The sequence below is a fragment of the Vanellus vanellus genome, assembly GCF_965231255.1.
Source record: "Vanellus vanellus genome assembly, chromosome: Z".
NCBI classification, from domain to species: domain Eukaryota; kingdom Metazoa; phylum Chordata; class Aves; order Charadriiformes; family Charadriidae; genus Vanellus; species Vanellus vanellus.
This window is the reverse complement of record NC_138908.1, coordinates 81,052,640-81,124,728: the sequence shown is the minus strand read 5'-3', so window position 1 is coordinate 81,124,728 and position 72,089 is coordinate 81,052,640.

Here is a 72,089-nt window from a genome sequence, read left to right as displayed (position 1 = left end):
AAAATGAAATAATAATAAAAAAACCCAATCCCCTAAAATCCTGGGAACTAAATGATCCATTTTCTAAGTAAGGCATCATGTTTACCCTTTCTGTACCAGTCTATTCTAATTAGGATCCTAAATGAGCAAAACTGCCTATTAAATAATATGAAATTTAGGCAGTTAGTAACTGGACTTAAATTAAAAAGATTTATACAAAATAAATAACCCCCATTACTACTATAGTTATATATCTATTTTTTTTTCTTCATACTCACTTGCAACTCCACTGGAAAAAAAAAAAAAAAAAAGCTTTATTAACCCTGTGCCATAACAAGAGTCTTTGGCAGAGGGCTAGGCCTGTATCAGGAACAGTGTGGTGAGCAGGTCTAAGGAAGTGATCGTCCCCTTGTACTCGGCACTGGTGAGGCCCCACCTCGAGTACTGTGTTCAGTTTTGGGCCCCTCACTACAAGGAGGACATAGAGGTGCTGGAGTGTGTCCAGAGAAGAAGAATGAAGCTGGTGAAAGGTCTGGAGAACAAGTTTTATAAGGAGCAGCTGAGGAAACTGAGGGTGTTTAGTCTGGAGAAAAGGAGGCTGAGGGGAGACCTTATTGCTCTCTACAGCTCCCTGAAAGGAGGTTGTAGTGAGGTGGGGGTTGGTCTCTTCTCGCTAGTAACAAGTAATAGGACAAGAGGAAATGGCCTCAACTTACACCAGGGAGGTTTAGATTGGATATTAGGAAAGGGTTGTCAAGCCCTGGAACAGACTGCCCAGGGAAGTGGTTGAGTCACCATCCCTGGAGGTATTTAAAAGATGGGTAGACGTGGTGCTGAGAGACATGGTTTAATAGTGGGTTTGGTAGAGTTAGGTTGATGATTGGACTTGATGATCTTCAAGGTCCCTTCCAACCTAGACAATTCTATGATTCTACTATTCTATGGAAGTCACACATATGCTCAAACTGAATTGTTTTTTCATTCACTAAATTTTCCTCTACATGTGAACAGGATCAGAAAAATAACCTAAGCCAGAGAGGGTGGGGGAAAGAAATTAATTGAGCTAGAGTCTTGGAAACAGCAGAGCCTGAAATCTTTGGAATGATGGTTCTGTCTTCCCTTAAAGTTATTATGTCTCAGACTTTATAAGATTGAACCCTAAAAGCAGACAACTGTCTTTGTGACTGGTTCGTGAACACAGAGAAAGGTCCAAAAAGTGATTGAAAGTATCAAATGGATATATATTCCTTAATGGACAATAATTTTTAGAAAATAAAATATTAGGTCAGTTTTGCCTCAGAGAAGAGGAACATGCTACATGCACTTTTGAACACAACCTAGAGGTCGGTGTGAGGCTCTCAGAGAGGTTATGAGAGCGCTGAAAATGGGAAGCAACATGAAGTTCTGGGCTGAGTTGTCCCTGTCTGGATTGAAGCTCTAAGGACAATCAATGTATCTTAGAGCTAACTCTGGACAGGGCTTTCTTATCCAGAACTTGAACTGTAACCACTGCAGGTTTTAAGACCTTTTGAATAGAAAGTATTACAGAACAGGATATGGATCTGCTTATACCTGGAGCCCTGAGCATGTAGCACATAAAGGGAGATAATGATGGTTAAAAGAATGCATTGCTCCACTATTTTCTCACATCAATACACAGGGAATGATGGTTAAGATCATTAAAAAGACACTTCAGGGGGTTGAATCCTTATGTAAATTATTAATAATCTGCCAGCCAGCCTATATTTGTCCCATTCCTTCCTCCAAACTTTGTCACACTACCACTGGAAAAAATGCCTGATGAGCAGTGAAATCATAGAATCATACAATCATAGAATGCTTTGGGTTGGAAGGGACCTTAAAGATCATCTAGTTCCAACCCTGCTGCCATGGGCAGGAACACTTTCCACTAGACCAGTTTGCTCAAAGACTCATCCAGCCTGGCCTGGAACACTTCCAGGGATGGGACATCCACAGCTTCCCTGGGCAACCTGTTCCAGTGCCTCACCACACTCAGAGTAAAGAATTTCTTCCTGATCTCTAGTCTAAATCTATCCTCATTCAATTTAAAACCATTACCCTCATCCTATCAGTACACTCCTTGATAAAAAGTCCCTCCCCAGGTTTTCTGTAGGCCCCATCTAAGTGCTGGAAGGCTGCTATAAGATCTCCCCCAAGTCTTCTCTTCTGCAGGCTGAACCCCAACTCTCTCACCCTGTCTTCATAGGAGAAGTGCTCCAACCCTCAGATCATCTTCGTGGCCCTCCTCTGGACCCACTCCAACAGGTTCATGTTCTTCTCATGTTGAGGACCCCAGAGCTGAATGCAGTACTGCATGTGGAGTCTCACCAGAGCAGAGTAGAGGCACAGAATCACCTCCCTCAACCTGCTGGCTATGCTTCTTTTGATGCAGCCCAGGCTGCAGTTGGCTTTCTGGGGTGCAAGCACACTTTGCCAGCTCATGTTGAGTTTCTCATCAACCAACACCCCCAAGTCCTTTTCCTCGGGGCTATTCTCAATCCATCCAAATGTTAACCATCACAAGTACTCAGATGATACATTTCAGTATCCAAGGATCCTAGATTTGCTCTTGAATTGGCATTAAGTTTTGCTTCAGAAATGACCCCTGCCAAAAAGGTTGTAGGAACACCAGGCTAGCTGATCCTCCATTTTTATGTGTACTGTGAGGAAGCTGTCTGTCTGGGTGCTTTTTTTTCAAATATCTGGTGCATAAAAAATTATCTTTTTGATGTGGGCATCTCAGTCAAACAGGGATTAGATTAAAACTATGGTTTTTGATTTACTGAAGAAGTAGAAACTTTGCCATTGATAACCATGGGGATTAGTTCAATTGAATGGCAATTCATAGTTAAACAATCCCAATCTTGAAAATAAAATAGATTGTTCTTTTGGAGATAAAGTTACTTATCATATTTACACCATTTTGATTCAAAGTTACTTCAAATTAATCTGATTTTGGTTAATATAATATGGGGCATTTACTTCTGCTTTTGGTAGCTACCTTTGGTAGAAGAGAGATTGAGTCAAATGGCTACATATCCACATAATCTAGATTCACTAAAAACAGGTCTGCTGAGTTGTGCCTGGAATAATGCAGACATATATGGGAGAAAACACATGTAGCAAAATAGTTTCAAAGATTTGAGGTATGTAACAATGTCTGATAGATGATGGAATATTTTTCAAACAATACTGCATTTCTTTTGGCACGTTACTGACTTGCATATTACTTACTCACTCACACTCCTGAGACTTCCCAGGGTTTCTTTTCAAGACCACATTCTACAGAGATATCTAAGCATGCCTGTCAAACTCAATGGCATTGAAACTGTGTTCTCAATAGGCATTAGTTTCTTCAGTGAATCAAGATGGATAGCGCCCAATTTCTGCTAACTTTTTTGTATTTTTTCCCAAAGCTTGAATTCCTTCCTCTTCTGTGCCCAGCTAGGAGTGATTGACCCATAGTTATCTTCTAGATATCTATTAGGCAAGGCCTTCTGCCCACAGAAATCCACCGATGCCGTGATAGCAGAGAATTTGTCTCCTTTATTTTCCATTTTTGTTTCTTAAGGGAAACTTCCCAACACAGGCACTACTTTCACTTCAATATAAAATGGATTGTTCTTATTGAAGTAATGGAAGTACAGTACTGAGGTTTTCTGGCTGTGACCTTGAGCTCTTGGGAGAATTAGAGGATTATTCAAAAGGGGTTGCTTACATAGTTGGTAAGAAAAACAAGTTCCTTGCCATGAAGTCAGATTGCTTGACACTGGAGGTGATAGCTGTCCTGGAAAAAGTTTTAAAGGCCAGCAAATAGAACAGATTGTTGAAAACTAATATTCAGATACCAGCTGTAATGACTGAAGTGAGCTTCAGATTTTACTGGTACAGAGCCGGGCTCTGAAATAAAGGTATGGTGTTTGAACAGAAGAGCTTAATTTCCCATCTGTAAAATATGAAATGAAGTCCCATTCTCATCTTCCTTCTCATCCCCTAAACCTGAGAAACATTCCAATGTTGAAAAGCATCACCACAGAGGAAAAAAATCCCACCTCATCTTCTGTTGGAGATGATACTTCAGACCATTTCTGCCCAATCTGGATTCAATTCCATTTTTCAGCAGAGTAGAAAATGGAGCCAGATGGGAATGATAAAGCTGTCTATACATTCACTTCATTCAAAGCTGCAAGCTGCACTGAAAAGAATGCATATTTCTTTGTGCTCTGAGACATAATGTAGGTAGGAAAAAAGAAAACAAAACACAGAACAGTGTGTGGCAAAATAATATTGTCCAAGTACTGCACAAGACTAAGTAATCTAATATGTGTGTGTGTGAGTATGGGTATGTGTGGGAGGGAAGGTAGAAGGAAAGGCAAAATAAGGATTTTCTTCATTGCTGCTATGATGGGAGTTTTATTTGGAAGAAATGTCATAAAATTCTGGGTGAAAAAGAAGAATCATCTTCAATTATTTTTTTTTCCCTCCTTGATGACTCTATTTCCTTGATTTCAAACCTAGCTGAACTTTATCTAGCACTGACACATGATTTGAGGAGCTCATTTGAGCCTTCCTAGAGTTGCCTTCACTCCTCCCCTCCGAGGGATGCTGCACAAACTGGGTTCAAGGCACCTACCTCCAGTCACCCTGCCAGAGATAAGACAGGGAAAGGACTGCTTATATAGCATTTAAAAGACAAAGGCTATGCTTACCTCTTAAGCAAGAAACAATTGATCACCAATACTGAGTAAACATTGTTTAGCCACAGCACACAGACCTTGAGGGATTTATGAGCAGCTACAAGCTCACCCCTTGGCTTCAGTTGGAAGCTGGGCTGCTTGTCTGAGTAGCAGACTCTGACCGGTAATGTCCTGTGCAAATGAATTTAGGTATTTTCTCAGCTTGTATTCATATTCTACAAAAGGTAAATATCCCCCAATTGCACCTACTTGGAGCTGAATTATCGACTTCATCTTTGAAGTGCAAATGAGCTGAATGAAAACATACTCAGACTGCAACACAGGAGCTATTCCTACTAGCTGATTTATGGTGCATTAACTGTCTAGTAAGGAAAGCCTTCTATTGCTATGGATTTGTAATCCCCCAGTCCAATTATCCTGAAGATGAAGGCAAAATGCCATCCACTGTATGAGGCGATCAATAGTGGTCATTTCTTAAAATTCTTTACTTCCCCTTCTTTCCAGCAATCCAGGTTACAGAATCTTCCATAAATTACTCTTTCATGGTTTATCAGCCCTGCTGTTTCTAAAAGCCAGACTTATGTGCTACGGTTATGAAAATAAACTGCTATAAACAACCTTTCAGTAGGTTAAAACTATCAGTATTTATGGTGAATGGAAACTCCTTTAGAAACTTCTAATCACCATAGTCTGTCTATATAAAAGCAATCTCTGACTAAATAAATATGTCAGGAAGGGAAAAGAAACAGAACATTTATATGACCAGAAAAAAAGCACACCTAATTATTACAGACCCATGCCTTTTTATTACTTTTTATTAAATAAATAAATATATACATGAAGTCAAACCATATGAAAAATTCAAAGCCTGCAATTCTCCTGTTAGCGTTTGTTAAAGGGCTTTATATCGTCATGTAATACCATTCCCAAACTCTCATCTGAAAGAGAAGAGGTGACCTCTTATTTGTTGAAGCGTCATATCTACTTGTTTGGTCTTCTATCTTCTGGCATATATTTTTCTCTGTGGAAAACTTTCTTCTCACTCATACCAGTTTTGTGTCACACTATAAATTCTTTCTGATGATTCTCAGAACTTCCAGCATAAACACAGTCTTCAGTTTATTTGAAAGATACTGTTTATCCTAAGAAAATACTGGATGTTGCCCCGTCAGTTTATTTGTTGCGTTGGTGTGCGTATGTTTCTATTGATATCTAATAAAGCAAGATGTTGCTCTCGTTTTAGAGATAACTAAATAAAGATACAACAATTGAGGTTCATGCCATAGGTGTAGATGCTTGAAAGATTAATGTCTTCGTTGGAGGAAGTAGCCCTCAGCATTTATACCCAATGGAGATTTAGTTAATACAGGCGTTGCAGTCTAGGATTAGATCTCTCTCATCCTCAAATGCCCTCCCCAAATTACTGGTTACAAAGACAATGAGGAATGACTGCCTGCAATGGTGACATCTAGCTTGTACCCATCTGAAATAAGGTAAAAAATAATCCCAGCCCTAACATCAAAGGAAGCCAGCACCAGGCCAAAGGGGCACAGTGAGCACTAAGGCATTTTTCAGAATCAATATCATTGTCACGATTGCACAATGAGCTTCCGAGGGGTCTCAGCCTCTTGAAGACATCTATTGTGCTTTCTACAGTGATTTGAGATCATAAAATGATCACAACCATCATTATTTTAATTCAAACAGGTAAGATTACTGTGTTATCTGGAAACAGAAATATTGTACATAATTTTGGGCCACAGTTTAAGTTGTTATAATCTTTTCCAGCAAAGTAAATGTACTGTGTTCGATGGAACCTAGGTAAATCAGTGTCCAACACCACATTAAATTCTGGCTATCTTGGTTTTATATGGGATTCTTTAAAGACGTTGCAGGTTATGAAGTAAGGAGGATGCACAGAATGACTGACTAGCTTTTTCCGTCATTATGTTTTTGTTATTCTGTCAATCAAGGTACATGCATAGTTCTCTGTAAAATATGGAAGTTTCTCGAATTTATTAACATTTTTTTTTTCCACAAAATTAATTTATGAAGTAAGGAAGGATCTATTTTATAGATTAAAAACTATGGCTGACAATAACTCCAAGTATTTATCCAAGGTCATCCAGGAGATCTGGGTGTGCTCCTGGCATCAAATTCTGCTGTCCTGAACCCCTTTTCAGTCTCCTACTTATTGGAACTGGTTTAATATTTAAAGTGTTGCCTGAGAGTTACAGAGCTACATGAAATTCAATATTTTATAAGTGATCCTTGCATTTTCTTGGGAAATATACCATCCTATTTGGGCTCAGTCCAGAACAAATTATGTAGGTACAATGGAAACACGGCTATCCCATTTCCAGGAGAATTTTTTATCTGCACTGCTCTATAAAGCTTTTGCCTAACTTCAAAGTTCAGATGTTACTTTGTAAAGGCAGAATTAATTTTCTTGATTGCTAATCCATCACCACTAAGTATGATGCATATGGTATCAAACATAGGTATTTCTGCTATCATTAATTGTGGCACATTGTCACAACCGATAAGGAAATGCAATATGAGAACAAGAAAACAGTCGCTGGATTTGGCAGCTTACCCTTGTTTTTCTAGTCACCATGGCAGGTACCAACCGAAACCCTTAACTCAGACGGGTGACTGTGTGAATAAACGAGGAAAAGAAACTCAGGACTTGGAGGGCATCAATCATTCAGCTGTGTTGAATCACAGTCGGTTTGCTGTGCTGTTGTTCAGTGAAAGATAAAGACGGATAGGTCTGAAGCAGGGAGGAGGGGAAAGTTCTGTAAAATATCCTAATGCTCAGGAGCAAAGGCGTAACTTTTGGCCCTGAGGATTTTGCTAGAGAAAAGGAGAGGCAGTGACACAGAGGACGAAAGAAGGAAATTAACGTGTGCTTGATAAAAAGAGAAATCAAATAAGGAACTGTGGTTTAAATGGCAGATAAAGCATAGCTGAAGCGATAAGTATCATATGAGAAACAGGAAAGGAAATTAACAAAACATAAGTTAGCAGGATAGAAAATATCTGGGTCCGAGCCCGACAACAGGTAGAAATACTCAGGTCAGGAGGAAAAGAATGAGCTGTTTTCTTTTTCGAGAAAGAAAATCCTTACATAAAGTGCAAGGGAGGGCTTCGGAAAATAATTTGCTTTTCTGTTTCAGTTTGCTTTATGGGGAAAGAATAGGATCATTGAAATAGCTGTGAATTACAGATTAAATCATTTCATTATTAAATAAAAAAAGTCAATGTAGATAGATACTTTTGAGATTGTATGGATGTTCCCCAGAGTACCCCCATAATATGGCAAGCTTATAGAAGCAGAGAGATAAGCAGGTGAATCCTGTATTTTAAAACTAGCAGAAGCTATTAGGATTATCATTGCTGACCTCCAGTGTAATGCAGACCTAGAAGAACACAATCATTTCTGTATTAGATGAAGAACTAGCGTTTAAAAATTTCCAGACAGTGTTGCAGCCCATATTGCACCAGAAGGAGGGTCCATTTAATTCATACAGGTATCTCAAAATGATGTTGAAATCTTCTGCACCCCTCAGGTTAAGCCCAGCGGTTGGGAGAAAAAAAATGGCAATCTGAAACCGCCTTAACCCTGCTCATTTGTTGCTAAACTGTGAGTTGAAAGTTGCATCATTCAGTAGCACAATGTAGATTTTTAACAATATTATATTGCTATTGTCTTTACTATTAAGGGAAATTTAATCTCAGGAAATGGGCTCTGGATTAGATTACTTGCTTCTCTTCTGAGTTTGCTAGATGATAGTCCTCCAAAGGATATATAGGGATATAGAACTGAGACAAGGGATTGGCCTGACTCTCTTAGTTTACTGTTGATTTAGGTATTTTCCTCCAGTTAGGTTTTGCTTATTTTTTTCTTTCTAAATTTGGACTTCTTATTAAATCAACCCCTGGCTTTTCAGTAAAAAACAGCAATAGACTTCAACAAAATACCTGTTCCCATTCCACATTGAACTGTGTTCTGCAGTCCTGTTTTTCTCAGCTCTATATATCGAAGGGGCAAATTGCAGGTCTCTGCACTGGTGACTTCCAGAGAGTATTTCCCACTCGCCTCATAGGACCTCTGTTTCTTATTTCTCTGTTGGTTAATGCTAAACTATTTTGCTATCACAAATCATTCATGCTCATCCTTCTGTAACTTTATGAATCTTCAGCTGTTTCATATATCTTCATTTAAGTGAACTAAAAATAGCTGTTCTGGGATCAGGAAGTAAAATAGATGTTATAACAGTACTGCAATAATAATAATAATAATAGAATAACTGTTACAATAACACTAAACAATGGTAATATTGATAAGCAATCACTATTCACTATTTACACTACACTAAATATATACTAAATGAAATTATAAACATATGATGAGTTACATCCTTTTCCAGATATTTTTAATTCAAATATTTTTAATATACACATATGTTTAAATGTATATATATGTATGCATGTATGTGTATGTGTATATATATGTATAAAATACATACAAATACACACACCTTAACTCAGCTAGATCTACTCTGCAGAAATAAAACCACGCCTTCGAGTAGCACTAAATTTATTTGAGTCACCTTTTAAAATCAGCCTTGTTTCCTGGATCTCTCCCACACATTCATGAGCAGATGAATTACCTTTTGGTACAGAAAGGTACCCAACAACATACGCAAGTTCTCTCTCCTTGTGATGCATTCTGCTCTACGGAGGAGTTTATCACTGAAGTGCAGTACATGCTTCAGCTGGTTTGAAACAGGAATGGTTTGCAAAGTGCAATGTTAAGAGCAATACTGAAGGTAACTCAGGAAGTCTTATTTTCCTTAGCATGGTGCTTTTCCTAAAATTGGGGCTACGAGATGACCGCAAAGAAGGAGAAGGAGCCAGAAAAGCATCTCTGCTGCCTCGTACAGCTAAATTAATGTTGCTATACATAGCATGATGTAAGGGTACTTTCACTGACATGTAAATGGAGAGAGCAGAGGGGCTGCAGTGTCTTTAATCTGAATAAATTGCCAAGTATGTGAAGGACTCGGCAAAGTGATAAACTCAGAACAAGACAGGGAAGCCACTTCTGGGGTGAAATCACCAACAGCAAATTGAGGGCCTGGTCCTTTTTGAAATAGGTGTGAGTCTTTCATTGACTTCCGCAGGTTTGGATCAAGCTAACAGCAGGGAAGCATAATTTAGCCAGCTGAACATGCAGAAGAAATTCAGAGGGAAAGAATGCAGTGAGCCTCACTGGCACATGGCCACGGGCTCCAGAGGTGACCACCCCCCCCTCCCCAGCCCTCGCAAAAAGATGGATAGGAATGAACACAGGAGGCCAAGGCCACAATTTTCCAATGACCCTGTAAAACAACCCTTCCACCAGCCTCATGTTTCATGTGCACGCAGCAGTTAAAACAATGCAAATACACACCAAACCAGGCTTTCGTGTAAATTCAATATTATTACAGTATACAAAAAAAAGGTAATATGAAGCAAAGTACCATTTTTAATGCATACTAATTAAAGTGGGAAATTACCAAACATGAATTCACTTACCACTTCATTTACCATGTTACATTATAGATCTGGTAACCTTTATATTCAATAATAAAATCCGTGACTAATTCCTAAAATAAACTCTAAAAACAAAGCAGTTCTTTGCTGAAATCTAGCATATGCCAGAGAAGCAAGTTAATAGAAACAGTTTCCAAATTATTTTAGAACATATTAAATCTTGCGGGCCTGATCCACATCTGGTGTAAACTGACATATTTCTTGTGACTTCAAATGAATTAATACCACCGTGAATTTGGCTTCATGTGGTTTTTTTTTTTCCCTTAATTCTATATTCTTTTCTTTTTCTTATTTGGGTTGTTTGTTGGGTTTTGTGTTGGTTTCTTTTTTCTTCTTTTTCAAGCAGAACAGTATTTCAAAACAAACTTAATGAAGTCTCTCAGAAAATCCACTTCATAGCTGAATGTTAGCGTATTAAAATACAGAACTTCTGGTCTTTTCTTGTATTCCACATGCATGGAAAAGCAAGGGCCTGTACAGGTTCTTCCCAATTCCATGAAAGACCATGCTAGATTATTGTCAAAGATATGAGCAGATGAAGAGGGATTTTATAACCCTACTCCTGCGCAAATTTTTCCCTTCCTTGTCATATGAGGATTAAACTTCTTGTAAGGGTCAAATGCTTTCCCCTTACTGCTATTGAAGAGCAAGGGGGAATATTTTGATTCTACCCAACCTGTTGTCTCACTTCTTTCACCTCTGCTATGCTCAGAAGAAGTCCCTTCCTTTCCCTTTGGAAGCCATCAAAAACTCTCCCACTTCACCAGCAACACATTTCTTGAATTGCAAATAAATTCCAAGTGTGTTCGGCATAGGGTAGAAGGCACAAAGAAAATGACAAAATAAGACAAATTGTAAACAAATGTGACAAGCTGAATAGAAAATGAGAAAACCAGGTGCAAAGCTAGCATGGCCTTGCATGAATATTACTCACAGCAGAGCTGAGAAAATGTCTGATCAACCCTTTTGTTTTTTGTTTCCCCTGCTTTTTTCTTTCTTTTTCCCACTAGACCTGAAAGCTACCTAGCTCACTTGTCAGATAAGGTTGTGTCCAGTGTTTTTGTGCTGTATAGACTTTGTTTGTCTAGGAGAAAATCAAGATTTTAGACCCCACGCATCAACATGGATGAGCAAAAAGTCGCTGCAAAAAAAATCTTTGCAGTGCTCTCCCAGCATAACTTCTGAACTGCAGTTCCCATAGTCTCCAAAGACCAAATAGGTCTATTATGAGCTTGCTAGGACACTGCTGAACGGCCTTAGGAGAAGGAGAGCAGAGGAAACTTAAAAGAGCTGCTGAATTTTCTCCTTCCTTATTTGGGCAAAATCTTCCTTGGCTGTTCTAGATTCTAACTTCTCTGGACTTTAACGTGGGTATATGCTAATCTTTTCCATTTTAGGGGGCTTTTTTCCCCATTATGTCTGCATTTTAATTATATAGTTACTGCTGGTGGTAACATTTACATATGTATTTAATTCTTCTGCCTTCATTACTTCATACAATTTTTGATGACCTTCCACTGTAATGTATTAGTCTCATGTTATCATTGTCTATATCAGTAATGCAAGTACATGGTTTTAATCTGTACTAATAAGAATTTCAGAATTTTAGTACAATTAACAAAGGAAGGTGGAAAAGAAAAAGCTGAAGTAAGTTTTTGGCTGAATTACTCATTATCTGAAGGTTGTCTTCAGTCATTACTGAATTGCACATAGGTGGAGAAGGGCAAAGAATGAGATTTGGACCTAAATAGTTCTACAGAAACTACATAAAACCATTTTGTAGATCAATTACTACTCAAACTTCCTCCCTGCAGATTCTCCAGGTATTTATTTTGGAAATTTGTGGCCTTTTGAACATGTCCTTTATGTACACTGTTACAGTCCCAAGAAAGGCTTCTACTTCTATTCTGTAAATAATTCACCTGGCAGCAGTATTCTGCATGGAAACAAAAATAATGGACTAAAAATACCCACATCTCAAAAATTATTTTGAATAAATGTATCATCCTATGCTATGAGCGTGCAGTGCCTTGCACAATGACCAATGCTTGTAATGGCATCATTGTTATCACTAAATCATATTATTTTTTCTAACAACTTTCACACATTCATGTTCTGATACTAGTATTTCTTGTACTGAATGTTCCTAATTGCACTTTTTTTTTTTTTTTTTTTTTTTGTGCAGAATAATCCTAGGAGCTAATATAGCTCATTTTTGGAATCCAACAAACACTGTAAAAAACCTTATGTGAATTTATGTGTGAATTAATTTATCTGATACCCACTTTTCTATGAACATTCAAGACACTGAGGCTTCCTGCCAAGAATGTGTTTATCAAACAGTTATTACTATTAGTGGTAATAGTTTTAAAGATGACACAAATATTTTCAGTGAGATTTTCTTGCTCTTTTACCCAGTCAAGAAGACAGTATTAAGATTATGAAATTTCTCTCACCAATTGCAAATAACCACCGAGTTTAAACACCAGGAAAAAAAAAAAAAAACACAGTATCTCTACAGACTTAATAATAAAAAAAAAAATAAGGCAGAAAAGTCTGTCAAATCATTTCAGATAGCAAATAAATCTGAGAAGGCTGTGATCTGCTGGGAAGTAGAAGGAAGCTAATTTGTCAGATAAATGATTTGTTGTGAATTGTTCTGTTATCTCTGTTCAAGGGGAATGAGCCTTGATTCTGGAAGGTGCCGAGCCAGTCCTGCTGGTTTCTAAACATTCTCAAGTCCCACTGTGAGTAAATATCCATTTCTTTCAAATATAGAGTGATTTTGATGTGATGTCCAGGCCAGAGGAAAAGAAATCTGCATTCTGTTTCCACATCCACCATGGGTCTGCTGCATGACCTTGGGCAAATCACTTATCCTCTTAGGACAGCAGTTCCTCCAGCTGAAAATTGGGCATGATACTATATTTTTAAAGCTCTTTTGGACCAGTGATGAAAAATAGCTAGACGTTATTATTATTATTATATTTCATTGCTGACATCTATTACTGAGTATGTATTTCACAATGACAGCTATCACAGTATGTATATTTCTGTAATGACAACTATCACAGCACGTATATTTCTAGGATGACAACTAGCGTATTAGAGTGTGTATATTTTTGGAATTAAAGCTATAACAGCATACATTGTTCTAAAAACATAGCACTAATTGTCATACACTTTCCACAAATACACAGCATGTTATATGTCATCAAATTGTACTTCCTGTTTCGTTATATATATATATATATGTAATATATGTATACATAAAGTGTAATATATATTCCACGTTGTTTGAAATCCATCAAATTGCCCTATCCTAATAAAGCATCCTTGAACAAAGCAATCTCTAGTAACAATGTGTAGAAATGCATGTAATACAAAAGACTTTTAATGGCTAACATTTCAGCACGGCAGTATCAATGAAATCTTTTGCAGCATATATTAGACAGTTAAACATTGCAATCTGCTCTTCACACTGATATCCAATAAGTAAAGGGAATGACAGGATCAGTCAAAAGCTAACAAGGTTTTTTTTCCTCCTTGTTTTCTTGCCAAAATTTATATATATATATGTATATAAAGTGTACTTGTTATGTAGTCAGAGTAAGAAACTACATTCTTGTAAAATGAAAAAGCAATTGTTCTCTCCTAGCAGTGCAGTTCATGTTAGGATTACATCCAGTTGACTGCATGATAGCAGAATGCTTGCCTATTTTTCAAATTAAAAATTACTTTTAAATTTAATGTACTTTAAATTATTTTTAAAAGACTAAAAATGGAATGTTTACCTATTTAAAATTCTTAAAATTATAGGATATATAGTTCAGCATTGGTTAGTAACTTAATTCACTTGACAACAAAGCAAGTTTCATGTTTAAGAAAGACTAAAATGTCCCACAGGAGAATATCCTTATGTCATGGAAAAGCTCAGAGTTGGAGATCCTTTCAGACCCTAGTTTGCAGCTTGAACAAACATCATCAATGTCCAAAATCCAGGTGGGAAAATTTTCCAGTTTAACCAGAAATATTTAATAAAGTGAGACTGAAGTTCCAGGTTTCCTGGGTCCCTAAAATGAGATGAGGCAAGCAAAAGAAACCCCCACAGTTAAATACAGAGCTTGTTCTTTTTTTTACTTTGAAGATCTTTAGTTGCCTAAAACCATGAAAAAAAAAAATGTATTTTTTAAAGCCTATTTTCATTCACTCAGGTTTAAAACATTGATTCTTTGGCCTTTCAGTTCTGCAGAGCAAACTAGTTTAATGTCAAGGACTTTCCAAAGAGAATTTCTTCCAGCCATTCAAGCTGTGAATGCCAGTTTCTTCAGCCTTAACAGGCCCAAAATCTCTTTGCAAACTATAATATTAATTCCTAGTCTCTCGCTAGTTATTTTTCCCAATGATGTCCTGCCCTGGTTTTGGCTGGGATAGAGTTAATTATCTTCAGAGTAGAAGCTACAATTTGGATTTTACATATGGGCTACAATTTGGATTTGTGCTGAAAACAGTGTTAGTAATTCAGGGATGTTTCAGTTACTGCTGAGCAGTGCTTATACAGCATCGAGGCCTTTTCTGCTCCTCACACCACCCCACCAGCGAGCAGGCTGGGGGTGTATGAGTAGTTGGGAGGTGTCACAGCCAGGACAGCTGACCCCAACTCACCAAAAGGATATTCCATACCATATGACATCATGCTAAACAATAAAACTAGGGGGAAGTTTGGCAGGGAGGTCACTGCTCAGGGAATGGCTGGGCATCGGTCAGTTGGTGGTGAGCAATTGTTTCCATTTGCATCACTTGCCCTTCTTAGTTTTTATTTCTCTCTCTCTTCTTTTTCATTACTTTTTTTAAATTATTATTATTACTGTTATTATTAATAATAATAATAATAATATATTTTAATTTAATTATTACATTGTTCTTATCTCAACCCACAAGTTTTCTCACTTTAACTTTTCTAATTCTCTCCCTCACCCCACCAGGGAGGACTGAGCAAGTGTCTGTGTAGTGCTCAGTTGCTGGCTGGGGTTAAACCACGGCACCTCCACTGTCTGAGATACCAATACTCCAATGCAATTTGGGCTCATGTCCAAGCAAGTGCTGTGGCAGGATGGAGGCTTGACTCTGCACACAGCTATGATTACTTCTTTGTGAACCTACAAAGCAGCTTGTTACCTCTATGAAGTAGCTTGGCTCATATCGTTGGCAATAGGGCGGAACTTTTTTGTCTGTTCACGCTTCTTTCTGCTGATATGCTGCTGGTTATATGGCAGCAACACCACTTGGGGTTGTTTGTATATGGGTGCTGCACCAGCATCCCAATGATATGCTCCCAACGCTGCCTCTGAAATACTGAATCCAATATAATTAACCAAATGGCTGCCTTCTGCTCACAGACGTGAAAAAAACCTGGCTGAATTGTGAGGAAAAGTACTACCCTCTGCTGTACCCATAAGAAAAAAAAAAACATGTTTCACCCAAGGCACAGCCTTGTACTTATTAGTATTAGTTCCAGAACCACTGCTAAGTCAAGTATTTTGAGATGCTAGTCCATGAATAATAATGCCAGAGAAGTACAATAATTAATAGAACATGAGGATATTCCCTAAAGAGCATGAGCAGCATTGCAAGAGGTATGCATGCCTCTCCTTTGAAATTTGTCTGCTACGGCCTCTTGAACTTTGATTTTGAAAGGTGGGGAAGAGGTAAAATGAATTACACTTCATTAGCAATGTCGAGGAAGATGGAGCCCTCTCTTCTCTGGAGAAACAGCCTTTAATTGTTAAATTCCCAGAATTCCCCAGTGCACATCAAGCTGGATTCACTCTCATGCTCCGGCTGGGCGCAGGTGATGGTTTTCATTAGCCATTCTTTCTCTTGACCCCGATGTCATCGTTGTTATTGTTATTTATTAATTTAAAGTGCCTCATTCTCCCCTGGATTGCAGGCGTTTCACACAAAACTCATATCCACTAAGCAAATATTAGCATAATGGCAGCAAAACAAACTTTTCAAGAATGTTTTCTATCAATTTATCACTGATGGACCGACATCCCTAGAGGCTCAGGTCTGCTTAGTCTGCCAGCAATTACAACAGAAACAAGCTCCCATCGCACACACCTCTTACCATTCTGACTCTAACCTTGACCTGGAAAGGGCATTTTCTAGGGGTGAGAGGATGTCTTAACCTATTCATTACTTTTCTTGCCTTTTTAGACAGATGGAGGAAAATCATTCAGTTAGTGATGATCTTAGCAAGCAACAGTATATTAGCCAAAATGAAGAGTAATTCAGGGTTGCGGGAGAAAGCAGCACAGACAGCAAAGTCATGAATTTCATGCTTTTCTTCACCCATTGGGGTACACAGTTTGGAGGTGCTCAATCACTTACCAGATTTAAGGGGGGCATTTTCTTTTTCCTGGGCTTTTATATCACCTTAAGGGGAAAGGGGAGAAATGGGACTTCCTACGTGTTTTGTTTTGTGGTTTTGGTTGTTTTGTTTTGTTTTGTTTTGTTTTGTTTTGTTTTGTTTTTTAAAAAAAAAAAAAACAACAAAACAAAACAAACCCAAAACATAATAGTTTTCTACAGGACCTTTGTTGAGACAATTGGCACACTTGGTGGTTCTTGGTGGTGGGGGCACTCCCTGGACCCTTTTGCTTTCTGTTTATTATACTTCTCTAGAGCAGCCCTTAGAAAACCTCTATGAAATGTTGATGTAAACATAAGGCCTGCTCCAATGAGGACCTACACAAACTCTTGGAAGAAGGAAGAAATGGAAGGAAGTGTGATGTCTCTTGAACTTCTTTCTTTGGTCTGTGTTCTGTGAGTTTTATGTTCTAGATGTACATGTTCTAATTCTCAGTGTGCAAAGCCTTCTTCCTACAGCTCTGTCAAAGAGAAGTTTTTTGAATAACCTTAAAGTCCTAGAGAAGCTACCACATCTTCTAAAGGTTCATGTAGCAGGAAGCAAGACTACTGCTGCTCTTTATTCTCAAACTCTTCTATCCACAAGCTACTCTGGAGTCTTTACAAGTTGAAATGGTATGAGAAGGTCTTAAGGACTCCTTTTCAAATAGCTCAATAGAGAATTCACTCTGACTTCCGTCTGGCTTTAAAAACCATGTCTGATATCTTTGGCTTTTCTCCAGTGTCGTTGCTACTGTAACTGAGGCTGAGCAGTCAGGGCAAGTTCACTAACACATCTGAGACACTGTGTAGATACCTGAGTACATAGTTCTTTCTGACCTCTGCTGTATATTCAGTCCACTTCAAGTTTAGTGCCAGTACATTTACATAACACATCAAATGTAGAGAAATTCTGATCCATGACTCATGGAATGCCTTCCAAGGCACACGGATTCCTACTGAAATCTTTGCAAAGTCAACAAAAGGTAAATACATTAAAATGTTGATGTCTAGCCATCTCTAGCCTTCCAATTTTCTGGTTGTCCATATCTAGCTAAGTCTGGGACAATGCTCAGACTAATTCTTGTGGGGCTTTTGCAAGCTGTTTTAATTGTTCTGAAATGATACCATTCAGTTCCAAGAAGGTGGTTAAGAAACAGTTGCTATTTTTTTTGTGTGTGTGACTGTTTTGCAACACAAATTGATCAAAACCAAAACCAAAAACAAAACAAAAAACAAACAAAACCCAACAAACAAAACCAACAAAACCAATCCAAACCAAACAAAACAAAACCAAAACAAAACAAAAACAGAACAAAACAAAATGAAAACAGACAACCCCCCCCACAAACAACATATCTTTCTATTTTCATAAGTTTTCTCAGTACCACAGTTTGGTATGGTACCGAGAAACATTGAACAACAAGCTGTATGCTTAAAAGAATCAAAATTCCCATTTTACCCATGTAGGAAGTAGAAAACATTAACATTTGGATTTGAGTGTGCCCAGGCTGCTCCAGCAGCTTGGCAACCAGAAATATTATGCTGCCTAGAGAATGAGAGACCATGGAAAATAATTGTAAAGATAAGTACTTGGTGCAAAGAAGGGTTATGTGGAAGCAAGAGTGAAGAAATCTACATTAGGAGACCAGCTGTGCATTAGGTGTATAATACAATACAGAATGACATAAATTACCATAGCAAACAAATGGACACTTAAGAAGCTGCACATAGGGGAATATGCATAAAAAGAAAGCTGGGATTCCAGGCACTGTTTGCTTTGTCGTTTCTTGTTTGTGGAGGGCTGTTGTTGTTGTTGTTTTGTTTTTTTTTTTGTTTTGTTTTTGTGTGTTTGTTTGTTTTTAAGAAAAAAACAAACCAAAACAAAACAAAACAATCCCTCCACATATCCATTTATATTTATTATTATTTTAAAATCCACATTTCAGGCACTTCTTTTTCCGTCCTATATGCTTTACCTCAAATTTTTCTATTATGTGAAAGATTTTTTTTCTCATTTTCTCAGTGCTGGAAATAGTGTGGCATTGTTGAAGTCAATGTGTGTTACAGCAAACAGCTCTGGATCTGACATTTCTGGGGAAAATATCCCAATACTTTAGGCTGGAGACATTCCACAGCCTGGAGGGAATTTTAAAACATATGAAATCCTAAGACACAAAATGAGGAAGCTTATAAGAAATCTTTCAAGGCCAAATTAAGAGAATGATTTAGGAATTGGTAGAATCAAAAACTGGTAGATAACTGTGAGATTTACAGAATTACTTAAAGCATAAACAGGAATAAATATTTTTGATATCCATAGAAATTTGAGCTACGCCTAAATATAGATATTTATTTTAAAGTCAGAGTAGGAATATTTTTGTATATTTAGTTAATTAAAAATTGGATTTTATCTAGCTTTACATACCTACAATCATGTCTGCACCTTAGGTAATCTTTCTTTACAGACAGTGAACAGAATTATGTGCTTCACAGCGTGTTTTAGATCTCTGCTTTAAAATGAGAGGAATCATGCCTTGGATGTGATTACTTCTCTCCATTTACTATGGAGAGAGTATGCAGTGACTAGCGCAGATGAAAATGTCTGCTCTGTATATATCTATTTAAAGTCCAATGAATCACACCCGAAACTTTGAATTCACAGGACTCGAAGTCCTTTGAATTCTTTATATTAAAAAATACAAGCCACTGCCTTACTTCTACTTTAACTGCATATGTTGTGCAAGACAGATTGGTATCCTCTTTATTCAGTGGTCTTGTGTCCTCCCTTTCCTAAGAAAAGAATGAAAAAAGGGTGAATGAGATATGTTAGCAATCAATGGGCAGGTTATCCTACTTTCAATGCAATATGTTAGGACACCCTCTGCTAGCCTAGATTAATATGCCCTGTGAATTAACATTATAAGCTGTGAAACATTAACATTTGCTTGAAAGTTAGATAAGGACTTCTGTGAATGTTTGTTTGAGTGGGATTCTGGAAAAGCAGTACTAAAATAGGTGGTGATAAAATCTGTTTATACAATTTTGTAAATTGTAGCATTCCCTTTCATCACTCTTAAATTATCTAGTGGAGAATAGAACACGATGTGTTGGTTGAGGTTTATTTTGAAGCAGGAAAATTATTTGAAAACTAGAAAAAAAAAGTAAGAAACTATACCATATATGTAACATAACATGTAACACAAAACAGGAAAACAAAACAAAACCAAACCTGCTGATGTATCAAAGGTAATTTTCATAGTTTATGGTAATATTGTTGGGTTTGGTTTGTGGGTTTTGGTGTTTGTTTTTTTTTTTTTTTTTTATAAATCTGTGAACAATGGAGTTTTTCTGTAGCTGGAAAACAGGCAAAACCTTGTCCACCTGTGCAGTGTCTCATACATGAATTTCATGAAGCAAACAGGCTGAAACTTCTCAAATTCGACTTGTCTGTTCTTTTTCTAGCAGTTTAGCTGATAGTTTATTCTATTTCACTAAAAAAAAAAAAAAGTTTTATAAAGTACCTTCTTGAAAAGTGCAATATAAATGCAAATAGACTGACATTGAGAATCCCTTGATTAAATACTACAGAATAGTAGAAATAGAACATAAAGTCATATTTTTTTAAACAAGTTTTTAACTCCAGTAATACTATTTTAACTAAAAGACATGAAACGAATCCAGATTATAATTCCGATAACCTTGATAACCCAACTCACAGTGAAAAAAAAAGAAAAAAAAAATCAAAAACCAAACAAACCAAAAAGACCCCATGTGGAATAAATTTCCTTTAAGCTCCCTAGGACCAAAAAGAAAATTAACCAGTGTAGATAAACAGAGGATGGCTGTATCTCAAGCAGTACAAAATAGTAGACAATACTGTAAGCTGACCAGGCAAAACAGGAAAGGTGGCATTCAGTAGTGGCTTTTATTCGTATTAAAAGTGTATAAGGTCACAGCTAAGATCTATGGTTTTAAGATAAAGTATTTCAATTTTGCAGAAAATGTTTCTGCTAAAAAATTAAAAAGGTAAGAGATAATGTTATCAAGAGAAATCCTGAAGTCTTTGTTGTCCCTAAATCTCTATTGTGTATCATACTAGTGAGGATTTATGACTTCAGATGAACAGATCTATAGTCTATCAGAAGGAAACTAGGGCAACTAAGATGATTAAGGGCTTGGAGCATCTGCCTTATGAGGAAAGGCTGAGAGAGCTAGGACTCTTTAGCCTGGAGAAGAGAAGGCTGAGGGGAGACCTGATTATGGCATACAAGTATCTAAAGGGTGGGTTGAAGAAGGATGGAGCCAGGCTCTTTTCATTGGTTCCAAGTGACAGGACGAGGGGCAATGGGCACAAGTTAGAACACAGGAAGTTCCGTTCAAATACACGGAAACAGTTCTTTACGGTTCGGGTGACAGAGCACTGGAACAGGCTGCCCAGGGAGGTTGTGGAGTCCCCTTCCCTGGAGACTTTCAAGACCCGCCTGGATGCAGTCCTGAGTAATGTGCTCTAGGCAATCCTGCTTTAGCGGGGGAGTTGGACTAGATGATCTCTAGAGGTCCCTTCCAACTCTGATGATTCTGTGATTCTGTGATTCTGTGATTCTGTGAAAGGAATAAATGGAACCAAAGCCAAGTTTGTGCAAGAAAGAGGGAGGGAGTGAGAGACATTATTAAAACAGCCAGTAATGGAAATCTATGAGAAATCCGGACAGTGTTAGGGGTGTAATGATTAAGTCCCCATCCAAACTGAAACTTTGTTTTCTTTCTATCTCTTTCAAACTGAAATGTCCAGCAGGTGGGATACAGTTATTAGAGTTTTATCTTTCTTTCTGAGCCAGAAGAAGCTGAAGGCTTTGGAGACCATCTAAAAACAACAGTCCTGTAACAGTTTGATAACGGGGCAATTTGGGATGGTCTTTGGGGAAGCTGTCCCCTCAATGTCTGCCTAATGGCAGTGAGGAGTTCCAGCTTCTAGTATGTGCAAGGCTCAAAAAGTACTGCCTTTCATCTCTATCAAAGTTAATTACCTCTTTGATCAGTGCTAGCTTTATCCAACCAATCAACCACCAGCATGTGGTTATCCATATGTCTTTCTGTCCAACTATTCTTATACATGCACCTATATTTGAGATGGAAGAGTAGACAGACACCTGTGTGAGAGCAAGGGTCAGCAGCTGGACCACTTTCAGATGTTTATGCAGATGTTCCCCTGTTCTTCTATCTCTACAAGCATGTGAATATCTCTGACTACCTAATAGACCTTTATGGTCACAGAATATTCATTTGCCTAGAACTCTGGTGACATTTTAGACAGCTAGGATATCCAGAATCCAACACACAGCCTACAGCAGACTCATTATATTTTGAAGATGCAGCTGAAACCCTGTGGTATAAAAAATAACATTGTAAAAGGTAAAAGAAGGTGAAAAATTATTTCTTTAAGCTTTTTCACCCCCCATAACTTTCAAAATTTTTCTCACCAAGAAAATATGTACATAGACTACTCGTTTTTGAGTTTGATCATGATTTCCATGGCCTATGGATCCATTAGTTGGGAAAGCCATTTACTTGCCAGAAGGGAAAAGGCAAGTTAATCTCATGTGTATCTTTGGAAAACAGTGTCTAGTTGCACGGTTTTTGACTGGGATAAGGTCAATTTTCTTCATAGTAGCTTGGATGGGACTATGTTTTGTATTTGTCATGAAAACAGTGTTAATAACACAGACCTGTTTTAGTTACTGCTGAAGAGTGCTTACACACAGTCAAGGCCTTTCCTGACCCTAGCGAGTAGGATGGGGACGCAAAAGAAGCTGGAAGGGACACAGCTAGGACAGCTGACCCTAGCTGACCAAAGGGATATTCCATACCATATTACATCATGCTCAGCAATAAAAGCTGGCCGAAGAAGGAAGTAGGTGGAGACACTAAGGGTTATGGCATTTGTCTTCCCAAGCAACCATTAAGCATTAGGGAAATAAGGAAGACCTAGGGAACTACAGACCAGTCAGCCTCACCTCAGTGCCTGGCAACATCATGGAGCAGATCCTCCTGAAAACTCTGCTGAGGTACATAGAAAACAAGGAGGTGATTGGTGACAGCCAGCATGGCTTCACCAAGGGCAAGTCTTGCCTGACAAATTCGGTGGCCTTCTACGAAGGGGTTACAGTGGCAGTGGAGAAGGGATGACCAACTGATGTCGTCTACTTGGACTTGTGCAAAGCGTTTGACACTGTCCCACACGATATCCTGGTCTCTAAATTGAAGAGACATGGATTCGACAAATGGACCATTCGGTGGGTAAAGAACAGGCTGGATGGTCACACTCAAAGACTTGCAGTCAATAGCTCGATGTCCAACTGGAGAGCAGTGACAAGTGGCGTTCCCCATGGGTTGGTACTGGGACCTGTACTGTTCAATGTCTTTGTCGGTGACACGGACAGTGGGGTGGAGTGCACCCTCAGCAAGTTTGCCACTGATACCAAGGTGTTTGGCGAGGTAGACACGCTGGACGGGAGGGATGCCATCCAGAGGGACCTGGACAGGCTGCAGAGGTGGGTCCAAGCCAACCTCATGCAGTTCAACAAGGCCAAGTGCAAGGTCCTACATCTGGGTCGGGGCAATCCCAAGCACAAATACAGGCTGGGCGGGGAATGGCTGGAGAGCAGCCCTGCGGAGAAGGACCTGGGGGTGCTCATTAACGAGAAGCTCAACATGAGCCAGCAATGTGCGATCGCAGCCCAGAAGGCCAACCATATCCTGGGCTACATCAGAAGTGTGTCCAGCAGGTCAAAGGAGGTGATTCTGCCCCTCTACTCCACTCTTGGGAGACCCCACCTGGAGTATTGCATCCAGCTCTGGAGTCCCCAACATAAGAAGGACGTGGACCCGCTAGAGCACATCCAGAGGAGAGCCACTAGGATGATCTGAAGGCTGGAGGTCCTCTTCTCTGAGGAGAGGCTGAGAGAGTTGGGGCTGTTCGGCCTGGAGAAGAGAAGGCTCCGGGGAGATCTTATTGCGGCCTTCCAGTCCCTAAAAGGGGCCTAAAGGAGAGCTGGGGAAGGACTTTTTACTCTGGCAGGTAGTGATAGGATGAGGGGGAATGGCTTTAAACTGGAAGAGGGCAGGTTCAGATTGAATATTAGGAAGAAGTTTTTCACTTTGAGGGTGGTGAGGCACTGGAACGGGTTACCCAGAGAGATTGTTGAGGCCCCATCCCTGGAGATGTTGAAGGCCAAGCTGGATGTAGCCTTGTGCAACCTGGTCTAGTGGGAGGTGTCCCTGCCTATGGCCGGGGGGTTGGAACTTGATGATCTTCAAGGTCCTTTCCAACCTAAACCATTCTATGATTCTATGAAGCCTTGTGTTCCTGGAGATTGCTTTATACCTGCCCACCAATGGCAGGTAGTGAATGAATTCCTGAATTTGCTTTGCTTACATACATGGCTTTTGGTTTTAAAGTCTCCTCCTTTCAACCAACTTTTATTCTTCCAATTCTCTTCCTCATCCCATGCAGAGGAAGTGAGCAGGTGGCTGTGTAGTTCTTAGCTGTTTACCAGAGTTAAACCACAGCACCTATTCAAAACCTGGGGAAAAGCAAGGCTAGAGACACTAGATTTCTTACACCAATATTTGTCACAAACCACTTACCCAAACCTCTCTTAAGACGGTCTGCTTGGAGTCAAATAAGCTTGTTGGGTGGACAAAAAAGATGAGGAAATGTTCATACTGATGAAATGATTTTGTCGAACATGGTTCTGCCTAATAGTACCCCCAAGGAGAGTGTGATAAATGTTCTAACTTTCCGTTTTTAGTCTGCCAACCTGCAAATACTCAGCGAGTGTCATCAGGCTACAATTTAAAAAAAAAAAAAAATGTTCTTCTGGTACAGAGCTCATGCGTCCAACACTGGGGGTCCAGCAGAGTGACTATGGCTGAAACCTGTCTGAACAATGCATCTACCAGCAGTACCCAAAGCTGAGCACCAGATGCCTCTGTCAGCTTTAGAAACCCCTGCATCATATAACTTTTAACCTTACTACCCTATGGAATAACTACTTAGTGTACTAAATCTGCTAAGCAAGGACTTTGCAATTCCAATCCAATATAAATGAATAAATATCTGACTGCTAAATGAATAATCTCTCATACATTAAACCAGTAAGCCAAAAAGAGTGATTATAATGTATGCATTTAAATTATAATATACAAATATACAAAAGGGAAGATAGACATCCATTGAGACCAGAGAATTGATTACATGGTTAACAAGTGGAATATTTATAGGTCATTATTCATATTAATACCAATAGTTCTTTTGTGCTGCTTTCCTCCATTCTATTGTAAGACACAACGAAGACAGTGGCTTCATTTCCCTTTACTAACTCACCCTCTACCTCAAATTTACCCTTGCATCCACCATTCTACTGTCTCCTGAATAACCTTGCCTAATATAGTTTCAATTTAAAAAGTAAGTGTTAAGCTGGGAAATGGATAAAAGAGGAAAACACTACTTATAAGCACCAAAGTTCACTGCGCATTATTAACAGCAATAATAGTACTTTGCATTTAATTCCCTTCCTGTAAGGGGATTAAAACATTTCTAATTATTAATCAGTATTAAACAGTTTATAATTACCTCTGCAAGAAGGTAATTATTAATACACCCATTTTGCAGATAATCTAAACCACAAAATAACTATATAACTTTGCCAAATTGGCACAAAATAAGGATCCAAGAAGCAAAGGAAGAAGAAAGATTATGTTCCCTGTCTCTTCTTCTTGTTTTAACTCATGTAGTAGCACACTGTTCTTTGGAAGACATATTCCACCTACAACCTGCCAGGCACTAAAAAAGATGAAGCTGTGATGAAAATCATAACAGTCAATTTAACTCTAAGTATGAAAATATGACCTTAAATAGCACATAGTTAAAAAAAAGCAACTAAACAAAAAAAACACCCCACACCCTCACACACACATAGCCTTCCCTAGGCATTTCTGCTTACAATAGGTTTTACATCTACTGCAAAAGGAATTAAAAAAAAAAAAAAAAAGCTTTTAAGCTAAGGACTTCTCAGTTCAGGAAAACAATTTTTGCTTGCTTTTTGGGTTTTTTTGTTTTTTTTTTTTTTTTCTTTTCACATATTTTAAATAATGTAATGTAATATATATTCCAATGATGCTTAGATCTGCACCTAACTGTAAACTCCTTAACTGAAGCTTCTTCCTGCTAAACACTTTAAAAGTGTTGACTCTAACACATTTTGTATACATATCGGTGTTACATTCATAATTTCTATTGACACATATCCATGTCAGGACTACGTAATTGACCCCCATCTCAGAGAAAACTCATACATTAAAGGACCTTCCTTCAACCCCCCAAAATATTTCATATTTATTTTGAACTATATTTGTTATTTTCCTCTGCCATCACTGATAGTTTGATTCATTAAGTCATAGAATCATCAAATCATTTAGGTTGCAAAAGACCTTTAAGATCATCGAGTCCAACAGTTAACCTAACACTACCACCACTAAACCATGCCCTAAACACAACGTCTACATCTCTTTTAAATACCTCCATGGATGGTGACTCAACCATGTTCCTGGGCAGCCTGTTCCAATGTTTGGTTACCTTTTCAGTAAAGAAATTTTTCCTAATATTGAATCTGAACCTCCCTCAGAGCAACTTGATGCCATTTCCTCTTCTCTTGTCACTTGTTCCTTGGGAGAAGAGAATGACCCTCACCTTGCTACAACTTCTTTTCAGGTGGCTGTAGAGAGTGATAAGGTCTCCCCTCAGCCTCCTTTTCTGAAGGCTGAACAACCCCAGTTCCCTCAGACGCTTCTCATAAGACATGTGCTCCAGACTCCTCACCAGTGTCACCAATTCATTGCATTATTGAAAAAATATTATATACCCAGCACCAGAGAACAAAAGATTTTTTTTTACTTCTCTCAAGATTATTTCTTATAAAATTAAAAACTGTGTGTAGGGGGAAAGGCTGTTGTGGAGAGTTATTTTTGTGTTTTGTTTTGTTTTGTTTTACCTTATGGTACAGGACAATGTATGGACTCATTCAAGAAGTGAATTTATGTGAAAACATAAAAATAAGAACAAGGATCATAGTGTGGGGTTAAATATGCTGTATTTAGCTCCCTAACAGGACTGAAATCGTTAACATGTAATGAAGCAGTCTTCCAACAGTAGTGAGGATGATCATTATCTAGCCAAACAAAAATAGATGTCTTTGAAGAGCTCCCATTTGCCATGGTGTTTAGGGAAAAAAAATCTGTGGTTATTTTATCATAATTATGGTGTGGCAATAAGTTAAACATTATTTGCAATAAATTTTGGTCTGCCTATCAGCTGACATGACCCTGACACCACCTAAAGAGTGATCTGAGGACACTGCCAGACAGTGACGAACAGCAGGGAAGAGCATAGATCTTCTCTTGGACAGGGCTGCCATGTTACCTCTTAAATAGACCAAAATAAACAAACACGAGAAGCAGGGCAGCAAACTCAATGGGCAGATAGCTATTTCTCCAAAATGCATGTAAAGGGACAAATATAGGATTAATCTGAGACAACTTGAAATCTCAGTGATTGACCAATCTACACTTTGGTCTTTATAACCCTTCTCTTGCCTTAAATAACCAGAAAAGTTCAATGTAGCCTTTAACTCAGTTGGTTTAGTATTTGGTGTTTTTTTAGAGTATAGTCTGTCCCAGTTGTAGAAATAAAAGGAAAAGCATGAAATATCTTGATCTTTCCACAATATTGGCTATATTTCTGTAGCCAAAATTGAATTTTAAAAGCTACTGTTTTAAATCCATAAAGGGTGCTGTTTTTTTTGTTGTTGTTGTTGTCACATCTATTTATATAAAAAAGGCCTGCTATTGAGATCTGTACAGAAAAAGCAACACTAGTTAGACTAGCGGTGTTAATTATGCTAACACTAAGTCAAAATCTCCCTCTTTTCCCATCAGTACTTATTAACCATTATTCAAAATTGTATGTCTGTTTGTCAGACTGGTATATAGGACTGTGAAACTAAAGACAAATTGTCATGATGTTTTGGGTGTATGGCATCTCCTCAGTGCTTTATTACAATTCTAACACATATGACGCAGATTTCCCATTTCTGATCTAAGACAGTGGAATTTGAAAATAGTCCTGGTTTGAGGTAAAACAGGACCAATTTTCTTCAGTAACTTTGCTTCTTAGCTGGGCCTTTTCTAACTACCGAAATTAACAGCATATTGTGCAGACACTGTTCGCTCTCTCAGAATGATAAGTTTATAGCTGATGCCCAGGCATGGGATGCAGAGAGGCTCTTGCTTATACCTATTGCTATAAACCCCAAGGGCAGCTGATGTTGGTATTTGCCCTGTTGGAGGGTCAGAAGCGGAATAGCGTAGAGAAGTCGCACCTGGGGGGAGGAACGGACAGGACAGGTGACCCAAAACAGACCAACAGGGTATTCCATCCCATCTGCCTCATGCTCAGTATAAAAGCTGAGGGATCAAAGGGTCAGCTCTCTCTCTTCAATGGCCGATGTCTGAGGAGGACTCTGTTCCTCTGCCTGTTCGAACTGGATTCGAACTGAATCCAGTTCCCGTCCGTCACTGAGTCCAGTCTGGGACTTCCCCAGTGCCAGCCAGTGATGTGATTGTCACCCTGGGAGCTTGATACGGTTTTGTATATTTTTCATTTTTTTTTAATTTTATTATTAATATTTCATTTATGTAGTTTAGTTCCTTCTGAACTCATAAGTCTCTTTTTCCTCCTCTGCCTCTCTCTTTGACGAGGGGTAGAGGGGAACATCTGTCAGTCCCATCTGGGGTCCCCCAGGTCCCCAGTAGTCGATTTGGCCTAAACCATGACAGAAATGGACACTATCAGCTTTAAGATGGTTCATGTTTCCCTCTCTCCACTAACAGAAAAATATTAATATCTTTCTCAAATGCATATAGGTTATTATGTAGCACAGAGGTCATAACTTCACTGCAGTCAGCAGAGCTGTTCTGATTTATATCAGCTGAAGTATGGCCCAAATATTGAGAGTGCAGCAGTTTCAGGTAAATTAGCTTTAAAACTTTGCACTTGAGTTTACATGTGTCTTTTTCCATTTGGTGTCTCATAGATGGGGAAATGAAGGACAACCTGTGTAACTCCAGTCCAATACTTTCATAAGACCATCACTCTTTTCATACTTGTTTGAAAACACACCAAGCAATAAAAAAAGAAAAAGAAAACCAAAATTTACTGTAGGAGAGGAAAGAAAAATCTCATTAATAAAACAAACCTTTGTCTACAGGAATTCTGCAGTTCTGCCTATATTCACATCCAGTTATGTGATGGATAATTAACTTTTCTGAGCCTCAGTTTCTTCCTGTGTAATGTGGGGAATGACACTACTATCACCTGGATGTTATGAGACTTAAGTCCTAATTTTTGCAAATCAATTGGACATTAGTTGAAAAAGTTGTTTATGTACATACCATTTTTAGACTACACAAGTCACTCTGCACTTATTTATTCTCTTTATTATTGAGACCAAATACACTGCCAGTAAAAACACAGTGCCTACAAACCTGAAATGTGGACAGACAGAAACTTAAACGTTCGGCAAAAACCAAAAAGACATTTTACAGTACCCCTGGTGAGCAAGGTTAATGTTATCTTCAAAAAGTTAAGGGAAGTAATATGAATTTTTTTAGTGGAGTCTCTCATATCTCATTAGCAATATCCTATCCGATTAGCACATTAGCAACATTCCTTTGTATTGCATTAGCATTCATATCATATCAGAATATATTGGGGCTAATACAATGTTACAGTCATATCATATTAGTGACTTTCATATCAGATTACTGAGAGAGGATACTAATAAGACATTCCGATTCAATTAGTAAGGTAACAGAATTCCCTTCTTTCCAAGTCACTTCCATCTTTTCTCCTAAATATAAGCTGATGATATGCATCAATGGAATAATCCTTTTACCATCTCAAAAGAGCATCGCCCTTCAGAAATCATGTCTGTAGAAAGAAAGAAACGGAAATTGAGCCCAATGTTCCGATCCTGCTAAATCCTGCAATCTTTCCATTTCCAGGCATGCTGAAGGGAAGAAAAAACACTCTTATTAGGTACAGGCTTATTGCCTTACCTAAGATAGTGCTAGTTTCTGGGGTGAAAATTGTGAAGGGGCAAACAGCACTTTGCAAGATCAAACTTTCAGGCGGTTTGTTAGAACTAGCATAGAAATGCAGATTTATTTATTTCAGATTCCCCTCCCACTTGAAAAAAAAATCTTGTTTAGAAAACTTTCTGTGAAGAATCCTAAAAATCATATTCACCCAAATTTTGAGAATTTGAAAATATTTTGCCTTTATAAGTGCTGATAGAATCTAACATTAGCGTGCAATGCACAGCCATTTAGACTCAAACCTGCTCAGGAATGCAGTTTGAAGAGGAGGAATGCAGTGTGGTAAAAAGGATTCAAGTGATGCAGGCTGGATTGCTAAATCTGTTATTAACTTCAGTTAATGGGTGTGCACCACAGGCATTTGTTTACTGTCAGTGAAGAGGGACTTCAGGAGCCGTTTCTCCTCCATCTTTCTCCATTATTTGGCTGTTGCAATATATGATCCCAGCTGTATGATACAGTAACGGTGATGTGCCTGTATACCACTCTTCCTCTTCTTACCATGGCAGTCACAACTATGTGAGCTTCTGCTGTATTCCACCTATAAATCACAGATGCAGATGCCGACTTTCCTCCAGAGGATGCACTGAGACTTCCACAGACTGAGGTCAGGATGATGTATTGAAATAAAAGTATTCCCCAGATGTTTGTTGAACTCCAGGGACATACCTACTGCTTTTGCTAGATGGAAGTCGTGACCACGTGTTGCGTTTTCCTTCCTTTGAAGGCTTTCCATCAAGGGCCAAGACCATGTCATCTGTGATATGTCTGGCAATCAATAAGAAAATCCTATAAACCAAATTCATCTTTTATATCATCTGTGAAGTACAGGATGATTTCCAGCAACTCCCTGTCTCAAAGCAATAATGAAATGTATGAATGAAATGTTAGATAATTTTATTTCAGTGTAAATATACTGCCCATGCTGATTATTAACCTCATGAAGTGAATTACACAGACAGCATATACTAGCAAATTGAGGCGTACCTCTGCTTAGGTCTTCCCAAATTAAAGTGATAGTCATTAAAAGCGTCTCAGACCTACTCCTGACGTAATATGTCATCATCCTTGTTCTAGTGATAAGCTCTTGCCAAAGACATTGTCAGTTATGAGTGGAAATTAGCTAAGTTTTATCAGCTGTGAGCTGGATTCTGTGCATAATGTAGTCAGGAGCAGGATGTACATTGGATTTGATTATACAAGGATAATGCATTTAGTCTGTAGCTTTTATTAATACTGGAGATATTAAATATTAGCTCATATAAACTTGTAAATTTCAAATTAATGTAAGGTTACTATGACTCTTATCAGTCCTGCTGCTGTTATTGGCATTGTTCCAATCATTTCTTCATCCAGCTTCACCGTATTTGTGGTTCCTCAGACTGTTCACGTCTGCCACAATGGACAATCATCCAACTTAATGCAAATCAGACATCTTCAAGGTCCATCTTCTTTCAGCTGAGATTTCTAACCATAGTGCTGCAACCATCTCTTTTTTGCTTCTTTCCTTTTACCTCCCTGAATACTGACTTCTTTTTTATAAAGCACCTTCTGATCTTAAAAGTTCTCTGCTGGTGGAATTCATCTCTACAGTCAGACACCTATGTCTGATCTCTAAGTCTAAGTCCAAGTACAGTCACTGTGAAACTCATTAACATAATTAGGGGAGGACAAAGAGGCTCTCAGGTCAGGTAAACGGGCTCACTGCACTTTAGTTGTGCATACTCAGTTGTCCAAAAACCTGACTTATCTAAAGATATCAGTGTTGACCTGGAATATGATACTCACACGATGCCTAAGCCAAACTGAATCAACATATGCAAAAAAAACGCAAGGGCCTGTCAAATAACCGTAGTTGACTATAAAGGCATCTAAGTCGAGCCTGTGCATTTTTTCAGCTAAATATCCTTCTAAAGCCTGCATTGACTAGATCTCCATTAACTATAACGGGTGCTTAGACACTGATTTCCGCTATAATACCTTTTACTTAAATTTGGGTGTCTCTGTCTGCCAGCAGATGGCCTCCCAAAGGATGAAGTAAAAGATATTTATGTATCCATTTCCCTTGGGAGAACATAACCAATAAGAAATAGGTATCCTTTTTTTTTTTTTTTTTTTTTTTTTTAATCAGAAACTGTAGTAATGGCCATCAACTATTACAATATACCTGCAAAATATTTTAGAATATCACAAAGTATCTGTATCATCAAAGTTTCAACCTAAAAAAATAGTGTAAAAGTGGTATGACTTTACTGAGCACCTGAGAACTTGGAGATGAATCCTGACTACTTGCATAAGTTGTTCAGTGTGAAGAATAGAAAAATAACATGCTACTCCAATAAATAAACTCTATACAATGTATTTTTAGTTTTGGAAATGTTAATATCAGCAAAACAAGAACTCATGACTGTTTGTCATAAGAGATCACAAAATAATCACAGAGATTGCTTTCTATGTGAATGAATATTCATGAAAAAAATCCATTATTTGCATATCCCTAGTAATTTATTCTTCTAAAGTTAAATTTCCCCCAAAAGACTTATTGGAGGGTGGAGGATAATTTCCTTATAGTATAAAATGTTATAAACTTAGGTTAGATAACTGCCCTAATTTTGGCTATCCATTAGTGGCTATAATTCCATGGAGAACTTGGTAATGAGTAAATTTGTTAATTCCTTCTACAAAACAGGCTCCATTTGCATTAAGCAAGCACTGAAGTCTGGAATCCTTTTGCACTGAAAATATTATATCAATGCCATTATTAGCTTTATTTAGATGTAACCATCTAAATAAGCTAAAAATAATATTTAGAATATGCTTCAAAAGGCAAAAAGAAAATATTACTGTCTCTGATGTGTGAGATTTGGAACTTTGGGGAAGCAATTCCTTAAACATACAATAGAAAAAGAATAGCTGATTTAAAAAAAAAAAAAAGAAAAAAAAAAAACAAAACAAAACAAAACAACAAACCAAATGTTACTTTTTTGATTTTGAAAAAAATAAAAATATGAAAAAAGATATGCACTTTAGTTTGCCCTGAGAAAATCATTTGTCTTTTATTTTTAAATTCACTTTTAACTGAAGCTCATGCTTAGTAGCAGATGCTGTTTTCAACGTGAGGACGGAAAGAAAGAATTTTGAAAATTCTTCCTCAGTAAAATAAAATTAAAAATTCATTACTTGCTTGTTTGATGTAACTTCATTACAGCTTTTACTTAGATGTCCACAAGGCTGTTTGCAATATGAATATCATGTAAAAATTCATTGGTTATTTTCAGTAATTTTGAATGAAAATAAACCATGAATACCTGCAATATATATGTTGGCTATACAAGACACAAATATTTCTCACTTTATATTAATATTGAAACTATGAAAATACTTTGAAAAGGGAAGAAGCCGACATGAAATCTGTTGTTAGCATCAGAAATTCTTGCAGCAATTGTCAAAACCTCTTCTTATTAATATTATTATGCTCCATAAGAATTACTAATAAAACCTCTATTTAGCTTCAGTATATTTTCTTTTGAAATCATTCTGCTAAATACCGTCTTTGTGTACCCTGTTTTCAGAAACAACGAAGCTTTTGTAAATGTGCTGTACAAACTATTAGCAGACATACCTTGCCCTGGAATGTCTGAAACCAGCATTTGGCTCCTACAGCTGGTCGTTCTGAGGCCACCTCTGCTTTCTTTTTGCAAATTGTCTGACTTCATATTGCTGTCTTCCCTCGCCCTGTTCTTTGATAGTGAATGCTTAGCTCTATATTGCCTTTATGATTTATGCCAAGGAGAAAATTTGCTCCTGGGCTGTTAGGAAACAGTTTCCGTCTATATTATTGCTAAAGACCAGATCTAAGAATCATCACCAAAGAGAATTGGTTTAGTGAGGATTAGAGACACTAAATATGCAGTAGGGACAACCAAGAAGCAAACTGCGTGGAGAAAAATAAACTGGTAAAATGGGTACAAGAACTTCCAAAACTTTTTTTCTTGGGAATGTTTCAAGTTGATGATTTAATGTCATGTTTCACTATGTTCTCATGAATTCTCATCCTCCTGTTTTTAGAGGAAGAATTTGTTTTGCCAGTAAAATCCTTGATGCTTTGGCTTTTGAGCTCTGAAACGAAGAAGTTTGGCAGTTGTTGTGAATTCATCATGTTATGCTTGACGACAATTCTCCAAAGAAATGCAGGAAGTAATGCATTCTTAAGGTGAGAAACTTAATTTTACCTATCTATCTATTTATTTATTTACTTACTTATAAGTACAGGATTCTGTTATTATTACTATTTTACATTGAGGTTGTCTATCAGTTTTGAAGCAGTTTTTCTGTGGTGTTGAAATTATTCAGGATAAAAGAATTCTAAAGCATCTAAGTTATATAAATATGTATGGAGGCTGTTTGTATGCACAATAGGATGGTAATAAAAGCAATCTGTAAGCTTCTTCCAATAGTGATCTCTTATAACCACCCACTGTTTAGTCATTTTGTAATAATGTGATGGATGAAAATGTTTCAAAGCTGAAATGCCAAATAGATCTGCTCAAATTCCATCTGCAGATAGCAAAATAATGCTGGAAATATATAGATAATAAAGTGTCCATTCAATATCTCTAACCACTGATACCCTGAAAAAGCAGATTCTATAAGCTAGTATGAGGTTGATGTATCCCACAGTTGGTGACAGCTTTGTTTAATTTAGACTAGAGATCTAGACCTAAGTGGTCCCTTTCCCAGTTACCTGAAAAACTCGGATTTTCTGGTACATTCTCCACTGTTAAATCCTGAGCCAGATTCTTTAACTTTAGCTATAGACCAGGAGATGTGGTGTAAGGAGCCAGTTGTGTCAGACTGGAGATGGATTTTTTGCAGCTTTGTGTAATCACTCTTTCTAACAGTTATAAAAGCGTAATACAGAATGATATCAAACACTACCATTTTGATTTAGTCATGCGTTCAACCCATCTTCCCATCTTGCATTCACTTTAAGGAGGTATAAACGGCCCCAAAAGTCTCCAGCTGAGTGCTGTTAACTTAAGCAGTCTCAACTTGGCATGGTACTTTGAACACCATGGAAAGAAATATAATTAATGTATTAATATATAAGGCTGAAAAGAGATAGGTCTTTAGATTTCCAGAGTCACACTTCTGAATTGGGACTAACATCTGTAATCAAAAATTTTCATTATGTCTCTTATACTAATTACAGGAGCTAAAGACACTGAGGAGGATGCAGAGGAGGACATTTTTTTCCCGGTGTGCTTTGTGAAGCCTAGAAGCCTAAAATGGAATTCCTTCCTTACCCTCGTACTTCTGTGGTGTGCGAATACCAGAATACCAGAATTACATAGGAATAAATCAGATGTTTGTAAGAAAAAAAATCGGTTCCTGTAGGGCCATTTCTGACAGCAGAAAACTCAACATGTTTTTACACAGTAAATTTAAAACATGTAAATGGAAAAAAAAAATAATATGTCTTGAAACCGAAAAAAAAATCCCAATCAAACAAACAAAAAACCAAAACAAAACCCCAAACCTACAAGAAAGCTCTGAAAATCAAAACTACAGAAGACTATAAAAGTAGCCAACTTCATGGATATAGCCGAAGACTCTGGAGAAGATGTAATCAGTACTGCATCTTTTTAGTGGGCAACTACTGTAAGATGGTAGAATGACCTATAGCTCAGGTCATATACCTCAGTAACAGAAAATGCCTACATTTGCTCTAAGTGCTTCAGCCCATGGGAGATACAAATTTTAGACAGAGTTTAAAGGTATAAAACAAACAGTTTTAAGTTCTACAGTACACAACCATGGCTAAAATGTAATTAGTAAAAAATGCTAGGCAAGACCGTTGTGTGACCAGAACTATTCAATCAGAAAGTGCTGATTGAACATATATAATCACAATCAAAGCCTTTATTTAAATAGGGGTTACAGTCCTAATAAAACACAAAGGGAAATAGGGGCAGAGGGCTTCTAGACAGGTAATGAAAGAAAAAATTAAACTCATCCAATTACATCTGGGGAAAAATCCATTACCTATAACAGTGAGAGGACAGCCCCAGGAAAATTCAGATGCAAAACTAATAATGAAGGCGCAGTGTCCTTTCAACAGATTCTAAATGAGCTCTAATTTTCTTACATCCACCATTCCCAAACTATATAAATTTCAACTAAGCAGAAAAAAAGTGACATGCTAGCACAATTGTTATTCCAAACAGGCACAGCTGCTTGCTCACCTTAATTAGACCTAATCCCAAAAGGGAACCAATCTTTCCCTATTTTCTTCGATGAGCTCACCTGATTTACCTCAACTTTTCTTTTCTAATAGGTTTTGCCCTAACCTCTCAGCTATTGTCGTTTCAGAAATTCTAATGGGAACTGAAGAGCTGCAGCTCCCTTGTGCCAAACTGTTTTATCCTTTTTTTTTTTTTTTTAAAAGCAAGTTTTCCCCAAATGTCAAAATCTTACTGAGGTGAAGAGGCATTTGGAGACGTGACGGGATAGCAAGGAGAAGATGAGAACAAAGAGGGGGGGGAAAAGCTGAACGTGGTGTGTGAGATTTTAAGCCTTATTTTTTAAGATTCTGGGTAAATTCAGGAACCTGCCTCCAACAAAACTTCTAGAAAAATGTGGATAGCAGAAAAGACTATGGCTAGCAGGATCTGACCACCTGCTGCTGTGGCATTGCAAAATTTCTTGGTGTCTGTGTCCGTGACAGTTATGGGAAGATAGTTTCAATACCCACAGAGATAAGTATAATACAGGAATCTGTTTATCTCTTATTTTTGAGGACCTCCACAGCAAGTTAAGTAATTATATCTGAAGAATAACACTTTCTCATTAGTGCTCTAAATGAGAAAGAGCATCCAGAGGAGCAGAGCAAGTTCCTGAACCCCATGTTTCATCTTCAGCATGTTCACTTTCCTAGCTTCACCCATTCCCAAGTTTTTCCATCAAAAGTGGCAATGTAGACACACTTATTTTTCACAAGAGATGTCAGAGTTTGTAATGTGGACACATTCACAAAGAATTTCACTACACAGACTTTTTAGAACCATAACATAACCATAACACAACTGCAGTAGTGGATATAAACCCGTTTGTAAATATATATTTTTCTCTAGCCATCAAAATGCATTCTCAAAATGTATTTTAAAAAAATCTAATATTTGCTGCACAATTTATTACTTCTCACATTCCCCCCACCCCCCACCCCCAACTTTAAACTTAAATTTGCTTTTCCTAATTTTGGCTATGTGAGGTCAGCTCATTTCAAACATATGAATCTAGTCATGAATAAGAATTTAAAAGAACTTAAAAGTATTTCCAGGAACCAGGTCTATGTATACACAGTATCACCTTTGCTAAGACATCACTTCAGTGTTCACGAATTCCCACTGACTCATAGGTGCTCAATTTCAGAGCAAGTGCTTTGACTTAAAATAGTTATTGCAATCGAGAGACGAGAAAAATAATATCATCTGAATAGCCTTTCCTTCAACTTTGAATTTATATGTAAATAAAAAAATACACCTACCGGTTCAATATACCTTCTAAAATACACTTTACCTGTTCATTGTATATACAAGTTCATTACAAATGAAAAAATGTTGAAGTTCCCTTTTAAAAGAATTTTATTATGTAGCTTGTGGAGCTTTTGAACAAATAGTTCAGAGCAACACCAATAACTTTCTAATGCAAAGAAAAAGTATTCCTTTTTGGGGGGAAGTATTTTTCTAGATACAAATTTATTTTGGAGTGATAAAGGGGAAAGAAGTAAGTGAAGAACAAAAGGTAAGAAAAAAGAAGGGAAGAAAAAAGAAGGGAAAGGGAGGGAACAACATGTTTGCTTGCATTTAATAAAAATGCTAACAATTAGGAAACATTAGAAATGGAAACAATTTTATTATCACAGAAAATAAATTTATTTGTGACTACCGTGCTCTGAGATTTTATTAGTAGTTGTACAAAATCCATCCTTAAGGACTGAAACAATTCACATGATCAATTTCCAGACAGTGTTCTTCAAAAACTCTGAAAGCAGAAAACTGTCTACTGTTATGTCTGCAGACAGAGAGGATCCTCAGTGTTCAATGTGTAAGTAAAAATTCTGGGTATTGCTTTTATTTTCCTGTCACATATCTATCATTTGAAATCTGTATTTTATCTTCCAAAATTTTGTTTTTTATCATTTTCAAAAATAATGTCTGAAAACCAAAATGCCCAAGAGAAAAAAAATGACTTTTTTTCTTCTTTCTTTTTTTTTCCCTTTTTTTCCCCCCAAAATATCAGATAACTGACCTGTTACATCTCTTCATGACTGTTCCCAAGGGGATATTAAGACCGCAATCTTTGTGAGAAAGTAGCAAAAAGAAACACTCCAGAAGAGAGTCAGCAAAAGCAACAAGAATTCACTTGTGCATGGCAACTTTAGTGAATGACAACTCTGTAAATGGCAATTTTTGCCTGAATATCCACATTGCATAAACTTCACTTTGTCTTCTTTGATGGTCCAGGTACTTAGATTGACTGCTGTGGTGTGGCCTGGTTCCTTCACTTCTTTAAATCCTCTTGTCTGTGCAGAAGCAGACCTTAAGAACTCTCTTCTCTGCAGGAGAGGAGGTAAAGTCCAACTTTTTAAATATCTGAGCAGTAGAGTTGTATAAATAGCCACTGATGTGTAAGGGAAAAAATAATTCTTGGTAATAAAAGGCTGAGATAAGAGGTCGTGCTGTACAGCCTAATGACTGACACAAGAGTAATATTATCATTACTTCAATTAATTATTCATATACCACACAGAAAAGTGAAAACAAGGGACAGGAACAGAAAGTGGGATCCACAAGTAGAGTTACAATGATTCCAGGGAGTTAATTCTGGAACTGAAATCATTACACCCACTTCATCAAGGTGCACCACCACAGTACCATGAGCAGTTAATCAGAAGTTGCTCATCTGTGCAACTATTACACCTTTGTGGGTCTGAAATTGTATCTCTGTTCCCCTTTTCACTGCATTGTGGACATACCTGCCCACCCCCTTCTCTCCTGGGGAATGCAGTGCTAGACCAAAACTGGCCAGTGGCACATGTTATTCCAAGTAGGCCTGCAGTGAGATGAAGCAAAACCTTTTTTTTTTTTTTTTTTTTTTTTTAATTTGCTAGAGTTTTGGTTTGGTTTGGTTTGATTTGGTTTTTTACATCACACCCCAAGTTCATTTAAGAACACTTTGCACACAACTGTGCTTTCCGTGTTCCCAGTACAGGTGGTTTTGGCAGACCAGCAAGTATGTTTAGGTTTTGTAAATCTAGTTTTCTGTTCCCCAGTCCTCATTTAGATGGATCTTCCACAGGACACAAAGGTAAACTTAAGCACCTGAGAACAAAATGCCAGAGAGTGAAACGCCCCCTATTAAATGGCCATCACCATAGTGATTAAAGTGCTTTATTTAGAAGTAAGAAATGTGGTCTTGAATCCACTCCAATGAAGAAAGGAACTGAAGACAGGTCTCCTGAGAGCTATTAGAGCATAAATAAATCTCCATCTTCTCTGTCCAGGATCTGTCCAGTTTAACTTTGAAAAGGGACATTTTGAGAAATTTTCCTGGTCTAGCTAAGGTGACCCTCCTCATTGGAGGGCAGATTGGACTAGATGACCCTTAAAGGTCCCTTCCAACCCAAAGTTGTAATGGCGGGAATATAGTGATGACTGTTTGGATTTTAACTGAAATGGATCCGGTCTGTCAGGGGTTTCGGTGTAGTGTTCCTGGAGATGACAGTGAACACCTGAATAAAGTACCTATTGATTTAACACAGCAATTTCCTATTTAGCAGAAAAAAAAAAAAAAAAAAAAAAAAAAAAAAAGGACACTTTCTTGATGTAGGAAAATATTTAACCACCAGCTTCATTTTAATTTAATTTTAAGCATGTTTAATACGTTCCTGAATCAGGGCCACTTAGGTAATTGTGTGGTATAATTGCAACAGCCTACTTTAAAAGCTCTGTGTAGCACCACAGAAATGTAATTCCAAGTGTCTGTTTAAGGAGGTGATCTATAGCTTAATGTTAGTATAATCGTCATTTGATGCAGCAGTTGCTAAGATTGTAACATGTCTGCTGAACAGTGGTTGAAAAAAAAAAAAAAAGAAAAATAAATACATAAAATAGCATAGTGTAAGTTTCTCTTAAATTACCACTCCCCCCCTCTATACATAATGCATCAAATGTATTTAGCACCAGTGAACCGGATAACACTTTTTTAGATGACTCACTGTCTTCATGTTGGAGTTACATTCCCTTGCGGAGAATAAAATGTGTTACCCTTGGGAGCAAAGAGATTTAAAGAAAAAAAAATCTAGGGGAATAGCTTCACATCCATTATTTGAGACGGTTCTATAAAATTCAAATAGCTTGTGACAAAGACATGGATTATTGTTGTTATTATTATTATTATTTAAGAAAACGGCCTCTAGCCAGCTTAACAAACCATCTTGCAGCTTGCATTACTTATAACATTTTGCACTGTAAATTTCTTTTTGTTTCTAAAATATGTATGTTTTGAGGGCTTATAATTAACCTTATTCCATCATTTATACTTTGATGCATTCATGTGCAACTGAAATAAAAAAAAAAACATATTGATGCAACTAATTAAATAAAAGTAAAATCGTATAAAGTTTCATTATAAGTGTAATTGATTTGTCAACTGAGTAATATAGCTAGATATATTACTCTGTTGACAAATTAAGTTAAAATGATAATGACACTTAGCCTGATCCTTATTTTTTATGGCATTTCTTCCAGATAATTTCTCATTTCTTACACAAAAAGGATTCAAGTTTTCTTTTTGGTGCCTCATAAGTCTGTGGATCAAAATTAATATATTAAAGTCCTTCACCATTTCTGTTTCTTCTAATTGAAGTAGAATAATTTACAGTAGTTAATTGGCTTTTGCTGAAGTTAATTTGATAGTGGTGATAGAATGCAGTCAAAATACATCTACTGACCATAGGTGCAGTAACATTTAGATAAGTAGGTAATTAAACCACCTAGAATCTAGAGGCCTTCACACTCTCCTTCATCAACAAGGAACTTGTCTGGGAGAATGAATGCTACTGGCTTGGGACTCACTCTGTATAAGACAATATATTTTCCTTCAAGGAGAAGGGTGCAGCTTTAGGGAGGCAAAGAAGAGCCACCCATGGAGACCTATGACCTATGATGATAAGTGGTGAGTGATGAGTGAGCAAGAGGTAGAAGAGGAACAATTATTCAGTGTTTCTCATAATACAGGATCTTGAGGGCAAAAAATGAAATGGAAATGTTCAAAAACTGAAAGGATACCGGGATGGGTTGACCTTGGCTGGCTGCCAGATGCCCACCAAACCACTCTCTCATTCCTTCTCCTCAGCGGAACAGGGGGAGAAAATAAGATTAAAAACATATGTGTTGAGATTAAAGCAGTTTAACAAAAGAAAACAAGAGACATGTGGAGACACAGAAAAAAAAGATGTTTTCTCTGCTTCCCATCAGCATACAATGTCACAGAATCATAGAATCATAGAATTGCCTAGGTTGGAAGGGATCTTTAAGATCATCAAGTCCAACCATTAACCTAACACCACGAAGACCACCACTAAACCACGTCCTTCAGCATCACATCTACATGTCTTTTAAATACTTCCAGGGATGGCGATTCCACCACTTCTCTGGGCAGCCTGTTCCAGTGCTTAACAGCCCTTTCCGTGTGACGAACTTTTTCCTAATATCCAATCTAAACCTTCCTCAGTGTAATTTGAAGCCATTTCCTCTTGTCCTGTCACTCGTTACTGGGGTAGTAAGGCCTCAGTATGTGTGTAGTGGTTGCTTTGGAAGACAAATGCCTTAAAAATGAATGCTTCTGCCACACTGTCCTCCTCCTTTCTCTTAGCTTTTATTCTTGAGCACATCAAATGGTAGAGAATATCCCTTTGGTCAGGTTGGATCAGCTGTCCCAGCTATGTCCCCTCCCAACTTCTTGCTCACCTCCAGCCCACTGGCCTTTGGTGAGCAGGGGTGGGACAGATGATCTTGGTTCTGTGCAGGCCAATTTAAATGTTGTGACATGAACAGTGCTATAGGCTTCATCCATTTTTCTTCATTCAGTTGCAGTCCATTGCAGTCATAATTAAAGTTTAAACGTAGGTTCTATTTTAGAATATAAGTGAAACATTTCTCCTCTTTTTTTCTTTTTCTTTAAAGAAAAATATTTCTAAATCCGTATATCCTTCTAAATATAAGTTGTTTCAAAACTTGACTTTTATGAAAATGTTGAAACAAGATATTTTGATTGTAAAGTGGGGGATCTCTTTCATTTTCTTTTTTTTTTTTCCTTTTCTCTTTCCAAACTGAAACCATTTTAAAAATCTGTCAAAGTTCTCCAAATGGCTTTATTTTGCACCTAAACTGAACAGAATGGTGGGTGAAAAAAAAACTAGGTCTAAAACATACTGAAGTCCAAGGTCACATATCTCCTGGTATTTCAAAATCCACAGAACAGAAGCTATAAACAAACTTTATTCTTCTGAAGCCAATAAGTGTACCTCCGTGTTGAAAAATGTGTCGAATACAATGCAATTGTACAACACAGTAGTTCCCAGTTTACAGACAACACAGGCATGTTATTGCCCCCAGCTATTTAATACTGTCTCCAAAGCACAGAACTGCTCATGTGCTTAATACTGGAGAACATCTCAGTTGAAGCACCAGTGTGCTGATCACAATGATAACCATTACACTTAAATTCAGGCATCATGCCGTGAGAGCTGAAAGTTTTAGCCAAACCATGAATAGGTCTTTTGTAGCAATGCAATGTTTCCCTGTTAAAATGTCTTTTAATCTAAGACAGGTACAGTTTATTGAACACTCAAATCCTTAAAATCATCCTATAGATAAAGGACAGGGAGATAAGATAAAGCATATTGCTCATTGGTTTGCAATCCATACAGTGTTAATCTACTAAGCAGTGCTCGTGGGCACACCATCTATTGAAATTGAGCTCAAGTCCTTCAAAATTAAAAACATGTGTTTCTATTGTTTCAGCTAAAACGCCACTGTCAGCAGAGGAAGGTCAGTGGTCATGTCACGACCTTTTTAAAACGTTCCAACAACTACAGAAATTTTTACCTGGTGTTTTTCCACACTCATGAGTCACGGAAATTCAGAAGTTTGTTTTATCCACTCATCTACATATCATTCCCAAGATACCTGGGTCTTCTAGCTCTCCAGGGGCCTCCACAGGTTAACGGTACTTCATGGTGCAGCCATTCACAGCTAATTGCCCCGGGGTCTGTTTTCAGACTCCTGCAGGGAGTAGACTAGCGCACTCTTGTCCATCTGAGACCAAGTGCAGGATACCGTCAGGGACTCTTGCGAAGCCACAGCCGTACAACACTTCGCAAGTACCTGAATCTAGGGGCCCCGTGGTATGACTGCCTTCCTGTTCATTTAATCAGTTCTTTGTACACCATGTCATGAATACTCCTGTTAAATATCATTCTTATGCTCTATACCCTATGCTGTATACCTTATACTGTGTACCCATTGTTTCTTTTTTAATGGTTTAATTACTGTGTTCATACATTAAAGAGGACTCGTGCCCCAGTTGTTATTGGAATGACATTTTCATTTCAAGATGCATTTTTTTAAGTACTGTATTTATATATTTCTCAGACTACACAGTGTTAAACATATAATATCGTGGGCGACATTCACAGACCTTTTTTATTCTTTTGATAGACTGCAAACATCCTGTTCATTAGTCTATTATCTAGCTCCATATCAGTCATACTTCTAATCTTTATGTTACTTCTGTTGCACAGAAACCATAAGGATTTGCATTTCTCAGGTTTGCATAACATTGCTTCATTGCTTTAACATACACATAGCAATTACATTAATTTGTCATGATGTATCTCTTCTTGCCACACGTGTGATATAGAAAGTGCATTTGGTTCAGCAATAAATTGCTACATCTCGTTCTTTTTCCGAGGGATGTTAAGAGGAGTAGGATATAAATGATTCAGCTTTTCAACATGGCAGTACAAGTATTTAACCTTTTTCGGTGCAAACCACCGAGTTGTCCAAGTGCTCTCTATCCTATTTGTTTGACACTAAAACTGAGGTACAGTATAGATAAAACACTTTTATATTTACCATAGAGATTGTGGGTCAGACTCTCACATGAACCACATTAGTGATGGAAACAAATAAATACAATTTAATTACCTGCAATCAATAGAACAAATTCTATATGGAGAATGCAAGCTGTGAAAAATAGCAAATTAAAGCTCTGTCACAGCCTGCAAGCCTAGGAGCACAAAGATTCCATAAGTAAAATATGACTGCAAAGTAAACAAAGTAACTGCAAAAACCAACCAGATCAGCTCTTCCTTTAGGAGCAATTTTTTTCCAAATTACCTAAGTAACACAGCCTCATACGTCCTATTTTCATAAATCATATAAGCATTTAGGATCCCAGTGGGATCTAGACTCCAAAGTACCTCTGTGATTTATGTTTGTATACAGAAGTCACTAAGGTGCTTTGGAGAACAACACTTCTAGATTTTTCTCATTTCCAACTTAAAAAGAGGAGGAAGTACCTCATATTGTTGCAGGATTTTTCAGTGCCCCAAAAATATTTTGGTATTTTCTGCTATGGGTGTTCTTTGATAAGTCATCTTGTCACTTGGTCAAGAAAAAATTTAAGCCAAAAAGACCACCTAACCTCGTAAAAAAAAATAATACATAGATCATCTTGTGCAGGCCTGTCACAATGATTTTTATAAACAATCAATTCACAATGAGGCTAGACTTTGTACTGTTCTTTATTTCATTGATTTTTTTTTTCTTTTTTGCCTTTGTGCATATATGTATTAATATTTTTTATTTTAATTTTAAATTTTTAAATAATTTAATGGAACATCTTTTAATTGCTATCAGAAAAAGAGGAGCTATCAAAGAAAGAGGGGCTACAAACTGAGACACGGTGTTAAGAAACATTCTTCTGTGATTTTTTATTTTCAATAGAACTAATAGCATGTCTTTGCCTTTCAGAAGTGTTACGAATATAAAGACTGGCGTAAGACAAAAAATTATTTGTTCTAGCAAAAGATGATATACTTGCAGTGACATTGGTCTTTTTTATTAAAAAAATATATGTATTATGACTTTTCCTGTCTGTGGAGTAGCTGTGGATAGCCATTCAGAGGTTTATAAGTAGAGAATGAAAATCTAAGATTTAAGTACGTTTGGTTTTATTTGTTCCCACTCTCCCCACCAGAGCAAGCATTCAGCCAGGTTCCAGCCTGAGAATTGTTATTTTGTCGCTATATTTACAAAAGGAATTAGAAGGGGTGAAAACAGTGAAAACGAGTAACAAAAGTGCAAGTGGGTGCAAGCTGTGTTATTTCTATTTTAAAATATATCTTCTAACAGTGTGGTATAACAAGCACCATCTTAAACTTCCATGGTCAGATGCTGGGTCCCTTCTCTTTGCTGTAGATCTGGAACAGACACTTGATGACTACATTTTTTTCTTGTTTTACACCACTGTGCCTGAGGTCAGAACCCGGACCCTCGACATTCACCAAACCCCCTCTAGCCCAAATGTAATTTGCACCACCGGCAAATTCATCTTTCAGCCTCAGACCTTGAGTCTCCTTCCCTAAAAAGTCAACAACACAATACCAGAAAGTGTCAGTGTTAGAAAAGGTATTTTGCTGTATAATAGGGAACATAATTTCCTCCTCCAACAGATTTCCAATCTAAATAGTCTCTTATTTAGAATCCTGCATGCAGTGGTAAGTGACGTTTCGGTACCCAGCTAGAAATGAGCAATAACATTCAAATGAAAATTGGAAGCTGAAGATCTAATCATTAACAACAGATGGTTCAACTTGAATCTGATAAACAAGTTGTTGGTCCCCGTCACCCCCCCCTTCTCCCTGACTGTTTCTTTTCCTTTCACTTGCATATGTTTGTGTGTATGCAAGTTGTTTTACCACAGTCAAATCAACAGGGGAAAGAGGGCTTCCAAAACCAAAAGGTAAACCTCATGGTAAATCTGGAACGCATTCAGATGGAACTGGAAATCACTTGAGCATCTGATGCTGAGGAGTTTGGGATTTAATTCAGGCAGTTCAGTTAGCGCAGTGGCAGCTTTCTTAGGCTCTGGATTGCCTCCCGCATTGGTCCATGTCCCAGTATTCTCAATGTACAACCTGCTCCACTAAAAAATCCAAATACGAGAGACTCTGCTCCACTCTTGCATGCTTATGTGAAGAACACAGTGAAAGGCAGTTGGAGACCTGCAAGCACATCTGATCACAGAACTTGGCCCATCATGGCTGGATTTCATCCCAGTTTTACAATAGCTCCTTCTTTCTTTTTCCCTATTCACCGAAAAGAGAGTCTTTGTCTTTGTGCATGTTAACAGAAAGGGGAGCATGGAAAACAAAACTGGACTACCATCAAAAGCAATAAGTGAAGGAAGCATATGGATAAAGTATGGAGGTATGCAATTGCCCCATTTAACATCCTGTTTAGCACTTGTCTTTGCATTAGTTCAAAAGCTGTGCAAAGGTTTTTTGGTCAGACGAACATTGTTATTTTGCTCTGTATGGAACTAGTACGCTCAAGCCAAAGCTTCGTTAAAAGTAATTTTATTTTGAATACTCGTTAAGAACCCAGGTGGCATAATTGTCAAAATGCTGCAAGTTTAAAGAACAGGTAGCGCAGGAGAGCATTGAACAAATCATAGGGTCCCACATCTCTGGTACTGCAGACCTGGGACTGCACTGCTGAAAACATCGGGTAGGATATATCCAGACTGTGACTTGAGGGGGATCACAGCAACTCCACTGAGTTTCTCCAGATTACCCAAACTAACTTTTGAAGGAGACTCAGCAGTGTAGTAGGAAGAGTAAATGAGTCTAAATCATCAAGACTGGAGACTTGCAGGTCTGTAAATTCCAGGTCACAGAGAGGCCATAATATCCATCATTTAGGGATCTTAACAGCATTTGTATTCCATCTAACCAAAGCTCTGCCTGAGCAACCATGTAGTCTTACAATCATCCTGTTACAGCTCAGAGAAGGCGGGGAAACTGAGAATCGCTGAAAGTTATGCTGTCACCAAGAAAGAAGCCTCAGACCACAGCTTTGTCTGAGGTGAACTCCATACAAGATATATATATATATATGTACAGCTTCTGGCAATTATCAATTACAGGACTTTCTAGAGCATTAGCCCAGTGCTGTGAGGAGAAAAGTGGTGAAAAGATCTGAGGTCCTTACACAACATGACGTTGAAGAACATGGGGTTTCTGAGACTGACAGTAGCTTTTTTTTTTTTTTTCTTTATAGACTGGGAAATAATTTCTTCAGAAGAAATGATGTTTTCCTTTCCACAGAAGGGCCCCACGTTCTTTTGAGCACGGAAGGAATAATCACAACAAATCGAATGAGTTTTAAGGTTTGATCCAAAATATTTATGTTTTAAGCAATGAATTATTTTCAGTAGTTGCCAACCCATGACAGATTCAATCTACATCTGTAAACTCCAGAACATTTTACATTCTGATACCATTTTCTTGAAGTTAGCATAGAGACAAGATTTTTGTGTGTGCGCATGTTAATTCCAGTGTAAAATATCCCCAAATCAATCGATCAATCGATTAACAAATTAAGTGCTAAATAATGGATGGGACTGTGAACATTTCCTGACAGAATGCTGAGAATAAAATATGTGTCTACAATTCTTTTGTCAAATAGTCAGCCAACAAAGCATTGCAGTGTTTTCTTTAGGAGTTTACATAAATGCCTGGAAAACAAATGGAAAAGTGTGTTCAAACAATATTTTATCATTCATATAAGCCAAGCAGAAATGGTCATTACACTGAAAAATGAATAAAATTCTTTTTCTTTCAAATTAAATTTTAATGTAGCAGAACTTTACATGATCCCAGGAACATAAATAAATACAAAGCGACAACTAAATATTTTCCACAGCTAATTATGCCATTAATACTGAATATAGTGTAAAGTACTCATGAAGTAATGTTGCTAAATATTAAAAAAAGGAAGGCAAAGCAAGAGTTGTGAAAACGCGGAAGATTTCGTATAGTGAAGTTTGTCTTATGCAAGAGCTCTATTGTATTTATTTTAATTCCTAATTATTATTTTCTTTTATGCTGGCATAGTGTTAATGTAACTAATTTGTGGGCTGTCTGTTATCATAGCTATGAATCCCTTTATATATATATATATTAAATAATTGAGGCTTAGTCATTTAAAGTTATTTTCATTTAGAAGTGTCAATCTATATGTTTGCACATTACTAAGTGTCTCACAGTGAATGAAGGCTAACAAAGGGGCTTGTTTTCTCCTCATAACAGCGTTATGAAAAGGGGACTATCACCCTCCGCAAAAGCAAAGTGAGGCATGAGATAGTAAACTGCCACACTAGCCTGTGGATGCTTGTGTGGTTAAATCAGAACTTGAACTCTTCTCCCGTGGGCCAGCCGAACATCTTATTTTCCCCTGACCATTTTCCCCACTTCATTTATAAGCAAATGTACCATATATCTGCAGCACATGCACATGCCACTCAGCCTTGCTGTGATCAACATGTTATGAAACAACAGCCTAGTTTGGAGTGTTTAGAGCTGTTAGGATAATGATTTTGCATGGCTGCTCTACTTCCCAGTGGAGTTGTGTTTTCCTAGATTTGCTTTAATGCAAGCGCTTTTTGCAAACAGAGGAGACACTGGAGAGGTTTGCAAAAATGTGAGCCCTTTAACAGCTCATTGGGAAGCAAAGAAGGATCCCTTGCTAACCAGACTGACTGTAACCGTTCAGCTGAACAATCTTGTCACTCCAATGGTCGCTTTTAATATTTGATAGCTGGTCATGTATGGCATGCCTCATCACACCATCTCTGGAGGCAGTGCATTGGTAAATCTGAAAAGATGCCACTCTGCTGGAAGGATACTGTTGCTGATTTAATGGTGGGGCTATGTTTCTAGGTTCTTATTTGACATCTCAGGATTTTGAAATTATGGGCTACAACTGAAACTTAAAAGAAAATAAAAGTGTGTATAAGTTTGCGCCATGCAAGGCTCAAAGGGCCACTGTACTTTGTGACCAACCTCCGGTCACATATCTACAAATGAGGAACAAAAAATCATTAAGTAAAAGAGAAAGTAGGATGTTATTCCCCTATATCCATGTACATAATTCCACTTGATCAATGTGGCCAGACTGAAATTTTGCTGCGTTCACCAGGGACTGTCCCACACACTTTAAGACCAAAATATCTTCTGTTTCACTCAGATTTCTTTTTTTTTTTTTTTTTTTTTTTTTTTTCCACAAAATAGAAAGACCTTCCCACCAGTCTATGGCAGAGGGAGTTCCCCATCTGTTAAAACGAATGGAGTTAACAACCCCAGTGTACTGACCTATGGCCAGAAAGCCAAGGGAATAGAGAAAAATCAAAAGATGAGTGTGGGTATCTGCTAGCTCTGAGTTTCTGTCAGCCCTCTCTAACCCTTCTGAGAAGCTTCGAGGGCAAATTGAAAAAAAAAAAAAAACAACAAAACAAAACAAACAAACAAACAAAAAAACAACCCACAAAGGTCCCTAGCACCCATGAAGACATCAAGGAAAATTACTTAGCTTGCGTTAGGATTTTGCTGATTAGTGTGTTTCTATAGGAGTTTCTGTACCTATATTTGAGTTTGGTTTTGTGCATAATTTAAACCCAGATTAGCAGAAGTCAGTAAACCTGGAGACAGAAGCAGGTACCTATTGAAGTTGATGGCTCTTGGTTTAGGGGTATATTATTACCCATTTAACAACCTTAAAAGCTTTCCATGCTTTCTCTGTACTCTTGAAATGGTGTGGGAATGAAAGAGGAAAAAAAAAGACAACCCAGGAAAGAAAGAAACATTTTGTTTTAGCCTTTGACAGTGAAAGCAATAATTTGTAACCATGGGCTCAAATACACACAGATAATAACCCAGCCATTTAGGCTAATCTGAAGTTAGATATTTCATACAAAATGTCCCACCCCTTTGCAATTGATGCTCCTGAATTTCAAATTCTTTCCTTTATTGAAGAATGAAAAATCTGGTCTTCGCTAACCTTGGTAAAAATTTATTTTTGAAAGCAATAAATACCCAGTTAAGTTCTAAAATGTTAATAGCTGTGCAAATAGTTACTGCTGTCTAAATGAGTGACCATTTAATGAATCACTTCCACCAAAAAGGTCAGTGTAGCAAGTCCCATGTGCATCATGTTATTACAACTTACCAGCAAATGACCACATTAATATTAACTGACAGATTGCAGACCTTTATGTTTATGTACAGTGGGTTTCTAGAAAGTGCACTTCAGGGAGGTGTTAGAAAACTTTCTGCCAGCATATCATCCTGTAAATCGTGCCGTTCTCAGGTCATTACTTCTTCAACGTGTGGACACCTAGTTACAGAGCTTTCTGAATGAGAAGTACATTAATGAATAAAACGCGCTTGACCTCTCACCTTCAAAATCTTGGCTCAAAACAAGCTAGTATTCTTAATTCCTCTGATTTCAGGGGTCTAGGACATGCCACAGATAGGTTGTTCCTATCAGGCAACCCCATGACAGCTCTGAAATAGCTAATGGTGTGCACTAAGGTCAGAGACCATTTAAGATAGAGGCAATAGCAAACTTTCATGCCCCTGATGCTGCTGCTGCTGCTTGTAGTCTCTGTGATAAGGGTGATTGTATTAAGGTGAATTTCTGAATTAAGCATAATTTATCAAGCTTGTCCTGGGGACCTGTCAGGTCACCGTGGTGCAGAATTCCCACACTGAGGGCAGACATTCCCTCGTATTCACCTTCCGAAACCACACTTTGAGATGCATTTCCAAGTCAGCTATGGAATATTGAGCCTTTACTGCTAATATTGAGCTACTTACACAAAAGCCTCATCTATCCTAATAAGAACAATATTAAAGATGTGCCTAAGCAACGGCCAGGACACAGACTTGAGCCCTGCCCTGCAGAGGAAGAGGCAGGAGGGTCCTTGACTTTGTGGGCTGTAGGATCCTGAGCATTGCTGCTGTTCCTATCTCACCATGTGGCCGCGAGTAAGCCGCAGCAGCACTGCTCATCAGAAAGAAAGGGTGAGGCTGAATTCAGCTCATTCCACGTGGAAAGATTCCTCCTCACCCAAAGTCTCTTCATCTGACCTTCTTTCAGTCTTTTTGTTTTGTCTGCTCTCAACAGCCTACTCAGAGCTTTCGTCCTTCAGACCCGTGAGTCCCAGGTTCAGGACAGAAAAATCAGACATACGTACACCGTGGATCAATACTCTTGTAATATTTTGAGCAAGGTAATTCACTCTTGATCACTGATAAACCATTTTTACCTCCTCAGAAATTTGCTGAATATCACAAAGTTGCTGGAAAAGTGATTAGGAAGTTAAGCCCTTGTAGTCTTTTAAAGAAAGGACCACCAACCCCCCCACACCTTTCCAGAGAATGTAGAGAGGAAATATGCTATTAAAAAAATCCCTACTTGCTAGTGTCCTTTTAAATTATGTAAAGCCAATTTCTTGTAATATTGTCACTGAACAAATAATCAGTTGGTTGAGGAAGATTTGTGGCTGTAATTATTTATTCATTTTAATGTTTGTTATTAAGCCTTCCTCTTGCTGTTTGCACCCATTATATGATGAAAGATCAATACGAAGAAGATGAGGAAGTGCAGAAATGACTGTTAATTATCAGGGAGTGAGGAGGAGGAGAGCAGCCCTGGTACAAATGGTTGTGAGAGCTACGGCCAGTGCTTTAGTCTTTTGCTGATATTACCCTCTGTTTTAGAGTGTGGGGTTTTGTTGTTGTTGTTGTTGTTGCTCTTGGTTTTTTTCAATCAGCACAGTGGAGTGATCACTTGAGATGAGTTTTAGCATGCTTTTCTAATCTGCTCCATATCTGGGATTGAATTGGCAGAAGCAGTGGTTCTAAGTGGATAGAAGGATCATGCAGTTGAGAAACAGGTTTGGTTTCTTTCGCCAGTTTAGCAAGTGACTTACTATGCAGCTTGTTTCACATCTTTCTTCTTTTATTTCTATCGGTGTAAAACAGCAAGACTCACTCCTACCTTCTTCTTTAGTGGTTTGTAATCTAAATATGAAAAGTAATGTATCTTTACTATAATCACAGGTATGTATTTACACATACGTCTCTCTGTGCTCATTTATGTGTATATATGCATATAGAAATACATATATAAAAATATAATTATTTTATAGGTTAGATTAAATAGTGTTATTACTATCTGGGATTAGCAGACATAAAAATCCTGGAGATGCATTACCGTTATTTGCATTTGTGCATCTATAGAGAGGTAAAATACATTCCAACTCTTTCTTCCAGGTTAGCATGATATCTGTCAAATGTGATTTTTCCCCAGCAAAAGTTTTGTTTGTTAGCTGACACAGTAGCTGGTACTCGGCAAGTAGTCTGGGGTAATATCACCTGGTATTAGGATCCCTGCTTTGAATTTTTAATTGGGATTGCAGTGAGTGTGTTTCGTGTATAATAACGAAATGGTGTATCACAGGTTGCAGTTCAATAGACTGCTCAGGCAAGTCTTAAATGGACAACACAAGTATTCAACTGTGAGTACGCATGTATCATAACACATCTGGTGAGAGCAAGGGCTACCCAAGTGGGACAAAGCCTGAAAGTAGGTCTGTGATCAAGATTTTATAGAGATCTCAAGGGTGTCTGTCTAAATGCTTGCAAAATCCATCATATAGCTCCAGGCCAGCCCTGAAACCTGACTTTAGTGAAAGTCTCCCACACCCTGGATACTGGTACATACAGATGACAGGTAACGATGGTAAATATTGCTAAGAGTCACTTTCGCTTAATGTGGGGCCAGTAACTCTATTAAACTGACACAAACAATAACGCCTCTGAAATCATCCTCTCTCATGCTGCATGCCTGCAAAACTTTTGCCAGAGCTGCCTTCTCTTCTGACTTCTTTTCATCCTTATTTGCAGTGTATCCATATAAGTTTTCCTGCTCATCCTGATTCTGATCTGAAGAAAGAAATCCCCTTCAGTATGACTTATTTCATCCATTCACTTCATTGAGTTATTAACTTAGAGTAACACTGAATTTCACAATGAGAAGAAAGCCACTTTTAATAATATCAATTACTTTATGGTATCGTTTGCACTGTGTGCAGCATGATATTTATTTTTGCTGCCTCCGACAACAGTTAGTGAAACTGAAAGTGCCTGGAAATGCATATCTGGAGCAACAGTTTTCTGTCTAGTCCATACAGTTGTGTACCATTGAGCAAGCCAGCAATTTATGCCTGTAGCTACACACCTAATACTTAGCTATACCGCTTCTTACTTGTGAGCCGTCCCATTTGACTTACATAGGTAAATCTGATACATCAGTATTTACAATATTAAGGTTTTAACAGCAGTAGCAGAAACCCTGGCTATTCTCCGAACAGATAAATCCATCTTGTTTTCTTTACTAAATGCTGTCTGGCAAGCAGAGTTATAGAATTTAGCAACATCAGACATGAAATGGTTGGAAACAAATCTGAAGCTCTGGAGATCACTCACAGAATTAAGTACATTTCAACATATAGGTAGCTGTCACAAGTGGCTCATAAATCCCATTCAAGGAAAAATGTTTTTATTTGCATGCATACTTGAATAAAATAGAAAAGAAGCCTGCCTTTTAAAAAAGTTTATGTTAGATTTTAGTTTTTTTCTTACTTCACAGAATTGAGTTCCTGTTACAAAAACAGACGTCAGAAGAAATAAATTTCTTGGCAAAGTCGGAAGCCACAGAGAAGAGCAAAGCATTGCTCTGCATTTTACTACGCACTTTCCCTTGAAACTTACTGACTGGTTAAATCATCTCAGCTATGCAGAAACCTTTAGCAATAAAATAAAAACTGTATTAAGCACTAAATTTTATATGTAAATGGTATTTCTCATTGACGGAGAGTTTATGGAAGTTGTCAACTTCTGAAGTCCAGTTTATACGGAGGTAATCATAATCTGAGGGCATATGAATTGATCTTGTCAGAAATGGTGCAAATGAAATTAACAAATTTATTAATTTATTTTTTTTTTCCCCAGTTGAAGATCTATTTGCTGTTTTCCATACTCTTGGCAAGGGATGAATAGAAAGCTAAGTACAGAAGTTTACTCTCTCCATTAAGTAGAAACATCCTGCTGGGATTTGAGGAAAAGACTGGCATAGAAGTAGGTAACCATTTAGCTTCTGGGCTGCTTGGCCTATGTAGCTCAAAAGAAGCACAGGGCCAGAGGTTATGTATTATTCATTTTTCAATTGGACTCAGTGGAGAAATCTGGGAGTTTACTACATAAATATGTTAAATTTAAGTACATCATGCATTTCCATAAAATTCACCAAGGCCTGGATTCATCATTTCCTCCCAGTTCAACAAACCACTTTAAAATATGTTTAAATTGACTTCAGTGGAGCTGTGAGCACTTATTGAAAGTTCAGTGTGTCCTTAAATGATTTGGAGAATGAGGACCATCTGCATTTGTGTAAGTGCTTTGCTGAACGTGCCTAAGTATCCAATCCACCGCCCCATGAAATCCATGAGGTTTCTCCATTGATGTCATTGGGCTTTGGATTTGTTCTCAACAGTTGGATATTACCAGTTCATTGTCAGTTCAGAGCTCTCTTGTTGCTTCCTTGAAAGGAAACGACATTCAGCGTTTCACCCCAATGCCCTATGCTTTGCATTAGAAAATCTTAGATAGCATTCTAAAATTTTCTCCTTAATGGTGTCTGTGGGGCTTGTTGTGATTATGATTTTAAAATGCACTGCTGAAAAGTGTCAGCTAACACAACTGGAATACTAATTCCTGTTGAATGGTATTGAAACATGTGTGCTGCCTGTACAATAGCCTGCAGCAACAAAATGTCATAGAATAATGTTATATACATTGGGCTTTTATGCAAGGTAGGGAACTTCACGTTGCCTGTTGCACACTTGGTGATGCATTTCCAACAAAAGGGACTTGTCATAGAACTATTTAATACTGGGATGATTGCAGATATTAGAGTCTAAATTTAAGAACGTGATGAATAAATCAGATTCTCTATCAGACTCCCTTTCTACAATCAGAGGAGATTAGAGCAGTCTATGATTTAGTCAGTTCCCTGACCCACATGTTAAAGTTACATGGGGGACTACTGAACTATGTTATATAATCCTGAGTTTGAAGGCAATTTAATTCTTACCTATTTCAGCACCTTCTGCTTTTAATTACCTCTTGTGTTTTCCCACTTATTGATAGGACTGTCTATATTCTCCATGAGATGAGAAGATATTTAAATTATCTCTAAGAAACCCTTTTCAACAACATCCTGAAGTAAATTACCCACAAAACCAGTTCTTTCCTTCTCAGTCCTCACTCTTCTATGCTTCAGAAAGAAACTTCAAAAAAACCTTGTTGTTTTATTATAGCACACTGATGTGGTATTTTTTAATAAATCTCTAAATCATTCTTCATAACTTATCTGGAAAGGGCACTGGCAGATTCCATTGAAAAAGTTAGGACTGTGGGATATCGACAAAATATTTGCTAATATTCAGAAAATAAACTGAGCCCATTTAAACAAAATGTATCTTAGTTCAGCCAAAAGAAGAGAAAGCTCTCAGATTTAGGGGAAATGTGCATTCAAGCCACAGCTGCAGAAAAAGAAAAGCGGAATCTGAAGGGGGCAGTGATACCATGTCGGTCACAATAATAACAAGCAAAGAAAGACCACTGCGTGCCCCCATGCAGTACTGCCCTACAAAGGGGCAAGGCTATTTTTTACAGAAAGGGGGCAGGCACTGCAATGGGAACACCAGTCATGGAATATTATACAAAATTGTAGTGTGAACTTTGTGCACTTAGTCTTAAGTGTAGAGAAGAGTCATAAAAAATTATCTAAGAACTGGAAGAAATGCCTTAATATAGAAAATGCAAATGTAAAAAGGAAAGAATACTGGAAATTTGGAAGTTTGTTTCATTGAATAGAGAATGGTGACAAAGTCAACAGTTGAACACTAAAGTCAAATAAATTCAAATGAGAAAGGAGGCTCACATTTTTAACAAGCCTAGATAAACAAACTTTGGACCAAACTGTCAATGAAGATGGTAGTGTTTCCTGGTGGGTTTAATTCAACACCACAGACTTTTCTAGACAATGTTTGGTATAATGTAGGCTGCTATAATAAGCATAGGAACAACTAGACAAAAAACAAGGAACTTATTAATGCAAGATATGGGACTAGAAAATTCAATTGCTCCATTGGAATCAAATTTTTATATGATTTTATGGCTACCTACCACATGATCAGAGGTTTTGAGAACATTCTTTTTAATAAGGAACTAGAAAGGTTTGTTCTATTTATTTTAACAAAGAAAAAGTGAGGGGTTGACTCGATTGCAGTCTGTAAGAAAAAGAGTAAAAAAAAAAAAATTAAAAAAAAAATAGCCATCATTAAGTTGTTGAAAGCTGAATCTTCAAAGTTTAGGATTGAAACGTGGATGAAAGGACAGAACAGGAGTTAAGAATGACTGGTCAAATGTCTGATTTACCAGCGTGCTAGAGCATGCGTTGCTTGAACTCTTTATGCAGAGACTTTAATTTCCTTTAAATCTGTAAAATAAAAAATTGCTTTAACCCATGGCTCACAAGGGATCACATAATGTTGTTGGAAACACCCTTTTTGACACTAAAGTCAGAGAATTTTAAATATCTACACGTCTCTAAAAAACACACAAAGAAAATGTCGCACATCCCAGCCTGGTTTTTAACAATAAGTGTTATTGTCAAAAAGGTTTACGAAGTAGCAACTTTCTGTCATAGTGAGTAATACATTGATATATATTTCCATGTTTAATCTGAAATAGCTGTTATACTCACATTTTACCATGATACATTAGAATACAATTATAGAGCTATTAGCACAGTTTAGCAGGAGTAGAATCACAATACCACGCTACTATCTTTGCTCTTTTCTATCAATAAGCTTTTCTAGCCTTTGAGACTGGTTTCTATTTTTAATCTATTGCTGCAATAAAGAAATGATAGTCACTTGTGTTCTGTTATTAACTTTACCCCAAAGGGTTCTTGTTCATTTCCAGATAAATATCATTTCCTGTTGTTGATTACTTGGATATAGACATAAAGTAGGATCCTGATAAGCTCCTGTGCCACGTAGAAATATGGCAGAATCATTCCTGAGGTTTATGCTGTAATCATTTCAAGTGCTTAGAGCAATGATGTAAATATCAGATGGCATAAACTGAACACGATTTTCAAACCCATTTCATTGTCAGCACCCCAAATGCATGTTTCAGAGCAGCATCTTGGTTTACAAGCTCTGAATTCCCCTTTGGATTATGGTACAATAGCTGTTGTCTTCAGGAGCTCTGCTGGAATTTAAGCCAGATTTATCCAAGGTAAATGATTTAGGTTAATTGCAGCACACCTACCTGTGATGATTAAACTCAACTATAATCCAGCTTCAACTCAATGTTTCTTACCTTAGAAAGTAAAAGGCTCAGTCCGGAGTCAAAGACATTAAAGAGACAACTGGGAAGCTTCAGAACTTATTAATACAAACTCCTAAATTACATGACTGAAGTTTAGCAGTAAGGATACTCTTCCCTCTTTCCTACCAACTGAAGTCACCTCTAAACTTCTGTGACAAAGAGAAGTATTCACTTTTTCTAGATTTTAATGGGTGTGTTAAAAAAAAAAAAATATGATGGCAATGTAACTGATCTCTATGGTTCTAGTTCATTCAAAGCAGTGCACATTTTCAGTTTGGGACCAATGGTAAAATTTCCCATCCTCTACTAGCCAATGATCAAAAATGTTGAATAAATTATTTAACACAGATATGACCAGATTTTTCCCTGTCTATTGGCCTATTTTACATTGTTATTTTTCTGTTCCCATTAGCAACGTGGAATTGAGTAACACTAATGTAAAGCTGTTACTCCATCAGTCCACAACACTGTTACTTTTAATACCATTTCCCATGTACTACAAGACATAATTTCTTTTCATGGGTTAGCGTCGTTTAATTTAAAACATTGTAGTTGACTTGAATATTCTTGGTCTTTTGTAACATCACCTATATTTTTCCCAGATATTTTGATACTTGGAAATATCAAGGAAAAATTTTAGAATTTTAGATTTAGATGTTAGTTCCTACAGAAATAATAATAATAAAAAAGTAAATAAATCTGATTACTTTAAACTGGAAAAAAAAAAAAAAAAGGAAAGGAAAACCAAAACTCAGTTCACATTCATGCCATGGGTACTTGGAAAATTAGATCCTATACTGGGAGCCAACTTTCATGATTATGATACTTTTTATGTTCTTGGCCTTCTGATACCAGAATATTTCTCACTCAAAACAACCATGAAGGGGGAAGAAAGAGGAAGGTAGGTAAGTTCAAATAAGATTGCCAGACACTTCCAGCACAGCTTTGAAAAACTGACTTTGTTGATTTAAACACAGCACAATAAATCAGATTCTATGACCCTCTTGGGGTCAACTTCTACCCTTGGAGAAAGTGATATAAAGTAAAAAACCTGAAGATAAAAAACAGTTATTGAAAGCACTTCTCCCTCTCAAACTCTCTTGAGAGCATTTGAGTTTGTAGGCCCTTTTGAGGATTGTTTTGTATGCATTTTAAAAGGATGTGTGTTTTTTTTTTCTTTCCCGCCTCCCACGTTTCTCCACTATAGGCTACCTATTCACTGACTACCTACCTCCTTTGTTTTTCACTTGCTTCTTGATATTTGAAAGAACTCAGCCATGGAACACTCAGAGATCTTCCTCTGTTCTTATGGACCATTCATGCTTGTTTTCTGCATATGTATTCACAAATATGTACACATGTGTATATAATTACAGACAATAAAAATACACATTTAGCAAAAAGCTGCTCCAAGAAAGACAGACTCAGAAAACATTATAATTCCCACAGAAGTTTTTAAATATTCATGCAGCAATCCACTGCCTTCCACTTGTTCTTTCTGGCCACCCCCATAATCAGGGAATCGATGTTCTAGAGGAACCCAGGATAGCCCCAGGATATAACTTTACTCATTGTCCTTCCTCTAGAAGGCAGTACTAATTCTGTCTTAGCTGTCTAAATATCCTGTCTGGCAGATAACATCAATTCTTGTTAAAGAAGGTCTCTACTTGATATTTCCCTGATGACTCGCTCCTGAGGCAGATGATATAGAGGGTTACAGCTGGACTAAGCACAGACCTGTATTACACATGTGCATACACCACACCACTTGCTCTATCATGCAGCATGCAGCTAGACTTGGCAGGATCTAGCAGTTAAATAATGTGTCCACGAAGCAAATGTTGCTTCAAGCCCAGTTCAATTCCACTCTTGAGCAGTAACGCTAGATGCGGCTTATATATCCAAAATGACATATGTAATGAAACCAGCCATATTTCTGAAGTGTTCTGAGATCTAAAGAAGAATGTTAATATATAAGGTTATGCAGCTTGCAATTGTCATTGAAACCCAGAAATGTTCTAAACATTTGTACAAATTTTGATTAATGTAAGATCTTCACATGCAATTAAAGCAAAGAAAACCCTGAAACAAAAATAGTAATGATTCAGAGATAACTCAGTGCACAGCTAAATATGTGTATATCCATGCTCCTAAACTGCCTAGTTGTCCTCTTATATTTATCATGGAAATTAAAATTCTACTGCTGTTACAGTTCATCTCTTCACTTCCAAGTCTAGGCAAAGACAGGATGTAAAAATATCAAATACTCATAATAAAAAAATGCCCTTTGAATACTGCTCAAATTAGGATGTTTATAAATGTTGCAAGAACTTTAACTTTCAGAGCAAAGTAATTCTGGCAAACTTAAAGGAAGTAACACATTCAGAATCACTAAACTTAAAACCTTTGGTGAACTAGGTCAGACACAAGCATAAGATGCAACTGCAAAAAGTTTCACTGTCCTTAGGTGTCAAACTCCAACCAGATCAACCAGTCTTGGCTCTGATTTTAATAGTAGGAAAAGTAGGCAGATGGCTTAAAATCATTCAAGTTAGGTAGAACTCAGAGCTAAAGTGTGCCTCTGAATCCAGGTTGAACTAATCATTACAAGATAAATTAATTGGAGTGCAATTAGGCATACCATTTACACAGCATTGTTTTGTATCTGTTCTGTTGGAACCACAGTACTATGGACAAAAGACCCCATCCTGTCTACATTTGCATTGATTAACAGAACTCATTGGAGCTTAAACAGTTAAATCTTATTTGAGGGCTCAGCTCCCTACACCCATAAGCCAAGGTGTAATTCAATACACTTTTCCAAAGGGAGAAGATCTTAATTCTCTCCTCCTTTCCCTTTCTGTCTTTCCAATACACATGTTGCCATAAAGCTAAGCTACCAGAAATCATATAACAATGCAATTTTTTTTAAAATCTATACAAAATCCTTATGTATACTTTTATTCTTATGAATCTTTATGTATACATGTATATACGTATACAAACAGGTGTCCCTTATGTGAGTTTCATATTTATAATATATGCAGTATATGCATATATTTAATATGTACAATTTATATTGTTCTATGTTTTATACAGAGAATTCATAGATATAGAATAAATGTATATATACAACAGAGTGTGTGTGTGTGTTTATGTGCATGTTATATTATAATGGCATATATTTTGAAAGGAGGGAAGGGGGTAGGAACAGGAACAAGAACATCCAAAAGTTTGGGAAAGTTCTGGGATACGCAAAGCTCAGCTAAAATGCTTTTGCGACCTTACCTATGTTGGGTGCAACTGACGCTCTCTGTAATACCCAGATAGATGTGTCTTGTTAACTGCCTCATCCTGTGGTGTCATCATTACTGTAATTAATGAATTACCATAGCAAACTGCAGTGACTATAAAGTTTTAGAGAATAAGCAGCCATTACCTGTGACAGTATGGGTTGGTGGACACCAATGGCATATATTTCATATTGAACTGTAAGGGACGATGACACCAGCAATGTCCTTTGCTTGAAGAGGAAAAAGAAATCAACTCAGAACATTCCTAAATGAAAAACTTTGCCCTTTTGCTGCCTTTCCTAATAGAAAACAAGTTAAAATGTACCATTGGGCAGGTTAATTGACTTACAAGTATGTCTTTTTAATAAGTGTCATAAAGTATGTCATGCAGCCGAAACTTGCTTTCAGTGCATTTTTTAAACTGTTGTCAACCAGATTAAAGTTTATTGTTCGCATGTAAGTTTCCGTTTTCAAGCAGTAATGAAAGACATTAAATTGATTTGCCATGCGTAGATATGAAGTGGGTTATGTCCTTTGCTCTTTGTCAATGTGCCTTTCCCAGATGCTTGCTTTCTTTGCTGTTTGTCTAAGGAATGAATGTTCATGAAATGTTCTTCCTTCCCCATGGCCTGAGGTGCATCTCTTCATTTCTTTCTTGTCCCGTGTAAGTTAACGGTTAGTGTAGATAGGGGTCTGATTCTACATAGATTGACTTCAGCCTTGCCCTTTTATGTCTTTGGAGTTTTGGTGGTCAACTGATTGAAGAAATCCTACCATGAATTACACCCTCATAGTGTGCTGTTCAGGCTATTGAGTGTCTGTCTTTGTACAGCACCAGCATGGTGGGACCCTGTTACTGATGATACTAGCATCTGGCATAACTTTGGAAAAATCCCAACATTGGGCTCTTTAAACCACAGTATGCCAGTTAAGATTGGGCCTCACCATGAAGAAAGAAAGGACAACTGAAATAAAAAAAAAAAAAGAAAGAAAAAAGTGGAGTGGTCAAGATAGGGGGCAGCAGTTCCAATAAGGAAGGATTAATTTTAAGGTAAGGGACTGGTTTTCAACAGTAACAGAGTAACATCGCAAAGTATGACACACATGGAGAAAGTTCCTGGAGCTATAAGTATTTAAAAACGTTCTCATGATGGGTAGGATTACATCTTGTAATACCTTGTTTCTTTGATTTTTTATTTTTTTTTAAATTACATACTTAACACTCAGAAAAAAAAAAAAATCATCTGTGGAAAAACAAACAAGCAAAACCCCCAAAATACCCTTCCAGGTCTGTCCCTTTTGTATAAAGTCACTAGTGCTGCCAGTCCAAAATCTCTGTGCACTGGTCATAAAAACTATTTTTAATTTATATTTTTATTATTAATAATTTTTCCTTTTTCAACAGAATAGACGAATTTTCATTGGTTTGTGGTGGTGCTTTTTTTTCCTTGGGACAGAAAAATGACAGTTTCTCAGGTCCAGAAAGCAGCACGATTCAGCTGAAGAAATATATTAACCTGTTATAAACTTTCATCTCAATCAGGAAATTAGAGACTCCTATGCTGCAAAATTACATTCCAGTTACCCAGGTACTTTTAAAGTTATTGAGCTGATAGCCATAAAGACTTCAGAAGTTTTGTTAAATGCAAATTTTTACAAACTATTTACAGTAAGTTCAGCAAAGCTACACGTTAAAGATGCTAAAATAGATCCTGCAGCTCAAAGTAGTCTCCTTATTGACTTAGTAAGCTGAGAGAGCACAGTCTCAGGTACAAACAGATACGGAGTGGTACTTCTGGTGACTTCATGTAACAGAGTCACTTTATCATAGAGGTTTACTTTTCTTCTGACTAATATAAGTAAATTTTATTATTGTCAAATGATATGAATTAACCCATTTTCTCTACCTGTGGAGGTAAGAACAAGGTCTTAAGTAAACTGCAGCACATTTAACAGAATGCTTTCACCATTACCATCCATAAGTATAGAAATCCAAAGTCCTGCTTCAGCTCTCCGTGAGGTTCCTCTCTTTGACCTCAGTGGGCACCACGGCTCCTTCCCCAATTTCATCTTTAGCAGTGGAAAAAAAAAGCTTGGGAAATTTTGTCTCAAAGCAAACTTCTCTGAGTTTCTCCCTTCCCTCAGTGTCCTCCGGGCCAATCTGGGTAATTATTAACAAGAATTTCGTATGAATACTCTCTATGCATACATTTTTGGTGACGTTTTTTTACATAAGCCCTTGCTGATTTACTCTCCATCACCATCCCCACCACAACCCACTCACACCCAGAAACCACCAGATCCATGCACTTACTCGCCTTCTGTTTTCCAAACTAAAAGCATCGTGATCTGGACACAATAAACAAAGCCAACTGGAAGCTGCATGAATAATTTAATCATTCACTGTGGATTGGCCAGGCAGGCAAGATGAAGCCTCTTCCCCCAAATTAATAAAGGCTTTTATGGAACCATAAAAAGAGCAATAATTCAATCATTTGTTTTTAAAGGGCACTGAATATAATGCTTATTAAATGCTGGGTACAGCTGAGGTGTGCACTGGGATGAAATGAAAGCATGCTCAGCAGCAATATGCCAAATACATGTTTTCCCCTTTTGCTGACGGGCAGATAACCTGATCTAAACGTTTAATAAGATATACTTACTGATTTTTCCTTCCCCCACCTGCTTTTCTTTTTGAACTGATTTGCTGGTCATGGTACACTGCTAGAGAAAAAAAAAAAAAAAAAAAAAAAAAGGGAAAAAAAAGAGAAAACTTTTAATAAGGGAGTGTCTTTTTCTTTCCTATGACAAAATGCCATGTCTAGTGCAGAAAATAGTGGCAGAAGTAACAGGAGAGTACCAGGGAAAGAAAATATGTGTATCCTTTCTTGAACTGCTGCTGACTCACTGTCTAGCTGTGAAGTTGCACTTTCTGCGCTTAACATTTGCCTCACTCTCCCCACCTTTAAAGTAGGGTTAATACTATTTACTATCCTCAGTATGGTACCACTAATGAGACACAATTTTGCCTTGAGAAGAGTCATGTAACTCTGAATGCATTGTTTTGGTTTCAGCAGTAACTGTATGTACGTTACCATCTTCTGGGGAAGAAGAAATACCAGACACATGATAGAAAGGTAGCCCGGTGATGAAGGGAACACAAAATGTTAACACCCTGTTATGCAGGCATGGATAAAGCTGATCTCTTCACCTGGAAGCATCGTGCTCTTAAGTACAAAATTAAATAATAATAAGAAAAACCCTGTTCTGCGCACCTCAGTAGATGCGGTATCTCTTCTTTGTAGTCTGCCATTCCTCTCACTATGCAATTCTTCTTAAAACGGGTTGCTTTGACCATGATCCAGCATCTACTCATTTTCCCTTGGAACCAATGTGTCAATTTGCACCATCACAGTTAAGACACCACAAAGTCAAAACCCAAAGGAAATCTGGCTGCACCTGAACTAGAATCCCCATGAAGCACCACTACAACATTTATAAATTAACATAAATGGTACTGGATATTCAGTTCTCCAATTTTCCAGTGGAAAACATCAGGGCTGTACAAGTGACAGGTCAGACCAATTTAATTAGACCAAGCATTACAATTTTTACTTGAACCAACCTGTTCATGAGTCTAACTTCTCCGTGGTGCTCTTTTCACAAGCCATAACTTTCCATTGTGATCTCTGCTGCTTTTCTTGTTGATAACTTCTGCAAAGACAAAAATCCAAAGTGATGAACCTGAAACATGTTTTGAACTATTCCTTTGCTTCTTGAGGTAGTCACTCTGTATAAAGAGTGCATATTCAGCTGGGCTTTGCCATTCTTTGTAGTTCATATGGAAAACATTGGCTTGAACATTCACATCTTTAAACATGATCCTGTTGTCACGCAAATTTGTGTCCTGGAACCTAGTGGACAGCCTACTATATGGGAACATAAAAGAAAAAAAAAAAATCTATTTTTGTCTTATCTGTAGTTTACTGACTAAATTGAGGCAGGCTGTATCAAATCATGGTGTATTACTTCCCTCATGTTCCCTTCTCTTTAAAGAACTGCTGACAAAAAGGGATATTTATACGTAGCCTAAGAACTGGAAAAGTTACTGTATTTGCTACACCAGAATTGAGGAGTGGTTTTTAACACCATAAACAATGAGCGTAATTGAGTTGTCTGGCTTTGGCTTGTTCTGAATGCCTGCCTCTATTCACTTTCCGTGCACAACACTGAGAAACTGCTGCTCTACTCATGGTTTGATCATTCATTTCAATGAATAAACACGCCATGGGAAAGGTCTGGCTGAACGAATTTGCCAGGTGACTATCATTGGTGAAGAGGAGCTTTCTATTTGCAACTATCCCACTGAAAATATCTTTGTCATTTATAAAAGCCTTCTTAATCTTTTATTTTTTTTTGTTCCCAAACAGAGGGTTTTAAAAGCAGTATGAATTTTATGAATATTACATTTTAATATATATTTTAAAAAAAAATATTTCAATGGAGGTGAAACCTGATTTAAAACCAAACCGGTAGAATTTTCAAAGACATTTCAGAGACCAGGGACCAGATGGGTCTTAGGTGCCTAGTTGCCTGCTGAGGGTTTGAGCCTAAATTCCTAGGTTATGCGTGTTCAACCCACCTGATAGATAGTTTTAATAGGACTTGATCTAATCATCCCAAAGCTACTGAAAAACTGCCACCAACTCCAGCAGCTTTGAATAAGGTACTGGAATGAGGAGTGAAATGTTTTGTGGTGCTGATGCATTATATAAAATGTAATTCTTTATCACGATTACAAAGAATATCCTCTTTCCAAGTTGCCTATTGTGTAAATATCTCAAAACCCTGTGGGCCTGAGATGTCTTGGCCTGTTTCATGTTTGGTATTCATTTTCACTCCAATTATTTCTTACTTGCTTTATCTACACTTATAATCTGCCCGTTCCTCCCACTTAACATATCCTTTGAACTTTTCAAATGCCTTCTGCTTCTCCTTATTATCTTTGCTTAACCACATCCTTGTCTCTGTCGCCCTATTTTTGATACTTTTTACTGGGATGAATATCGTTGGTATCCATCCTCTATATCTGCCAATTAGATACAGAACTTCATACTTTTTTTTTTTTTCATAATGGTAGATTTCTGCACTGCTGTTGATATCATTTCACTTTCTGCGAATTATTCCATATATTAGATTCTCCAAACCAGCCTTAAAAAAAGGGGGAAAAAAGTTACATTAACTTCTGAGATTCTATTTTCACATATACCCAGAGGAATATTTCATATCTGAATATATTATGATCACTAAAGTAGACCTTGGTTGCTCAACTGTTTCTGTCGTATATGTCATACTTTGGCTTATTATCTGAGACCAAGTCCAGAATAGCTTCTTGCTGCTAAGTAAAATTGATAAAGGAGGTGTACAGAGTTGATGACCACACAGCTCCTCTCTGACCCTCCAGGTATTGTTCAATCATTAGCAAAAGGTCTGAGATTTATCTTTAATGAATGTTCAGCGGGGGGAATAGAAAGCTGGAGATGGAGAAGGAAAATGAACAGGCATATGTAATGAAATGATTCATGCGTTATTTTTTTCTGCATCTTTTTCAGAAATCTAGATGGCATCAGTGACTTACATAATCCATTGCCAACATTTATTCTTATTTCAGATATCTCCATAGTGGTAGTCAAGCTGCTTATATCATTTGTTTCTTCAGGCATAGTATCTTCCCTCTCATATTACTTTAATCAATCATTGTTAGCTTATGTATAGTGCATATCATTGCTACTGTTTTGTGATGTGTCAGTCATTCATGCCAAACAGACCATCTAGCAGCCCCGAAGGACCTCTACAAATGGACATTCTCCTCTGCAAGCTGTTAAGCTTAAATGAGAGAATGAAAGCCCTTGCATGAACACCATAACCTTCTATGGTGTACAAAGCTTTGCTGACAGTGATGTCGGCACTTCCCAAGCCAACGGGTCTCCAGGCAATGAGATGATCCTGCTCGTTGTTCTGTGCCTCTGCCGTATAAAAACCAGCAGCAGAGAACCGAACTGAGGTCCAGACCTGTGGCAACACCCAGCTGCCTCCCATCTCACTTTAGGTGGTTACCCAAGGCACTATATTTAACAGTTTATTAGGCTTTAATTTAGAATTCAGTATCTTTTGTGTCAGAGTGGCATGAGTTTTCTTCTATATGTTGGTAATAACATAGTAGGCTCTGACTGTATATTCAGAGCTGTATAAGTTTCAGGAAAAAAAAACAAAACAAAACAAAACAACCACTGCTCTGTAATGGTGAGTCTGTGTCAGACTGAGAAACAAAACAGAAATGGAGGCACAGAACTAACATTGTCTCAGGGTGAAATTGTAACCCACGGGGTCCTCTCAAAACCTCTGTGACCCAAAGCTGCACTTGGATTATAGGGCATGGCACTGGAAGAGGAGTGACTGGTTACCAGTACCTTCCTACTACTGGTGTTTAAGTCCCATTTGCTTTACAGGGCCCTGTTTTGAAGAACTAGTTAAATATGCTAATGGCGAGTCTCTGTTGTAACATAACTGAGTAGAACCTGTTATCTGATTCTCATCTCATGACTCATGTTTGCTCATTTGCTCTTATGTTAATAGTCTTCAGTGGAAGAGCTGTGGACTTCCTGTAGATGAATTTTGCACCTTAGAATACACTATTCCAAACTCCCAGTCCTATGCTATGATTCCATTATTGGCTCTATCTTCTGGGTACATTGTGGAGTTATAGCATATTTCACCATCTGAGAATCTGGCTCAGCGTTTTTATTAAACTCTCTTTGGCAGACTGTGTCATTACGTCAAATGCTGAACAACAGGGAGGACATAAATATCCATTTCCACTGTCTCCTTTCTCAAAATAATATTTATATTTATTATGCTGATTCTTCCTAGTTGGTCAGTTAAGTGATTCAGCAGCAGTGATGTTCCACACTTCCACCTGTTTGCATTTACTCTATGGCTGCCTAGGGAACAATGGGGAAAATAATGCTCTCGTGAGCCATTCCACTCACTATGTGTCAAAAAGTAATTTGAATCAAAGAGTCACTAACTTAATTGATGGCGATGGCTCCATCCAAAAAACAACCAAAGAAATTGATGTTGTGTAAATTGCACATATATTGCTCTTGAATTTGTGAGCATATTCTTGTTTGCCTTGACAGCATTTAAATTACCTTTTGGACAGCTCAACACATTACTTAAGATGTGTCTGCATGTGAATTTTTAGCTGCTAACGGGGGCAATAACAGCCTTCCTGTGAAACTAATTCCTGTAACTTCAAGTTCATCTCACTGTGTTTTTTCTGCTCATTCATGGCACATACCAATCTTCGCTTAACATCTAGCATTTTAATACCGATGCTATTTCATCTATGCAGCATACAACAGATTACAGTGTGGCAGTGGTTCCATCAGTGCAGTAAAACTGGGGGTTATAAGCAAAGATTCAGCAAAATGCCTGGGAAGGACACACACTGTTTCAGAGGCTTGTAGTAGACATTATTTACTCTCCACTGATTTTAAACACCTAGATATGTTATATGAAGTCAGACTGTAGTTGCGTGAGATTCCTGCTATAGTTTGTGGACAGAGACAGGCATCTTTCAGAAGGGATTCACAGTGGTTCCTGAAGATTTTGCAATAGAGACCTTGGTCTTTGGCATGGAATGAAAAAGGTCTATTTTTGCTTTGTGATGGCTTCACTATTCACAACATATTTGTTCAATAGTCACTCCAGAAGGCAATGACTGAAATTAATGTTAGTCTTTTCAGGGCCTTTTCCAACACTTAGTCATGGTATTTGTTGTAGAAGCTTATAATGTAAACAGAATTGACAAAGGATGAGTGAGGAAAGAGAGCCGAAAGATCATGGAATTGTAGAACTGTTTAGGTTGGGGGGGACCTTAAAGATCATCCAGTTCCAACCATGCTGCCATGAGCAGGGACACCTCCCTCTAGACCAGGTTGCTCAAAGCCTTATCCAGACTGAACTTGAGCACCTCCAGGGATGGGGCCTCCACAACTTTCCTGGACAACCTGTTCTAGTGTCTCACCACACTAATAGTGAAAATTTTCTTCATAATGTCTAATCAAAATCTACCCTCTTCCTGTTTGAAACCATGACTTCTCATCCTATCTCTAGTAACATGCCCTTGTAAAAAGTCCCTGTCCAGCTTTCTTGTAGGCTCCTTTCGAATACTGGAAGGCTGCTATAAGGTGTCCCTCAAGCCTTCTCTTCTCCAGGTTGAACAGCCCCAACCCTCTCAACCTCTATTCATATGAGAGGTGCTCCAGCCCTCTGATCATCTTTGTGGCCCTCCTCTGGACCCATTCCAACAGGTTCATGTCCTTCTTACGTTGAGGGCCCCCGAGCTGGACACAGTACTCCAGGTGCGGTCTCACGAGAGCGGAGTAGAGGGGCAGAATCACCCCCCTCAACCTGCTGGCCATGCTTCTTTTGATGCAGCCTGGGATGTGGTTGGCTTTCTGGGCTGCGAGCGCACATTACCGGCTCATATTGAGTTTCTCATAAAACAACACCCCCAAGTCCTTCTCCTCAGGGCTGCTCTCAATCCATTTTCTGCCCAGCCTGTATTTGTGCTTGGGATTGCTGTGACCCAGATGTAGTACCTTGCAGTTGGGCTTGTTGAACTTCATGAGATTTGCACAGGTCCACCTCCCTGGCTTGTCCAGATCCTTCTGGATCACATACCTTCCCTCCAGTATGTCAACTGCTCCACAAAGCTTGGTATTGCAGGCAAAGTTCTTGAGGGTGCACTCAATCCCATTGTCCATGTCACCAACAAAGTTAAATAGCACCAATCTCTATAGCAAACTCTGAGGAATGCCATTTGTCACTGCCACTTGGACACTGAGCCGTTGACTGCAACCCTTTGAGTGCAACCACTTCGCCAGTTCCTCATCCACTGAGAGGTCAATCAGTCAAATCCATATCTCTCCAATTTAGAGACAACGATGTCGTGTGACTTCCCAAATTCAAAAACTAAAATTGTTTGAGAGGTATGTTGTTTATACAAATCTTTCCAGGTGTACACATGTGGGAATGTGTGTGTACAAATCCCAGCAGAACTGTGATGGCCTTCTTAGATAAGGAAATAGTTTGAACATTTTTTTGTCTTATTTTTTCTAGTTCAAATTAGAAAATAGAAACATGGTTATTTGGTAATGAGGAGCAAAAATCAATATATTAATATTTTTGATACATGTGTGTGCAAAATATGCCTGTCTTATGACTTCCATTAGATGAGTGCCTTTACAGGCCAAAAAAGCTACAATAGCTACAAATACACTGCACGTCTTGGAAGGTTAATATTTTATTAACCAAGCTTGAAAAAGTGTAAGTTAAATCACACTTAACTAAATTATTCCTCTAGTTTCAACCAGATCTATACTATTTAACTTCCTGTCCAAGCTGTTTGGGTAGCAGAAATGTTACTCAATGTACAGTTCGTTAGGCAAACAACAGTGGTACTTTTTTGGCCCATTCCATCAAGAAATTAGATTAAAACACTGTACCTTACACTAAAAATATGGTAGCAACCTGAGAACAGCTTATTTTTCTTCTAGGCAGTGACATGAGTGATAAGCCATGTTTGCTCCATGCACAAAGACAAAGCACTGAGAACTGGCAGGTGCTTATATTGGTCTTGGACTGAGAAAACCGAATTGACAAGGCAATTCTGTCTTCCAGGAACAAAAACCTTATACCAATGGCACAGTCCTAGGGAGTAATTCCACTTCAAACACTACTTCCTGAGTATATAGTCACACATTAAAAAAAAAAATCTAATTCCTTGTACAGTTCCTCTCTCACAGGGGTCTGTAATATCATAATCACATAAAACTGAATACAAACAAGGCATACAATATTTTTTTTTTTTTCTTTTCAAGGGTCAATGATGTTGGCACGTGAAAGATTTTTGGTCTAATGTGCCTCAAGATCTCTACACAAATGCCTTACAGAACTTCCAACAACAGACTTTAGAAAAGTTGCAACAATCTTTGTTGGTTAAAAAATGTTACAAACTTCTTTCTTTTCATAATTTTTGTTATACTCAACTTTTTTCTTTAATTGCCTTCTCACATTCATGAGTTCCGTTCCACCCGTATATCATTTCCATATGAACCCTGTGTTTATAATGGCATAGTCATGCACAGAAACATCCATATACATAGCTCAAATTGTTTTGTTATTTTGCCATTCATTTTTATTTTTGCTGTGGGTGCACTATAATGTTCTGCTGAAGCTAATCAACACAAAATTAAAAAAAAAAAAAAAACAAACAAAAAATAATGGCTTTCTTCCCCTTCTCAATATTCTCCTAATGTTCTATGCATATGAACCACCTTTGGCAAAAAAAAAAAAAAAAAAAAAAAGAAAAAAAAAGAAAAAAAAGAAATTACCAACTTTCCATGCCTGCAAGTAAATACTGATCGACTTAACAACAACAGCAAAATATATATAATTAATTATAAACGTCCCTCCCTTCCCAAAACAGAAAATCATAATGTATCATTTTGGGGCATTAGTGTATCTGATAGAGCATCTTGAGTTCCCACAACGCTCCATCTGCTGATAAACCTCCACTACAACTGACTGTGATGCAACATATTTGAACCCCCTAGAGGCAGCTGAGGCACATTAAGATGCCATTAATGTCCATTTTACATGTCTGAGCTCTTCCTCAGAGTTGGTCTTCCTTTGTAAAATGTGACTGTGGGGCTATTTCCATCCAGATGTCACAGTGCGTATCGGTATTTGTTTATGGTATGTAATAATAACTTCTGGCTGGGCAGAATAGTCTTAGAGTGCAGTGTATTGTTTTCAGACAAAAGTGGTAGCTGCCACATGAATATGCAACATTTTAATGCGGCAAAATTAAAAGAAAAAAAAAAAAAAGGAAAAAAGTGCCACTCATAGTTGAAGAGGATGAAAGAAAGCAGGAGCAGCATTGTTAGGTTTTTAAAATAACATTTTAATGAGAACGAATTAGGCCTTGATCCAACATAAATTGGACTATTTACATGCTTAAATTAAGCATGTGTTTAAATTGAGCACAAGCACTTTGCTACCTGGGGATTTGGTGAAGATCCATTATAAGAAATGTCTTGGAAAACATGAGGATGCAGTAGGCTAGCACTCTGAACCAAGGTA